Source organism: Myiozetetes cayanensis, unplaced genomic scaffold (genome assembly GCF_022539395.1).
Source record: "Myiozetetes cayanensis isolate MyiCay16 unplaced genomic scaffold, myiCay2020 scf42, whole genome shotgun sequence".
Lineage (NCBI taxonomy): Eukaryota > Metazoa > Chordata > Aves > Passeriformes > Tyrannidae > Myiozetetes > Myiozetetes cayanensis.
This window is the reverse complement of record NW_026087654.1, coordinates 1-57,659: the sequence shown is the minus strand read 5'-3', so window position 1 is coordinate 57,659 and position 57,659 is coordinate 1. Positions and strand designations below refer to the sequence as shown.

Here is a 57,659-nt window from a genome sequence, read left to right as displayed (position 1 = left end):
GGCCACCTTTTAAAGCATGGATCAAGGATCAGAAAATGTTGGCTCCCACCCTTTCTCTAGCCAGCCATCCAAGCTGCCTGGAATACAGTCCCCTCAGACTTTGGCAAGAAGCTGAATGGGTGCAGGTTTATGGTCAGGTCTGATCTTGAACTCTGGGATGGTTTTATGCAAGCTTATTCCAGACTTAGTTCTTGTGATAATGCACTTTTTGGTCACTGGACACGTAGATTCATCAGTAGTTTCAACCTTTTTTTTTGTCAGGGTGTACTTGCATAAAAGTTTGAGGATAAATTTCCAGTGCATAGTTCCGAGATCTTGAGGTTTTCTTTTAGTGGGTGCATTGTATAGAAGGGTGGAAACTTCAAATTAAACAAGCAGTAACTGTTCTGTAAATGGGATGATATTCTGCTCTGAAAACAAGCAAACCAACAACAACAACAACAAAGTAAACACTCGGAGAGCCCCAATATATTTGTAGGTCTGACCATCTTCAGGTAAACCACAGCTGCACAGATCTTCTCTGTTTCCTTCAGCAAGCATCCCTCTGGAACACCGTCAGTTCAGCTGGCTGAGCTTGTAGTTTTTATCTCTCCTGCATCATAATGATCTGAATATATGCGGTTATATTTTTCCCAAGACACTTAGTTTTTTGGTGAAGTCTTACTTTGATTTCCTGTGTCTTTCTGATGTGATACCCTCTTCCCCCCCCCCCTCCAAATACTCTTCTTAATTAAAGCAGGTTTGAGAAAAAATAATTTTATAATAGCTGTTCTGTTTTTCGTGAGTGAGCAGAAGTGGTTTTTTTAACATAGGAAATCTGTTATTATTCAGAATAATCACTAATGCAGAAAGGAATTCAGACGATGTATACAAACTGGTAACTCAAAAGCAGTGGCTGGAGGCTGATACAAAAAGCTATTCATGCCTAATGCCAAGGGCTCAGGGAAATGCATGTGGCACAAAGCAAGCATAGTCTACAGCACACATAAAAAGCCCACCATTTCTGCAATAAAAACTCTGTTGGAAGCCCCAGTATGTCCTATTTATTCTGATAATAGAGTTTCAGGAAAGTAGATGTTTGTCAATGTGAGTTAAGTGTCAAAGTGTTCTTCAAAATCTTTCCATGAGTATTTAAATATCCAAACACTATTGGGAGGATTGGCCCAGGTCGCAACTGAGAAGAAAACAAGCAGCATGAGAAAGGCAAGAAAAACCTGAAAATCAGATTAAGACACTACTGCAGAGTCCTCGATGTATAGAATTTGGGTGTAGAGGCAGATTGATAATGTGGAATCCCACTAGAACTCCTAATTTAAGTGACAGAATTGCAGATACACTTAAAATGGAAAAGTTAAAGTATTAGTCTTGCTTAAGGAAACTCTTTTACAGATTCATCCCTATCCCTTAGTGAAGTTCAGGTTTATATCCAACTGCTTAAAATCCTTTTCTGCTCTAAGAATGACAGGAGCAGGAGGAATTCCGGTGGCTTAACTGCAGTGCCAATAGATAGAGGAAGGGACTTTTCCAAGGAAATCTTTCCTTGCACTGCCTCCCTCTGGTTGCCATGCTGTAATGTGTGGTGTGAACTTCATGGGTGAAAGGAAACACAGCCAGGGCAGAACCAGGTCACTGAGAGGGAGGAGAACCTGGAGTTTTGAAAAGGGAAGGACTTTTGTTTGTAATAAAGTGTTTGTTCATTATTTTTTATATAAACACATATTTTACCTATTAAAAAATGTATTTTTGCCTTTTGTTTGAACCTTTTTGATCATAGCAGCATGCAAATAAAACCTAAAAGCATTTTTTTTTTCATTCTGGTTTTATTTTTTTCTGTGAGAGTCGTGCTTGTTACAGAATCTTCATTCTTTGAGGTTTTCTGTAATGGGTATTAGCAGTTGACTGTATATGGGGTCATTTTTTTGCATGAGTAAATTGTATTCAAAGGCCTTATTTTAAACTGGACCCAAGCACAGTCTGACACGCTGTGACAGTCTGTGCGTGCCATGTTGCTGTTACCAAATTTTCACTGCTTATTTTGTAATTCATCTGACTAGGATGCTTACCTCGTAATTTGAACAGCCTCAATGTCATCTTCACAGTACTCAAAATTTAAAGAGCATGTGGATGAAATGTTTGCCACTTTCATGTATGTTTACCACTTACATGTGGTAAACTCACTTTCCTTACATGTGGTAAACTCTAAAACGCTGTTTCCATTGCATTAAGAAGTCTACTGAAATTAGAATATCGTTTGTATGCGTTGATTTTTTTTTATTTTATTTTTTTTTTGTGGAGGCCTTTATGTTTTAACAGTGAAAAATCAATGTGTTGTCAGTTCTGATAAAGCTGATGACAGTGACCTTTGCTGATGGGCAGAGGATTTTGGTGGTTGTTTTTAGCAGACATAAGATGATTCTGATGCTGCTTTGACTGCTGACTCCGAGTGTGTGATGTGTACATCACCTGTTGCCTGCAGCACCATTAATCTGATGCCGGAAGAAAAATGATGGTGACAGAGAAGTGATGGCTTTGAAAAATAGGCCTAATTGTATTTACTCTTGATGGGATGGTCCAGCTCAGCATCAGCCTTGTGAGGGGCCAGAAAAACTGGCAGGATCAAATCTCACTTGTGTAGTATTTTGCTTTTGCATTTCAAACTAAACTGTAAGAAAAACAACAACAAATCCCCCTAAGATCTGAACACAAACCAGGCTCTCACCCCTCTCCTGCCTTCCCGCATCCAAGTGCCTGCCGTATATCTGACGCTGCGACCACAAACAGCGTCTATTTAATTCATTTCCCAAACTTTGGGAAGATTTACCGTGTTGATGCATGTGCAGCAATGCCTATTAGCATAATTGCTGCACAGCTAATAGCATCACTCAGAGTTGCTCTTACTTGTGGTGTTTCAATTTCTTGTTTAACAAGGAGCCATCCAAAGAATATTAATTAAAGTTATGATTGCACAACTGAGCAACAAAATTGAAAGACATGTCACCCAAGAGATTTGACAAAAATCTGTAATTAAGCCGTTCTTTACTAACTTCATAAGCATGTTAATAATTAGTTGTCTCTACAGTTTGGTACTGGCTGAGGGAGGGTTTTTTGCTTTATTGTGTATTTGACCATATGTTGGTGTTTAGCACATTAGTAACCCCCGTCATGAGCTTCTTTATGCCACTGGGTGCTTTCAGTTTAAGGTCTTGTCTTCATATTCAGGCTCTGCATGTACTGTTATGATTTTGTGTGTTCATGAACATCTTCTTGTTAACTTGGAAAGTTCTCTTTCCCACGTTGGTTAGGGGGTTTGGGGTGGGTTTTTTTGTTGATTTTGTTGGGATTTGGGGGGTTTTGGCTTTTGGTGGTTTTTTTGCATAGTCTTCTGCTCTGCTTTCAGGACTTCAGAAAATTTAGAAAGAAATTTAGACCCTTTTGTCTTTTTACTTTTGGAGAAAGGGTTGGTGTTTTTTTCTTTTTTTTCTTTTTTTTTTTTTAATTATTATGCCTGATGAAGTAGAGATGAATTATACCACGTTAGTCTTTTCTGACACCAGGCATACAAATATATCAACACCCCACCCCTGACAAGGTGCTGTTTTATTTTGCTGGATGGCCAAGGATCACTAAGATTTGGATGAAGGTTGTGCTTTTTTCCCTTCTCCATCAAACCTTCTCCATCAAAACATCTTACCTGTTAACTTCAGTCTGATTGGAAGATATGGTGTAGAAGGTGCTGAAACACCTTCACCTCTCTTCCCAAATACCTGATTTCTTCCCAGGGACCTTTCTACCCTGTTTTCCTTCACCAGTGATTCCTCCACGTGTGGTTTTGTTTGTGTGCTTTGCAGTGGAGACAAAAGAATGCGGAATGGGGAGGGGAAAGTGTAGATCACCTCCCACTCTAACCTACACTCCTGACCACAAGCAGACCACTGCATCATCTGAAGCAGCTCCAGGACAGGGGGCAGGAGCTGAGGCAGAGCAGATGGATGATCTGCTGGAAGATCATAGGTGGATGGATTAATACAATTAAGTATCATTTTCTGCTGCATATATTCAAAGGTTAAAGCTTTCTCCCTGAATGGAGAGAAAAGCCTCTAGCAAAGCTCAGGGACTGGGTTTTCATCTGTGATAAGAGATGACAACAAGGAGTGGGAAAATATGTCAGTAAATTTGCTATTACTTGAGAAATCCTATTCTAGGAAAATTGAGATTTTTTTTTCCTGGGAATTTATTCTTCTGAGTAGTTTTGGCAGAAATGAAGTGACACAATCTTTTGGAAATGTCAAAGCTAATAATTTTAACTTCAGAAAATGTTAAAGAATGTCTGTAATAAAAAACAATGGAATGAAGGTTGTCATAATCATCACGGAGATGGTCTCCATCTAGCTGCTGCCTTCAAGGTTACAGTAGTTTCCCGGGATGTGGGAGATGCAGCTTCACAAACCTGCAGAGTGCACTCACGGCCAGGCCTCGCTGGGGCCACTCTCAAACCCAAGGTTTGGGTTGGAAAGGACCTTAAAGACATCTGGTTCCAACCCCCCTGCCATGGGTAGGGACAGCTTCCACTAGATCAGGTTGCTGGAAGCCCCATCCCCTGTGGCCTCGAACACTTCCAGGGACATCCACAACTTCTCTGGGGAGCCTCACCACCCTCACAGTCAAGAATGTCTTCCCAATATTCCTCTAGTAGTGTAAAGCCATTCACCCTTATCTCATCACTCCATGCCCTTGTCCAAAGTTCCTCTCCAGCTTTCCTGTAGGTTCCCTTCAGGTACTGAAAGGTCTCAATAAGGTCACACCAGAGCCTCCTCTTCTTGTCTCCTATTAGTCTTTGTTGTGGAACTGGACTACATCATATATTGGAACCACAGTATAAGAAAGATATGAAGCTCTTAGAGACCATCCAAAGGAGGACAATAAAGAAGGGAAAGCCATGTGAGGAGCAGCTGAGGGCACGTGGTCCATTCATCCTGGAGGAGACTGAGAGGAGACCTCACTGCAATTACAGCTTCCTCTTGAGGGGAAGAGGAGGGGCAGGCACTGATCTCTGCTCTGTGGGGACCAGGGACAGGACCCGAGGGAATGGGCTGAAGTTGTGTCAGGAGAGGTTTAGGTTGGATATTAGAAAAAGGTTCTACCCCCAGAGGGTGTTTGGGCACTGGAACAGGCTCCCCAGGGAAGTGGTCACAGCTCCAAGCCTGACAGAGTTCAAGAAGCATTTGGACAACGCTCTCAGATACATGGTGTGAATCTTGGGGATGGGCCTGTGCAGGACCAGGAGTTGGACTCGATGATCCTTGAGGTCCCTTCCAACTCAGAATATACTCTGCGATTCTGTGAATCTTAAGCAGGGTACGAAACCCGATTCCCATCTAGACTCGAACTATGCAGGTGACTTGTCCCCTCTGTGCAGCCCTAAGCCACAGGGAGGGCAGGATCACTTTCGTTCCCTCCCTCCAGCTTCCGAAGGCCCTGGCAGCCCCTCTGGGACGCGGGCAGACCCGCCGGGAGCCCCCTCCGGGGCCATCCCGCCGCTGCCGCGGGCGGTGCGGGGCCGGGCCGGGCCGGGCCGCTCCCTCGGGCTCCCCCAGCGGCGGCGGCGGGCGCTGCTCTCCCCGCGGCACGCGGCGGAGGACGGGGGGGAAGTCTCGCGAGCGCGGGCTCGCGGCGCGGCTCGCGCGCTGGTTGGCGGCTCCCGCCGGGACGGGCCGGGAAGGGCCTCGCTCCCTGCGCCGGCCGCGCTCCGGGAACCGGGATCCGCAGGCCGCCTCCGCCTCCTGCTCTTCCTACTCCTCCTCCTCCTCGTCCGCCGGGATCCCCGCTGCCCGCCCGCCCTGAGCCGCGGCGGAGCGCCGTGTCCTCGCGGTGGATCATGTCCGCCGGGCAGCCGCCGCCGCCGGACGAGCCGCCCGCGCCTCCCCGCCGCCGCCGCCCGGCGCCAGCCCCGGCGAGGCCGCGGGCACCGGGCCCCCCTGCACCGCCGGGCTGGCCGGCGGCGACATCAAGATGGAAGTGAGTCGCCTTCCCACCTCAACCCCCTCCCCGGCCGGGACCCCCCCGCTCCGCCGGCGGCAGGTGCGGCACTGCCCGGGCCGCGTGGGGCCGCGGGAGACAATGGAGGGGAGGCCGTGGGGCCGCGCCGGGCCAAGCTCCGGGCCCGCCGCCCGCCCTCCTGCCCGCCGGGAGCGCGGCCGGCATGGGTGGGTGGGTGTGCTTGAGGGGCTCCCGACCCTCCGCTCCCCGTCCCCGTCCCCGCCGCGCAGGGGTCCCGGGAGCCCTGTGCTTCCCGGGAGCCGCGTTCTTCCAGCCGCGGGGACATCGGGGAGGAGGCGCCGCGCCGGGGTCACTCCCGTTGTTTTCCAAAAGGGCCGTCGGGATCCCCACCACCGCCTCCCCCCGCGCGCACCGCCGGCCTCCCTGCAACCCTCCCCATCCTTAGCGCTTCCTGCTCCAGCGGCCAGCCAGCCCGGGTTCCAAAAAACACCGTCCTTGTCTGCTGAAGTGCTTCAAAACTTTTTTTCTTTTTTTCTTTTTTTTTTTTTGGGGGGGGGGCGGGGGTGGGAACGTGGGGTTGTCGGAGGGGGTTGTTTTGGCAACAGGTGCGCGTGTTCCAGAAATTTCAAGGGGTTTTTAAGTGATTGCCCGGAGATGCTAATTCTATCGCAGCATTGTTTCCTTAATGATAAGAGGAAACTGGTCGGTCCTGCTTTCAGCGCTGGGTGTTTTTGTACTCTCTGAGTCACGCTGGGCTGTCCAACCTACTTGATCTAAATAAATTTGCAAATGCCATGTTTTTCGGATGAACAAGTAGCCAGAGCACTGTGGGAAATAAATCCTGCTCGAACCTGCAGAAATAGGGCAATTCCGGGCTGGAGTTAAGCGTGTGGAGGATGCGAAATGCGTGCTCTGGAGGCGCCCGTGTGCGAGGGCTCTCCCTGTGCTGGCCAGGTCGGTTCCTCTTTACGTTAGGAAGGGATTTCCTTTCATTAAGTGAAGTTAAAATGAAATGCCTTATTGAGAGTCACGAACATCTGAAAGACTGCTTTTCTTGGTCTCCGGCTGAATGGCAAGTTCTCGTCATCTGTGTTGCAGATGATGAGCTCGGATGCCGTGGTGCTCCGTGATTTTCAGGTTAGGCATTTTGGGAGAAATGGGAATTTTGAACAGCAGTTCAAGGGGTCCTGTACTTGTGCTCACTGGGTGTTGGCTGAATCCAGTGAGAGATGAGTAAGAGAATTTGGTTATGACTTCAGAAGAGGTTTAGCCATAACTTCTTATGCTCGATTCTTTATATTTTGACTAGTGAATGAAACAATTGGGTTAGGAGTTTTCTGTTTCCACGTGCCTTACCTGCCAGAGGTTTGCAAGGAAATACCCGCCCACAAACATCCAGTGTTTTGTCAGCCTTTGTTTCGTATGTTTCTTACTTTTCCTGTTCCTTTGTTCTACACTGGCTACTAAAGACTGACTTGAGCTCCATTCTGACTTGGCTTAATTAAACAGATGGTTAGTAATCGTTTTGAAGGCATCCTGTTTGTTTCCTTTTCTCGCCCTTTCAGGAATTATTTTGTAAGGTGTTGTCTTAGCTTTGTTTGTTGGGGGGAAGGATCATCTCACTGCTTTTAGTTTTAACAGCAGAAGATGAAAATACATATGGGAGATGGTGTGGAAAGAGTTAACCTAATAACAGGAGAGACAAGGATAAAGCAGCCCTGATCTGAAAGAGTAATTGAAGACAGTATGTTAAGGATTTGGCAGGAAGGAGATGAAGGAGGACTGCCCCCTCCCAACCAGCTTGATTTTCTATTGTTAATGGTACCATTGGTGATAACAGTTATTTGATTTAATAAATTACATAAGGAAAAAACACAGTTTGTCTAAATTCCTACTCAGCTTTCAGGAGAAAACTGCAGTCTGTATTCTTGTAGATTTGTTCCCTTGGTACAGAATGATGAGGGATTGGGAGAATCTGGAAAAAAGGAAAAAAAAACCTTGAAATTACTCTTGCTTCAGGCCTGGAGCTGGTGCTTTCACAGTACTTTGCAGAGCCAGCTTCAGGAGGGGTTTGGCTCAGCACCCTAGAAGGGGCATGCTGAGCTCTTGGACCACAGCTGTCTCTCTCATTCATGTTGATGTGATGCTTTAATGATGGAGCTAAATCGGATTACAGAGACCCAGCTCTGTCCCTCACCCAGTGGCAGGGATCTTTGATCCATCTCCAGGTAATTTTACAGTAAATAATAGAAAGCTGATTACTATATATCCACATCAGATGGCACAGCCATCTTTTGCTGCTTTGATGTAATTTGAAACTTATTCTCCTTTACATGGGTATTTTCTCTTTTTCAGAGATCTTTTTTTTCTCTAATTCTTTTTCATCTCAGGAGTCTTTTGATGATGCAACCCTGGCAAAACAAAAAGAACTCCAGGAAACAGATCCTACATATGAAGAGAAAATGGTATGTAATATTTGGGAGTGTGTACTGCTATTCAGTACCTGTGCACTTGAGTTTTCTGTTTGTTTGAAATCTCTTAACTGGATTTATAAAATTTTGTATAATTATTAAAAAATACATAGCTTGAAACCAAAAAATATCTAGAAAAAGTTCCTTTGACCCTTCTCATTTTCAGCATACTGAAGTTATCTGTAGATCTGTCCATCCTGTAGGCAAGGGGAGGGTATAAAGAGTTGAGTATTCACTTTCTCAGTCAGACATATAAAGTTTCTCTAGGAATCTCTTTTATGAAGCTCTAGTTAAAGTCCTCAGGTTTTTGAAGATGGGTGATTCTGTGCTTTGTGGGTTAGAAAAGAGAAAATTTGCTATTTTCCTTTTTTTTTTTTAAATCATACAGTCTTGTTTAGTTTTTATAATGTAAGAGATGGAGCCATCCATTCCTCACCATCTCATCGCATTGTCTTCCTCTGTTTCTCCCTGTTTGCCTTTCTTCCTGTTTGTAATTCCAGTGTCTGTTACTTCATCTGGAATTTCTTCATAGGAAAGTGAAACTGATTCTCATGATTTGCTGCTTCCTGTGTTGTTTCTTCTTCTTGGCACTGAAAATAACCCAGTCATCTTTTGCTCATTTCTTTGTGCTACTTTCTGGCAAACTGCAGAAAGTGAACTTAGAGTCATCTCCTCTAAGTCTTGAGACAGACACAATTTCAAGAGGAATTGTATTTTACTGTCTCAACAGTCAGAAGATGCACCAGAAAAGAAAACAGGAAAAGTGTCTCTGTTGGTAGAAGGACAGATCAGGTTTGCAGAGTATAGCCCGTTCTTGTCTGTGTCCTGCCTAAAAAATGCAGATAATGTTTGTTAGTCTCTTAAAGGAACATCCTTAAGTGCAGTGAAAGCAAGTGTGAGGATGTGTGTACAGGGCCAAAACTTCTGGAAGATTCCTCACTGAAGTTTTAGAACAAGGAACTTTCTGCAGTGCAGCCTGAGCTCTTTGTTTTGGTACAGTCAGTGAAAAAAGTACTTTAAAATAAGAGTTAGCAACCTGGATAATAGTAAGATCTTATGTAGTTTAAACTGTTGCAAAGTAAACAAAAAACAAGGAAAACCTAGGAGGAATATATAGGAAAACTTAAATTTAGTGGATGTGGATTGTAGCTGTATCAGTCACACTCTAACTAAACTTATCAGTATCACTCTAACTAAAGTTAGAGTGAGTTTGAGTCCTCTGTGGTACAGACAGTTCTCTTTCCTGGTCTGTTTATTCTCTAACACTTTGTCTTCCTGTCTCTTACATAGTGCAGGGTCTGCTTGCTTTAAAGAGGAGAACACTCACAGAGCTGGCATTGCAGAAGTCTGGAACATATGTTCCTTTTTACTAAGAAAACTGACTTCCTCTAACTGCTGCAAGTTGCTAAATACCAGGTTATGTTGTGGCAGCTGGCAGAATGTCAGAGTGGTTCTGTTAACCTTGGAGCTGTTTTCCATCTTGTTTATTTGTTCAAAGTTACGATGTGGCTTTGGGAAGGTGTGTTGATTCCAAATGGAACCTGTCTCAAAGAAACTGAGCCTTTTGGATACTAATATTTTCTACTGTAATCTCTTTTGCACAGCAGACACAGCAACTCATATCAAAGGGGGCAGCCTGACAAGTTATACCTCTGCTGCTGAAACAGATGTTCTGGCTTTTAGCTCAGCTGCTGTGCTCCCACTGCCCCCTTTCATGCCAGCTCTGCTGCTTATCTGACACCCCAGTGAGGTGTGGTTTATCTTGCTGAGCAGGCAGGACACTAATGCAGTAGAAAGTAGTTATTGCCAGGTTGGTGAGATAGTGAGTTCATTGAAGAATCCTGTGCATGATAGGTGGGGGTAAATTTCTGGGAGTTGGACTATCACTTTTGATAGGATAAAGTTGTTAAGGGAACTCTGGCCTTATCTAGTGAGACTGGTGCAATCTTGGTACCAAAGTCAGATTTCATTCTTGGTGAAGGTCTGTCCTTTGATCTTGCTGGGTAGCAAAGGCAAGCCTTGACCCAAAAAAAGAATATAGAATCTGTCAGCAGCAGTTATGTTGATGTTAACCATCTTTTCTTTGGTGTTGTTGCTATGTATATAAAGAAATGTGAATCTGGATTGTTTAAAAAGTATTTGTTAGGTTTTTCTTTTGAATAAATACATACTGTCATGTCTCACAGTTGTTCCATTTAATTTTCCCTTGTCAACAGCAAACAGACAGAGCAAACAGATTTGAGTATCTGTTGAAGCAGACTGAGCTCTTTGCTCATTTCATTCAGCCTGCTGCTCAGAAAACTCCAACTTCACCTTTAAAAATGAAACCTGGACGTCCACGAATAAAGAAGGACGAGAAACAGAATTTACTGTCAGCTGGCGAGTGAGTGATGGCACACAGGCCAACTTGTACTGTAATTCAGATCTTATTGCACTTTAGAAGTGTAAGTTTAAATTGCTCAGCTTCAATCCTATTTTAGCATGTGTGGTTTTTTTTTTTTTAAACTGCCCACTTGTAAGTTGAGGGTTGTTTGAGAATTCTGGGAGTTACAAGAGTTTTGTATTGATGCTAAAGCATGAAGAAAAGCCAGAAACTTACTACTTTCTTGGACTTTTCCAGCTACCGGCATCGTAGGACGGAGCAGGAAGAAGACGAGGAGCTGTTAACGGAAAGCTCCAAGACAACCAATGTCTGCACTCGATTTGAAGAATCTCCATCATGTGTGTTTCCTGTTTTTTTGGGTTTGGGGTTTTTTTGCCACTCTTCTTTTTCTTCAAAATGTTGTTTAAAATGAACTTTGTTTTCATCCTCCCTAAGGATAATGAAATAATCTGGGGGACAGGAGGAGAAGAAGGAGGGACAAAAAATGTATTAGTGAGGGACTGTTTATTTTCAGTCAGTCTAGAAAGATGGTCTAGCGAGTCTTGTCCTTAAGAAATCCAGTTCCTATACTTCAGTTACTAGGAAAGAGTTTTTAAGTCTGTCATCTTCCCCTTTTTACGTGTGTAACCTATATTCTGATATAATTTAAAGTACCTAACAGCTTCCAGTTCATTTAATGGAATTCAGTATTAGTGTTTTAATGTTTGACTGTGTTCAGATTTGGAGGGTGGTGATAGAGTTAGAATTTCTGTGTGCTGTGGTTCTTGCAAAACACAAAGCTGTTGGAGCATCTTGCAGAAACAAAATTACCATGTTGCTGTATCCAGTTTGCAGTGCCCTTGGAATTTATTATGTGAATTTGCTACTTGTTTTTGTTCTGTAGCTTTGATAATCACTGTCAAGGAGCAGCCAACGGATGGTGACATTCTTTCATAAGTTTTTGTAGATCTTTCAGTCTATTCTTTTGTGTCTTTTAGATGTGAAATGGGGAAAGCTGCGGGATTACCAGATCCGAGGACTGAACTGGCTCATTTCTCTGTATGAAAATGGCATCAATGGCATCCTGGCAGATGAAATGGTATGGACATAGCCTGTGTTTCTAAGGACTTTAGAACACATGCAATACATGTCCATTGTTGTATGCCCAGGCCCATTTTAGTCCCTATATGGGATTTTTAATAACACAAAATGCAATATATAATTTGCCAACTCTTATTTTTCTAGTGTGTTTTAAGTCACTAATGTTAAAAGTGTCACAGGTGTCTTAATTTAAATAAACTGTGCATGCAGGTTTTGAAATGGGCATATGAAAAGGGAATCTATCAAACTTTAGAAACATGAACTTGATGGAAGGAAGTTGTTCCATAGAGTGACATACTTTTACTCTAAATTGCAGGTATTTTGTTATGGTATTTTCAGGCTGCCCTTGTGAGGAGAGAGTCATATATGAAAAGAGCAACAAATGAGAAAACACCTCCTGTTGTTAGGGCAAAACGTAGATACCATGATATGAGTGTCCTAAGTGGACTGATCTCCACAGCAAGAGCTACGGCAGTGGGAAGTTTCCTGGGAAAAATGATGCAAAGATAGATGTAGCTAGAGACCTGTGTTAAAATTTCTTATACAGCATGATCATGGACATTTCGTTCAGAACTGGCCATAGTAGCCTTTGCTTCTTATTTTTATTTTATTTTATTCCTCCCCCCTTAAAGACAAGGGGTGAATGCAGAAGAACTTGTAGTAGTTTCACAGGTAGATATGTTTTTGTCCTCTTATAAGGAGCAGAAAAAACAGAAAATCTGATTAATTTCGGTATATTGTGTTTCCCATATCTTGTAATTTCTGTGTAATAAAACATCTTCTAGATAAGTTAGACACAAATGAGTTTAAATTATTGTTTAGTAATGTGCTTCATTCTGAAATGTATCAAGGATTTTCCTCAACGTACATGCTTATGAATAGAGGAGTTGGTTGTGGTGGGTCTTTTTGTCTGAATACAGTTCTAAGTGGAGCAGGCTTGTTTTAACAAAAATAACTGGGAAGCTATTTAAGTCCTTGGATGTGTGGTATTCCAAAATCCATCTTGTGTTGAGGAGTTACAGTATTTATTATTAAATTGTTTTTTTATTCATTCTTAGGTATTAGTCCTTTTGAAGTTATTAATGCTTTTCACACAGCTTGTAAACACTTTTCCACATCTTGCACCAGGCTGTGGTTGTTTTGAAGACATACTTGAATTTTAGAACCAGAAATAACTTTTACTGATGGTTTTCAGGGTTTTTTTACATCCCATGCATTTGAGTCACAATATTTTTGAATTATTTTGCATTACAGGAGTGGTCTGGTTTTTTGAAGGTCTTCTTCAGTTTTGTTTTAGTTAAAATTATATGCTGAAGGTACAAGATTTTTGCTGAATAAAGAACCGAACACTTTAAGTACTTGTTTTGTTTGACATGTGCAGTTTTTTGTACTTGTTTGGCTTTCTTCTCACAGAAACTGATGTCATTTTTGACCTGTGAAAGCTTGCTTTTGAAAATTAATTAAGAACTTAATCACTACTATAAAATATTAATTTAATATTATAATGTAAAATATTAATAAAGTGAATTATAAATAATTAAGTATAAATAATAATGAATAATTCAATAAATTAAGAAGTCTAAGAGTTCTTAATTTATTCACTTTATTTCAAGTTTAAGAGAATACACATGTCCAATTTGAAAACTTTGACCTCTAAATAATCTAAATAACACATCAGTCTACAAAACAAAATTTTATAAAATAATGTTTTCTTACACTTCTAACTTTCTTTGAAAGATAAGGCAAAATTCTAACTTCATAATCCAAGGTTTGAAAATGTTACTGTTTTTTTTAAGTTAAACATGGGAAACCACTTTCCTAAGCAAGACTGGATGCCCTTTGTGAGTTGCACTGTCTCAAATACATCTCACTCTGTTGTTCAGGCTGCTGTGTCTTCCTGTGCTGCACTCAGAGCTCGCTCCTGGCTTTTCTTAAAGGTGTTTTCTTAGAGTTTTGTTTTTTTTTTTCTTAACACATGAATGTATTTTTCCAGGGCCTTGGGAAGACACTGCAAACAATATCTCTTCTTGGCTATATGAAACACTACAGAAATATTCCTGGACCTCACATGGTGTTAGTCCCTAAGTCCACTCTGCAGAACTGGATGAATGAATTCAAGAGATGGGTTCCAACACTTCGAGCAGTTTGCTTGATCGGGGACAAAGACCAGCGAGTAAGTTTTGATGTGGTGGTTTTTCCCATGTCATCCTATGGGAATGCAGCATGTGATCTTGCTGTCCTTTACCTTTCCTTCACAGGGAAGGGTATTACTTGGATTTGTAGTGGTTAAACAGTAAGACCTACTTACAGTCTGACCATTACAATGTTAGTAATACAAGCTTAGATTTCGCACGTGTGTTGCCCAGCTATTGCTTCACCACTTTATGTTTGTAATTCCTTGTCCAAAGATTTGCTCTCTCCTGTTGTGAAGGCAGTACACCCTGTAGACCAGCAAAACCCGATGAATCTATTCCTTTAAAATAGGAAAATTGTAACAGTGCTACTGTGTTCTTTTTTGTTTATATTTGACAAAGCCTCAGTAATTAACTGTCACCTTGTTATCTAGGCTGCCTTTGTCAGAGATGTGTTGTTGCCAGGCGAATGGGATGTGTGTGTAACATCATATGAAATGCTTATCAAAGAGAAGTCAGTATTCAAAAAATTCAACTGGAGATATCTCGTTATAGATGAAGCCCACAGGATTAAAAATGAAAAATCAAAGGTAATTTATATTTGCACTGAGAGAGAGATTTATGTGGATCATTAGGTGGTAGTGTGGTGACTAGTAATGTTTTTATATTGGCTTATGTCTCAATGTCCCTCAGTTATCAGAAATTGTGAGGGAATTCAAGACTACAAACCGGCTGCTATTAACTGGAACTCCACTTCAGAACAACTTACATGAACTCTGGGCACTTCTCAACTTCCTTTTGCCAGATGTCTTCAACTCAGCTGAAGTAAGTCTTCATTTCTGCTAATCAAAGAATGTAAGAGAATCGCTTGCGTTGTATTTTTTCACCATTGTGATGACGCTGCACCTTGTAAGGAAGACTGTTACAAACTGATGATTTTGTTGATGCAGGACTTTGATTCATGGTTTGATACAAACAATTGTCTCGGGGATCAAAAACTGGTGGAGCGCCTTCATATGGTGAGTCTTTCTGCTTTTTGTACAAGAGTTACAGTAACCCTCCTTAGATTCTAAACAATTCTCCTAATGCTTATTGGGATAGAATATTAGGATAAGATAGATTATTCCAGAAACTATGACAGACTTTAAGCATGGGTTGGCAAAGCTCAGGAGATTTTTTTCCTTAAGAAGGAAATTGTTTTGGGAAGGAGAGAAGGGTCACTGGTTCTGACTCTTGGGGTTCTGAAATGCTTACATAAAAAATACTGGCTATTGAAGAGACTATAAATGTTTCAGTGAAGGAAAATTAAATCAAGGGGAATAGAACCATCTGAAAGATGATTTTGGCCTAATCTCTAAGTCTTCCAAGGAAAGGACATGTATAGTCCCGTGTATAGCAAATAATCTGTCCATATTGGTTGCTTTTTCAGATTGTCTGACAGTAAGTCTGATATTTGAGCTTCTGTAGTGGAGAGTATCTGCACTGTGTTTTGTCTCTTGACCTGATCAGTGTTTCAGTTTCCAAAATACATTTAAGGATGCAACCTCTTTCAGGTGCTACGACCATTCCTCCTACGTCGCATTAAGGCTGATGTAGAGAAGAGCTTGCCTCCGAAGAAGGAAGTTAAAATTTATGTGGGCCTCAGCAAAATGCAACGAGAATGGTAATTGATACACATGCCTGACCGGGCTGTGGTTAAGGCTCAAGAAGGAATGTGCTGTTCGTGACTTGACGATTGTGTGGAACTTGGTTTAATGCTTCCTGGTGTACTCCCAACTTGTGTTTCCTTGTGACACTTCTGTGATGACAAAACCATGCATATCAGGGAGAGTGACCTGGTGAAATGAGGGGGAGGATGGCCTTTTGACTACTATTTAAAGAAAGACCAACTTTAGAGTTACAGAAGATTTTCCTCCCTTTGACATAGGTATACACGGATCTTGATGAAGGATATAGATATCCTGAACTCGGCTGGGAAGCTGGACAAAATGAGACTGCTGAACATCCTCATGCAGCTGCGAAAATGTTGCAATCACCCTTACCTCTTTGATGGGGCAGAACCTGGCCCACCCTACACAACAGACATGCATTTGGTCACCAACAGTGGCAAAATGGTGGTTTTGGACAAACTGCTGCCTAAGTTGAAAGAACAAGGTATGCATCCCGCTTCTGTTTTTTTGGTTTAGTGATAAAAATGACAGTCAGTGCTGCTTAGTGTTTCCATGTATCCTGAGCAAAAACCAGCACACCTTAGCCAGGATTTTTGTTAGTTGCTAATATGAATACCAGTTTATCAAGCACTGTATCTTATAGTTAATACAAAACCAGATTGTGACGTGCCTTCAGAAATAACTGGATCAGTAATAGTCCATTATGGCTTTTTGTGCTGAAGTGTTTTGATTCCCTGCTTTTTTTTTTTTTTTTGGTCTTTTTTCATCCCAGCTACATTGAGGCCACAGAAACGTCAGTTGTTCTGGGCTTTAGGTTTTCTTTCTTAACATTGTTATCTATTTGAAACATCATTGTGTGGTATTTTAACCACTCCTTTGATTTGCCATGAAGCACCATTTCAGATTCAGCGCCTTCATGTCAGGTTATAGTCAAATCCTTTTTGAAACATGGGTCTTTCTTGCTGGGTATGATTTTGAGCAGCACCTGAGGTTTTTCACTGTATTCTGTAAGGCACTCAGACGGGGGTACTCTGAGTTGTTTTACAGTTATTTGGTAGTAGGCAAAGCTCAGAAATGCATTACTGTAAAACTCACTTGCCACAGAGTTTCTGACTCAAAAATAAATTTTTAACTCTTTATTTTATTAGTATGCTTAGTGAAGTAACTTGGCTAAAGGAGTGGAGGTAAGTTTGTCAGTGGGGACACTTTGTAGAAAAATCACATCCAAACCCCAGCGTTCAGTAATATAAAGGTAACCTGTGTCTGTGTATCATCCAGGCAGCTATGGTGATATAACTGATTGTAAGACTAAAAAAAAGAGCAATTCAGTGGTTAATGTGCTTTTTTGGATCTTGGTTTCTTGCTGCTGTGAGGCTAACTGTTGACATGTTGCAGTTAATACCGTCCTGGTCTCAAATCAAATGGTCATCTTAAACAAGAGAGTTCATTATCAGCCCTTGAGTCCAAAGGACAAAAAACCAAAATCACATGAAATGAATACAGGGGGAAGTGGAAGTTTTGTAATAATCAGTGGTTTTATTTAAATCTCCCCAGTAGACTGGAAATGGATTTGTGTGTATGCATAAATTACTATACATTTATAGTAATACAGTACGTAAAGTACAACTTTTTTTTTGAAGTTGTTCTTGGCAGTTAAGTAAACTGACAAGTCTTTAAGAACAACTTAATTTATTTTTAGGGATCTCAAATCCCAAACAAACAAATAGTTCAAAATTTCATTTTTATACTTGATGTTTTTATATTTGTGCTATCATCTTACTCTGCTGTGTCTGGGAACATTTTGTTAAGGAGTGGGAAAAGGCAGCCACTAACTAGACAATGACATATCAGAGTGAGGCAGACACATCCAATGGCAAGCACAGGACCCTGCTATGACAGCTGCAGCTCTGCATTGTAGTTCAGGGTCCGAAATTGTACCTCCTTTTCTTCTTGGCACATGGAATTGCCCTCCTTCCTTTTCTGCAGAGCTGCAGAGTTTGATAAGTCTTATGTTCTGCTGAAAGCATAAGAAACCTTTTTACTCAAACAGGCTCAAGAGTTCTGATCTTCAGTCAGATGACGAGAGTCCTGGATATCTTGGAAGATTACTGTATGTGGCGAAATTATGAGTACTGCAGACTGGATGGACAAACTCCTCACAACGAACGACAGGTATTTAAAACTTCACATATTGTATTTAAGTGAAAACACTACTTGTAAAACATTGGGTTCAACTGATGTGTTCTTATCATTTATTTAGGCGTCCATTAATGCTTTCAACGATCCCGACAGCTCAAAATTTGTGTTCATGTTGAGTACGCGGGCAGGAGGTCTTGGAATCAATCTGGCTACTGCTGATGTCGTAATTCTCTATGATTCAGACTGGAATCCACAAGTAGACCTTCAAGCTATGGTAAAAATCCAGATGGGGATTTTGTTCTTGTTGTCTTTCTCATGGAACTTTCCTAGAAATGTGTATTTCCAAGATAAGTGAGTATTTTGCTATTTTAGCACAGGGAGTACTAAGACTGATTTTCACTTCCAGTGCAGCTTCCACTGTGTAAAACCCTTAGTCACATTTTGGCTGTACAATGTTTTATGCAGTAGGAAATGCTGGGGATATGCTACTCTAATTATTCCTGTTAAGCTGTAGATTCTCAAGTATTCTAGCAAAAACAGGTTCGAAAGAATGATGGAACTGGTGTCTATAAACTCAAGTGAGAGGATTCCAGCTACAGGTGTATGTTCAGAATACTGATTCTCACAGTGGTTCATGTTTTGCCAGTCAGAGGCAGTGCATCATATTTTTCTTGAAATATTCAAGGCACAGCTGAAGGATCTTGAAAAATGTAGCCTTTGGTCTGTACAGAGATGATTTCTTCAATACTTTGATTTTACAGAACGTTGCATGAGGTCAGGAGCACCCAGTCTTCTCCCCTGTGTGATTTAACAAAAAACCCCAAACACCTATTTTTTAGGTATGACACCTGGAGACAAACTCATTGTCGATGTTATTGAAAAAAACTTGCAATGTCAATAAGAATGTAATGACTTGGGTCATCATGGATGGCTGTAAAGATTTAACTAACCTGTGCTATTCTGTTTAGTAAATTAGTATGTTGCTGGAAAACAAATCCTGAATTTTTTGTTACTTTTTTTTTGCCCAGGATCGAGCGCACAGAATTGGCCAGACCAAGACTGTTCGAGTGTTCAGGTTTATTACAGACAATACAGTGGAGGAAAGAATAGTGGAACGTGCAGAGATGAAACTCCGGCTGGATTCCATAGTCATTCAGCAAGGCAAGTGTAGGAAGACTGTTTGGATCTGTGATGGGATTCTCTTTTTTTTTTTTTTTTTTCTCATTGCAAAGTATGGTGGAATCAGCTAGGAAGAGTCAGTCAGAATGTCGCTTCTGCCTCAGCTGAGCTCTGAAGAGAGAGTGCAAAGGGCTCATCCATTTGAAAATTTATTTTACTGTAGGAGTAGGTATTTCCTCACTAACTTTTTGATTACCTCTCTGATGATATATGTGTACAAGAGGATATAGTCTGATTTTTCCTTTTTTAAGTGCTCAGCTTCTCCTTTGAATTGGAGAAATGAATGCTTTTTCTTCTAACAGATGGGTTGGCTTGATTAGAATCAGGAACTTGTATTTCTGAAAAGAAAATCAGTTGACGTTTAGTCTGGAAACTGTGAAAATATGCACCATAGCAAAACTTATATCACAGAATCATTAAGGTTGGAAAAGGCCTTCCAAGGTCATCGAGTCCAACCTTTGGCCAGTCACCACTGTGCCAACTAAACCATAGCACCAAGTGCCTCATCCAGTCATTTCTTGAACACTTCCAAGGATGGTGACTCCACCACCGCTTTCAAGTTAAGCCTGTTCCAATGGTTAACCACTCTTTCTGTGAAGAAATTCTCCCTGATTTTTCCCAACCTGAACCTCCCCTGGTGCAGCTTGAGGCTGTTTCCTTTTGTCCTGTTGAAAGACCTAGTATCCAAAACTATGTATGCTGAACACAGTTAATGTATAATATAGCAAATATCTTTGAAACCTGGCTAGATTTTACTTGCTTTTTATTTTGTACCCTTTTTTAAAAATTTCTTTATTTGGAATTTCCTTTACTGAAAGAAAAGGATATAACCTGAATGCAGAAATGTAAGGGGGAGAAAAAACATGTATTGCTCCTTCCATAACAAACTTTTTAGTTAGTTGCTATCCTTGAGTGTTTTTATCTTTAGGAAGATTGGTAGATCAAAACCTGAATAAACTTGGAAAGGATGAAATGCTGCAAATGATTAGACATGGAGCGACACATGTGTTTGCCTCAAAGGACAGTGAGATTACAGATGAAGATATTGATCACATTTTGGAAAGAGGTGCAAAGAAGGTGAGAAAGTTTGAAAAGGGGAAGGCCACCTGTAGATTTAAATGTGATGGGAAGATAGCGTATCCCTGGATGATCACTTGGTTCTAAGCTGGAGAGAAAAGGGGTTTTGCTATGGAGGGTTTTCATGCTGGTCAGTCATGTTTGTTTTCTCTGATGTTGTCAATAAGATGTTTTATGATCAAGTGCCTTCCAGAATGGCTGCTCTTCTTTCTGGCAATGGGATGTTTTAAAATGAAGTACCTTTCAGAGTGGCTCCTTTCTGGGAATGAGGTGTTTAATAATGACGTGCCTTCCAAAATGCCTCCCGTTGTGTCTGGGAATGAGATGTTAAATAATGAAGTACCATCCAAATGGCTACTGTTCTTTTCTGTGTCCCCCGTCCAAGACTGCGGAAATGAACGAAAAACTTTCAAAGATGGGTGAAAGCTCCCTTAGGAATTTTACTATGGATACTGAATCTAGCGTGTATAATTTTGAAGGGGAAGACTACAGAGAAAAACAGAAGGTAATGTTTTAAGTTTCTTTCGGAGGAATGCACTAAATTGCATGTTTTAATCGTACTTGTTTAAGAGGTGTTGGGTAAAATACGGTGTCGTCTGTGATAGTAGATTAAATTAAAACATTTCTAACACAATGAAGTAGATGTAGATATAATTTTATATAAAACTTGTAGCTGGTCTGAATATTTTGCAGGACTTAGTATTCTTTTTTGGGGTGGTGGGTTTTGTTTTTTACAGTTGGCATTTACAGAGTGGATTGAACCGCCTAAAAGAGAAAGAAAAGCCAATTATGCTGTGGATGCTTATTTCAGAGAGGCTCTTCGAGTCAGTGAACCAAAAGCACCCAAGGTGAGTTGAATAATTAAAAAAAGTAAATTGTTGAAATATGCCCGGTAAATGGTTCAAGCTGTAAGCGACACATTGTTCTTTTTTCATAAAAACTGCACTATTCACTTTTGTAAATTGTGGAGACAGTTTAAACATAGAAAAAATCCAAAGGACTTGAGACAAACTTCTGTGAGAAAAAAGTAAAAGCAGGATGAAACTTGAAGAATGTTAGGAGAGTAAGCAGCTCTGAATTTTCCTTACCTCTGAAAGATTTCCTTAATGCTGCTTCAGACACCCTTTGTTCAAGGGGATGCATGTGTGACTTTCCCCAGCCACCTCCTTCTCCCAAAAGACCCCTCCTCCCTTTCTCTCACAGGTGTTTTAGAATTCTTTGTGGTTGTAGTTGTCTCTTGCATGGCCTTTTTTAATTTAAGGCGGTGCATTTTTTGCAACAATAAAAGGTTTTTTGTGTTTTTGCTCATAAACTGAAATCAGTTCTTACAAGCAAGCAGGTTCTGGATGTGAAAGGGAGTCAAATACAAACTTTGTATTTCAGGCACCACGGCCTCCAAAACAACCAAATGTACAGGACTTCCAATTCTTTCCTCCTCGCCTGTTTGAACTGTTGGAAAAAGAGATTCTCTACTACAGGAAAACAATTGGTTACAAGGTAATGGAAGAGTTTCCTTGGTTAGAGGGATAGAGCACCTCTCTTAGCAGTTGAGGTTGGTCAGCCTGGAGAAGAGAAGGCTCCAGGGACACCTGATTGCAGCCTCCTAAAGGAGGCCTACAGGAAAGGGACTTGGTACAAGGGCATGTAGTGACAGGACAAGGGGGGAATGGCTTTGAACTGAAGGAGGGTAGGGTTAGATTGGATCTTGGAAAGAAATTGTTCACTGTGACAGTGGTTGAGACACTGGCACAGGTTGCCCAGAGAAGCTGTGGATGCCCCATCCTTGGAAGTGTTCAAGGCCAGGTTGGATGGAGCTTTGAGCAACCTAGTCTAAGTGGAAGGTCTCCCTGCCCATGGCAGGGGGTTGGAGTGAGATGACCTTTAGGGTCCAGTCCCTTCCAACACAGACCATTTTATGTGATTCTCTGAATTCACACCTAAGAGTTTACTGCAACAATAGAATATGTACCTGTTCTGCCTTCCACAACAATTTAAATGAAATAAAATAGTGTTGAGCTGAAGAAATTATTAGCTTTTATTAACAGAAAAGTGACAATTGTCAATTATCTGTGAAAAATCAAACAAATTTTACAAGATGCAAAACCTTTCAGGTACCTCGTAATCCCGATCTCCCAAATTCAGCCCAAGCACAAAAGGAAGAGCAGCTTAAGATTGATGAGGCTGAACCTCTTAACGATGAAGAACTTGAAGAAAAAGAGAAGCTTCTAACCCAGGTATCGTTGGGTCTTCAATGAGACCAAAATCAGCTGAAGCTTTTTCTGTGTTTTACAATGTTATGGCAACGTTTCTTGGTCACTGATTCACACATGCTGCAGTTAACACAACTGCAGATTTTGTCTCTGACGGAGAAGAGTTTTGGCATTAGGTTTGTTGTGGGCCTGGATACCTTTGAAGGTGCACCAAATTAGTGTACTTGTACTCCTGAATCAGAGGCTGGCTTCCCAAACTGGCATTGGCTGTAGACTGTGACATATTTCCTTGGCTGTGGGTTCTTGCAGACTCACTGCAGAGCTGGATGTGCTGTGTTCCACATTATTTAATGCAAATCTTCTGCCATAGTTTCATTTCTATGTAGAAGTGAATCCCAGAGAATGAATGAATGCAGTTTTCCTAAACTACATCTGGTAGTGGGTAGTGCCCCTCGCTAAAAGAGGGTATGAGCTGAATAGGGGTATAATTAGGAAGCATGTACATTAAAGTAATTTAAAACAGGTTAATGCCTGATATGCCTTATTTGGGTGTTGTATTTTCACGTTGTATTTTGGCAGGGGATCAGAGTTACAGGACAAGATCTCTTGCTTGAGTAGTAATGTTGCTGGAACAGCTCACTCTTGCCAGCAGACTCACAGAACCAGCAGACTCAGAGAGGTCAGGAATCAGTACAGTGCAGTAAGCTGGGGCTAAATCACAACAAGGCTGACAGAACTTATTTCTTCCAATGATTTGTCAAAGTTATTGGTAATATGAAATAAGCCTATTTTAGCAGCTGATAACTTCAGCATTGCTACTTCTGTCCCTACTTAGTATCATCACAAGACAGCTTTGGACCTTCTGAGGGAGAGTGACCAGGTAGAATGGCTGATGGTGTCTGTGAGGCAACTTGGTGGGCCTTTTTGATAAAACCGCTGCAGTCACCACTTGCTTCACTTGAGCAATTTTTCCTCCAAGAACGTGATCCCCTGTCCCCTTGCAGAGATTATTAGGAGGAGGGATTAATTTATGAGCTGAAAACTTACCTGAAACCTATGGGTAACTAGAGAACCAGTATTAATCATTATGCAACATTTAAATAGACTACAGAGACTGGAGTATAAAAACAGTTTTCCTACTAAATTAAACTGCAGAGAAAGAACAGGTTTAACAGTGTTGGAATGATGGAGGTGTTACCGTTGGTTTAAAGAAACCTTATTGAAGCGAATTTGGAGACGGACAAATCCTGAACCTCTGTGCAATGTTTCCTTGATTGCTATACAGGGCTTCACTAACTGGAATAAGAGAGATTTCAACCAGTTCATCAAAGCCAATGAGAAGTGGGGCCGTGATGACATTGAAAATATAGCACGAGAAGTAGAAGGAAAAACCCCAGAGGAAGTCATTGAATATTCAGGTAACTCAGTTCTGTAGTCAGCTCTTTGATTCCATATCTAACACTGCTTGCCTCCTTTGAACAGCTTGTGAACGTGTTAACATCTTACTTCTGGGAATTACTTACATGGCTCTTTAGGATTTTCAGGGTAGAATTGTACTGATGGATTTCAGATCTGCCCATCTGGATTTTACCATCTCTAGCCCCTGCATAATTAAGGCCGTACTAAACTGCACATGTAAACTATTGCTGATCCACTTCACTATATCCTAAATCTAACTGCGTAGTGCTGTCTTCAGTTCTTGAGAGTTTTTGCAAAAGGAAATGCTGAGTAGCAGTGCTTAGCTGGAGAGATTACACTTTGCCACCTGTTCCCTAACTAGTAGTTAACCTTTATCCCCTCCTCAGGAGTGGGACACAGTAAACACATTATGAATGAACATACAATGACCATTGGGTTCTGTAACCTGAGGCCTTGTTTATTTAAACACCTAATTGTCTTTTAGGCACTTGCTTGTCTTTGGCCATTCAGTTGCCCTCCCTCTTCCCTCTGTACAACTGTGTTGCTGTTGTATCAGTTTCTATTTGAAGCAGCTTTTTTTCTCTTGATAAGGAGACTGTCTCACAAAAACCTTTCTGGCCAAATCACACCTCTTTTAAACTGAGGACTCCTATATCTAACCCTTGAAAAGCAGCATTTGAAATACTGCAATACATGATAGGAGGAAGCAGAGGTTTCTTATTGGGGAAGGGCCACTGTTGCTATACAACAGTGAGCTCTGGTAAAAGGAAGTAACAGCTAACATATTTTTTTAAGGTGAAATCTCTTAACTTTTAATATGCATGATAAGAAACTAGTGAATTGTTCTTTTCTTAGCTGTGTTCTGGGAAAGATGCAACGAACTCCAAGACATAGAAAAGATCATGGCTCAGATTGAAAGAGGAGAAGCCAGAATTCAGAGACGGATCAGCATAAAAAAGGCACTCGACACAAAGGTGAGTTGGCTTGTTTCTTGCTTGTTTTATTTGCTGGTGCCAGTGAGGAGAAAAACAGGACTCTGTCTGAACCACTGCTACTGATGCATGAAGACAACATGCTGGGCATGACATTTGCCTCTTGTGCATAATCCTCAGCATTTGTTTCCTGTAGCTTTTCCATCCCACAGCAGTGTTGTCCTGGCAGACAGATGTGATGACAGCTTTAGATAGGACCTAACCTGTTGTTTGTAACAGTAATCTGTATCACAGGACACAGTTCATAGTGCTGGATAACAAGCTCCTGGTAACTACATGCTTTTGGAAGTAGGAGGATTTCTTTTGGACCCATGTAACTGAGAATGCAAGATATATATGTATATATACACAGATGTTTAGAGCAGTTAGAAGAGAAGACTTACCAAGCACAGGATGCTTCCATTCTGGTCAGTGTTTCACCAGCCAGGGTTTGGTAGTGAACAGATTTGTAGTAAATTAAGACAGTTTATCAGAGTTTTCTCTCCAGGTTTGAATTAATTCTCTTCTAGGGAAGAACAAGTGTCAGATTCAGTTAGCCCTGATGCAGCTGAACCGTGTGCTGGTCTCATGTGCCTTTTCAGTCTGAGTTCTTGAGGATTTGTGTTAGAAAGGATCATTGCCATTTCAATACTGACAGATCTTGACTGTTTTCAAATGTAGTGATAGGTCTGGAGTCTGCCATTAATTGGAAGATCACAAGGCTGTCTGTTGTCTAAACCAGAATTTGCCAGTTTAGCTAGCTTTGATAAATGCACTGTCCTGAACCTAGAGTCCTTTACTTGTGGTGACTTAGCACCAGAGATCATAAAAGATCCAGTTTTCTGTCTTCATGTCATGTATTGCTTTCATACAAAAGACTTCCATGCTAATTTTGACCTTTTTCTTAGCTTTATATGGTCTTATTTGTTTTGTTCAGATTGGGAGATATAAAGCCCCTTTCCACCAACTAAGAATATCATATGGTACTAATAAAGGGAAGAATTACACTGAAGAGGAAGATCGCTTTCTGATCTGTATGCTTCACAAACTAGGATTTGATAAGGAAAATGTCTATGATGAATTAAGACAATGTATCCGAAACTCGCCGCAATTCAGATTTGACTGGTTTCTCAAGTCCAGAACTGCAATGGTATATATATATTAATCTTTTTTGTTCATGAATGCCTATGACAAAATGGTTGTACCCCAGGCTAATTAAATAGCTTCTGAAATACTGAGGTATGTGCATGCCAACAAGACGTTACCTTTCTCGAACTTTGCAACAATTGTCACGGGTGGCAAAGGCAGATAAACTAAAAAGTCATACGGGAGGAGAAATTCAGACTTCTAAGGTGCTGTTTTCCAAAATCAACATGAATTTGAGTTAAATACAAAAGTGTCTTAAAAAGCAAACATCTGTGATCAAATCCACTCCTGAAGCCAGACAGTAAGTATCCAAAAACACTTAATTCCTTTGTTATTCCGACGAGATACAGCAAAACACTTACCTCCTCGCCGGCATTTCTAATATTCTAATACAATTTTTACATTGAGTGGCTGCCTGAGATACTGATTGTATATGTTGTGTAATGCAGGAGCTGCAAAGGAGATGCAATACTTTAATCACTCTCATTGAAAGAGAAAACATGGAACTGGAAGAAAAGGAAAAGGCAGAAAAGAAGAAACGTGGACCAAAACCATCTTCGGTAAGATTTAAAAGGCACTTCTGTGGAAAAGCTCACTTGAAGACAGAGTGCTTTTCCAATTGTCTAGGACAAGTGATACCTAAAGTTATTTGAAAGCAACAACAGATACTTAGAGGGCAGAGTTAAAAGCTGCTGGAAGTTGAAGTTCATGCTGGTGTTCAGCTGGTACAGTTGAGGATGTCAAATAAGGGGAAAGTAAGTTTAGGTTCTAAATTGTAGCTTACATGCTTTGGAGGAGATAAACTGGTTATGTTTTGGATCACTGTGTTGGTGCACAGTGTAGGTTTACTCTGGTAAATACATCAGAGATGTATCTGGCCTTTTGTTTTATATAATTATTAAATCATCTACAGATCTGTTTACAAATGGGCTTCTAGAGACACTTCTGGGAAAACAGCACATATGCTTGACAACCCTCTTCTGACTAAATTCATAGTATTGCTAAATATGCATGACTATTTTGCAAAGGAAACACCAGCTTTACCCATTTTCTTACATGGATTTGCTGTTCAGTTTATTGTTGCCTAGAGCTGTTGTATCAACAACTTAGAAGCACAAATTACTTGGCAGATGTGCAAAAATGAGTAAAGTTAGTAATGGTGGATTATTAAGTTTCTTAGACTTGTTCACAGAACATTTAAATGGATATTTAGAAAAATACCTTTTCAAAAATGGGAAGCTTTAAAACATCCTTATTTGCTTCTATACACTCTTTACCTCTATGAAATCATACTCCTAAAGAATTGAGGGAATATAAACAACAGCAAAGATATGCATATTTACCATATTATACATTTGCAGTTTATCACATTTTAAAGCTGACAGGGTCTAAATCATCTCCATCTGCTTTGTTTTGGAACACATTGCTTGCTTACAACCTTTTTGCATCACAATAACTTATTAAAAAACCATACCTTGCAGGCACAGAAGCGCAAAATGGACGGTACTCCTGATGGTCGTGGAAGAAAAAAGAAGCTAAAGCTGTGAATGCAGAATTTTTTTAATCTCTAAATTTAAGAAGTAGTTCTTTAATTTACGGGTCTTCATAAGATGTACTGTATAATGCTTAACTATTTTAAAGAACATTGGGTTCATCTGTTTATTGAACTAGAACATAGTACTTCTTAATTGTAGTTTCACTTTTCTAAATGCAACAGCTGTGCTGAATTTTTTTTACCATTAACACTTGAAGTAATAAATTGTCTTCATTTATTAATAAGGTTTCATGTGACCTTTTTTTTTTTTTATGTTTCCACTTGAATACCTATTTATTTAGTCACTCCTCCAGTTTGTTTCCTCTTAGAGTGCTGTGAACACTTTGTACATCATGATCAGCAGAACTACTTTGTGGTGGTTTCTTCTTACAAACCACCACCAGTCAATCTCCATCTGTGCTCGCAGTCTTTGCTCAGTTTTGGCCTGCTTAAAAACACATATCTAAAGGCAGCAGTGTTTTCGTGTAAACAGAGGAAAATAATGTAAACAGAGGAAAATAATGAAAAATCAGCTTTGCTGACAATTCCCAGATGTAGATTTCCTCTGCAGCAGTTTGGTTCTTACTGGTATAGGACCTGAGTTTGCATTTGCCACTGACTCGTTTGCAGCCTCCAGCTGAGAACCTGCTGAGTAACCACACTTTGTTCTTGAAAAAGTCACCGTGTCAGGTGCAGCAGGGTTGACAGCCAGTCCACAGCACTTCATAAGTAAGCTGAATTTTCCTGGTAGCCCTAGAAGAAATCAGTTTAACTTGCTTACATTTTGGCATACCCTAAACAAAAATGCTGCAGCTTTAAAAGCATCCCTTTTCACAAAAAAAACAAACCAAGCCATGATCATTTAAGCTAGTGGGAATAAAAACCTGTAGAGGAAGCAGAAGGGGAAGATTAATTAAATAGTTAAGCATCACTTCATTTGTGCTAACAATTCTCAAGTGCCCACATGCAGAAAGTGAAAGGAACTAAACCTGCCTATTTAGAGAAAATCCATTTTCTTTTTGAAAAAAGTAAGAAACTAAGCAAAGTACTTTGCTCTGGACAATTGAGGTGTTTCCTCAGTGTCACCTGGCAAAAAAGCTGCCTTTTTCTAAGTGTTTGCCTGTATTTTGATGCTATAATCAAGCAAACAAGTAGGTGATTATTGTACAGTAGGGGAAAGAGGGCGTTACCATTGTTCTGAAGTGCTGGAGTCTGTTTAAGGATGTTTGAAAGCACTTCAAGCACTGACATTTTTCTAGTGTGGCTTTACAATGCAGTCTAATTCTCACTGGTGACATGCCATGCTCTCCTTGCAGGTACCTGCAATTACAATTACAGCCTTACCTGTGTGTCTTCTGTCCGTATGGCTGAGGTCTTCATTATAAATTTGAGACAAAACTGTTGGTATTGCCTCTTTAAAAGAACATTAGCATCTACTACTTACCTTCCGTTTAATACTACTACCTTCCTTTTTCCCCAGCAAAAATTACTTAAAAGGCAACACCAACAACTGCCCCACCAAGCCCAGTTACAATATTGTACATGTGATCAAAACCAACATCCTTCCAAGCACCAACCTTCCACAGTGGATATAAGGCATGTTTACATCTGCACATTTAAAACATTAAAAAAAAGGGGTTTAAAAAAGAAATAAAGCATCAACTCCACAGAGTACTAGTTTGAATTCTATGAATAAGTCACTCTCAAATGAACCTGGTACACCAACCCTGTCACCAACCAGTCTGTCCGCAGGTTGGTCACGGCGGTCAAGTGCAATGTGCTGGATACTCCTGCCCCTGTTGTTACCTGCTCCAGTGTCTTGTGTGAGGATTGGGGCATCTGCGTTGGCTCATCTCCTGTGTTTCCCAGCTGTGGGGCAACCTCCTCCCTTGGCAGAGGTCAGGGCGTGGTGGTAGTCGAGATTTCTCTTGCCACTGTGTGCATTTCCCTTTGATCAGACCATGTAGTGTGAGTGTACCATTCTCAGCCAGCATACATACTAAAAATGCATATTATATTTTCATTTTCATACTCTAGGCTGTGATTGAAAAGCTGGCAATTACAGTGTCAGAAAACAAAGCATAACTCAACCATGATCGAGTGTGCTTTAAAAACTATCTGCACTTCTGCAAATAGTTCTCTGATACTTGTTAGGAGGAAAAAAAATCTCACCTCTAAGCACCAAAGATTATTTTTTGTCACGAAAAATATTACTTAAAATCACTAAGGGTTAAACAGCGACAATAAATCAGTTTCCCAACTGTCATTTTCACTCAGCACATACGTAAATCATCAAAGAACACACACATACACGAATCAGAGAATGGTTTGGGTTGGAAGAGGCTTTAAAGAATATGTACCACCAATGCCCCCACCCTGGTCACGGTTGCCGCTCAATAGATTAGGTTGCCTTGAACACTTCCAGCAAAGGGGCTTTAAAATAAAGAATTCCTTCCTAATATCTAATCCAAACCTGCCCTCTTTCAGTTCAAAACCATTGCCCCTTGTCCTGACACACACTGCTCGTATAAAAAGTCCCCCTCCCTCCTTTTTATAAGCCCCGTTAAGGTACGGGAAGGTTGCAATGACGTCTCCCTGCTCCAGGCTGCACAGCCCCAGCTCCCCCAGCTTGTCTGCAGGGGAGAGGCACTCCGGTCCTCTGAACATCTTCGCGGCCTCCTCTGGACTTGCTGCCCATGTCCTTCTTGTGCTGCGGATCCCAGATCTGGACACAGTGCTCCAGCTGGGGTCTCACCAGAGCTGAACACGGGACCAGAACCGCCTCACTCGACCTGCTCACCGCACCTCTTTTGATGCAGCCCAGGCTGCGGCTGAGGGTTTCTGCCCGAGCACGGAACGGGAAAAACCCGGACTGGATTTTTCCTAGAGTATGGAATGGGGGAAAACCCGGATTGGATTTTTCCAGGAGTACGGAATAGGGGAAAACCCGGACTCCATTTCAAATAAATAAAAAAAAAAAAAAAAGAAAGTTTGAACTTGATGATCTCAGAGGTCCTTTCCAACCTGGCTGACTCTATGATTCTATGAATATTAGACCACAGAATATCTTAAATGCAATAGCAACACACAAAAGAAAAAGCACTAAACTGTTAGTAACTGCAGCATTAGCCTGACCCTATCCAGTACAATGCCTAGATTTCCTATGAAACAAACCTGAGAGCAAACTTTTGATGAAAAGGGTGAGCAAAGGGATTCAACTATGAGGCCCAGCTGGCCCTCTGAATGATGTAAGGCAAGAGACAACTCTAGTGTCGCACGAGATTCACTGTCCTATAGGCTAGGGAAGCAGCATCCCAGATTGCCAGGTACAGCCTGTTACCAACATGAGTAGTGATGATGCACTGCAGCTCCTGATATTCCCAGGCTGAACACCAGCAGAGTTAAGAGACACAAGGAAAATAGCACCCCAGTTTTCCCAAGTTTTTAAGGATGAAGGGAAAGTACACTGAACAGATGCTGTCAGGAAACGGGTTGTGAAGATACCTCTTGTTTATGGTACACTGAAGGTTTAAATATAAAATGTTGTCTTTTTTTCCCCCTGTGGCTCACAGAGTTTAACGTGTTTTAGGATGTTGTCAGAACTGTAAGATTCACTCTTTGGTTAGCTTACACCTGGACGTGCAAGGAGGGAATGGAAGCAAGGGCTGCAGAGACCCTAAAAGGATGGGAAAGGAGCTGCCCTGACAAAAACACAGTTCATGGACCATGAGGAATTTGGTGGCCTTACAACATGGTACCACCTTTACTGAGAACTGCTACGTGAGGGAAGATAAGGGGCAAGTCCTCAATATCCCTGCCCACTGCTATTGTTGAAATTGCTTTCTTGAGCTCTGAAACTGTAAAGGTAAGATACAGGAAACAGTTGGATAATGAATTTTTATGAAGTGGATTTTCAAGAGTACCTTTCTGCAAAAATTGCTGCTGGTGACTTAAAGTTCTCAAAACAACCACTCCAGAAGCATGTTTTGTGTTTTCTGGTCTAGCAATAGCTATCACAACTATAAACACAGACTCCATAAGTCACCTAGATACGAGACGTGGCATGTCCAAATCTGCAACATATTGCTGTCTGAATGTAATGAGAAATAAATTCTATATTTCTAATGGGTCTGCGTGTCATTTATACTGTTCTCTAAATGTACATAATTAAAACAGTTATACTTCCTGAGAACTTTACATTGGAGTCATGGAAACTTCAGTCGCTGACATAAAGGACTAGTTGTAGTTGAGCTCTTACCTGACTTCTAACTTGACCTTTTTTTCCTATTTTCCCTCTCCTTGGACTCTAAGGAGCATATGGCATGGTGTTTATCCAGATGAAGCCATACCATGGAGACTCAACTACTGAATCTATAATTAACTGGAAAACTATTAGCTTGTAAATTTTTAAGAGTTCATTTGTAAGTAGTTTTTACCTGTGGCAAAGAGAATTTAAATGTAATGCTGGAAAAAAGTATTACTGTTCTACAAGTCAGAATTTAAAAATGTTAAAAATAGTTTCCAAAGAAAGGGCTTCCTGATCTGATTTTCATTATCTCTCAGTCCATACACCTGCACAAGGACAAATATATTTATTCATTTAATATTGTATTTACATGCAGCATATCTTTGTCTTGGAAATCTGGTTGTGAAGCCTGTTGGAGGTATGTGGAGAGAAGGTATGGGAGAAAACACTGGGGAAGACGTTTTCAGAGAAGTGTTTTCAGGTTTAGAATGGCAGGCCTTTAAAAAGGGAATTGTTTATATTAAAAGGGTTCCAGTGGTACGACAAGTAAGACACAGCAAACCTAGCTCAACTGGGAACTGAGTTACGTTATTACTATTAAGATGAATTGGTCCTGCAAGCTTTGGGCTAATGAAGGTGTTTGTCATAATTTATGGATACTCATCTAAATCATCAATAAAGATGTTAAACAGGACTGGGCCCAGCACTGATCCCTGGGGACACCACTGGTGACCGGCTGCCAGCTGGAGGCAGCCCCGTTCACCAGCACTCTCTGTGCCTGGCCCTCCAGCCAGTTCCTAACCCAGCACAGAGTGTCCCAGTCCAAGCCGTGGGTTGCCAGCTTTTCCAGGCGTATATTATGGGACACAGTGTCAAAGGCTGTACTGAAGTCCAGACAGACCACATCCACAGCCTTCCCCTCATCTACCAGATGGGTCACCTGATCATAAAAGCAGATCAGGTTGGTCAGACAGGACCTGCCCCTCCTAAACCCGTGCTGGCTGGGTCTGATCCCTCGTCCATCCTGTAGGTGCCGTGTGATTGCACTCAGGATGATCTGCTGCATAACCTTGCCAGGCACTGAGGTCAGGCCTGGATTTTCCCAAGTCCTCCTTCCGGTTCTTTTTGTGGATTGGTTTGACATTCAACAACTTCCAATCATCTGAGACCTCCCCAGAGAGCCAGGACTGTTGGTAAATGATGGAGAGCGGCTTGGCGAGCTCTTTGGCCAGCTCCCTCATCACTCTTGGGTGGATCCCATGTGGTCCAATAGACTTGTGAGGATCCAAGTGGCTCAGCAGGTCACTAACTGTTTCCTCCTTGATTACAGGGGGCTATTCAGCTTCTTATCCCTGTCTACAAGCTCCAGAAGCCAGCTGTTCTCAGGACAACCTGTCTTACTGTCGAAAACTGAGGTAAAGAAAGTGTTAAATACCTCAGCCTTGTCCTCATCTTTGATAACTATGCTCACACACATGTCCAATAAAGAACGGAGGTTTTCCTTCCCCCTCCTTTTGCTGTTATGTATCTATAGAAAGATTTTTTGTTATCCTTAACACAAGTGGCAAGATTGAGTTCAAGTCATGCCTTCGTCTCTCTAATTTTCTTTCTACATGACCTAATTACATTCCTAAACTCTTCCTGAGTAGCCAGCCCCCTTTTTTCCATAATCAGTAGGCTTTTTTCCTCTAATTTCCTTCAAAATCTCCCTGTTCAGTCAGATTGGTCATCTTCACCACTGACTTACCTTTCAGCAGACTAGGACAGCTTGCTCCTGTGCATTCAAGGTTTCCTTCTTGAATCACGTCCATCCCTCCTGGACCCCTCTGTTTTCAGAATACCCTCTGAACCAGTCTTTCAAATAGGCTGAAATTTGCCCTCCAGAAGTCCAGCATAGAGGTTTTACTGATGGCCCTCCTTGCATCCCTGAGTATTGAAAACTCCATTATTTCACGGTCTCTGTGGCCCAGATGGCCTCCAACCACCACATCACCCACCAGCCTCTCTCTGTTTGTGAACAGAAGGTCTAGTGGGTCCCCACCCCTGGTAGGCTCATTTACCAGTTGGAGCAGGAAATCATCCTCTATACACTCTAGGAATCTCCTAGACTGCCTCTTCTCTGCTGTGTGGAGTTCCCAGCAGACATCCAGCAGGTTAAAGTCACCCATGAGAACAGAGGCTGGAGATTTTGAGACATCCACCAGCTGCCTGTAGAATAATTCATCACCCTCATCATGCTGGTTGGGTGGTCTGTAACAGACTCCCACCAGGATATCAGCCTTGTTGGCCTTCCCCCTGATTCTGATCCACAGGCACTCAAACTTATCATTACTGACTTCAAGTTCTACAGAGTCAAGAGACTCTCTAACATATAGAGCCATCCCTCCACCTCTTCTGCCTTGCCTGTCCTTTCTGAAGAGCTTGTAGCCATCCATGACAGCACTCCAGTCATGGAGTCATCCCACCACATTTCCGTGATGGTGACTATGTTGTAGCTTTCCTGCTGCACAGTGGCTTCCAGCTCTCCTGTTTGTTACCCATACTCCATGCACTGGTGTACATGCACTTCAGCTGAGTTGCTGATTTCATCCTTACTTTGGGCTTTCCACCCTTAGGCTCATCTCTGGAGAGCCTGGTTTCAACCCCTTCCCACTTCAAACCTAGTTTAAAGCCCTCCTGATCAGCCCTGCCAACTTACGGGCTAGAGTCCTTTTGCCCTTTCTAGATAGATGAAGCCCGTCTGATTCGAGGAAACTAGGTACCATGGAATTTGCCCCATGGTCAAAAAAACCAAAATTCGACTGGTGGCACCAATCCTTTAGCCACCTATTGATAAGAAGGGCTTTCCTACTCCTCTCCTCATTCATCCCTGCTACTGCAGGAACTGAGGCAAACCCCACATGTGCTCCTGTCCAATTAACTAATCTACCCAGCACCTTGAAGTCCTTTTTAATTACCCTGGTACTTTTCCCATTAATGTCATCCCTGCCACTCTAGACCAGCAGCATTGGATAATAATCTGAAGGTCGAATTAGCTCAGGGAGTCTCCTCCTGCTCGCATCGTACGCAGGAGTCTCCTGCACTCTCCTCCGGTACTGATGCCAAGCTCAGACACTGCGCAGCCAGAGACCTGGACAGCTGTGTCCTTCCTGGAGGGGTTCCGTCCGTGTTAGCACACTCCTTCTGGTAAGGGCAGCAATGGCTTTAACTTTTTTGGAAACCATTGATGGCTTTAGTTGAGTTGTGGGGGAGGAAAAAAATATTTTAAAAAAAAAACACTCACCGGAGAGAGCTGGGAGGTGGCTGTGCCCTTCCTGCACTAACTGCCTCACTGACTGCTGCACCACATCCCTCTTTGCCCACTCCCAGCAGCCCTTTAAATCCCTTGTAGCTGAGCTGGGCTCTGCCCCTTAGTCAGCTGATTTGCCTCCCAGGGGAACGTCAGCAGCTTCAAATAAGAAACATCTGTTTCTTCCAGCCTTCTCCAATTCTGGGGCTAATGTCCCATCTTATTCTCACAAATCATAGTACTTCCATTGCTCTATCCCAACTAATCCTTTCCCTGTGAAGCGCACACGCATTTCCACACTTTCCAAGCACTGGCAACTGTTCCCAAGTAGGCAGCTTCTCCTGCCTTGCAACAATTCACTGTTATTTGAACCTGACTACATACATGGTGAGGTCAAAACATACGGAGTTGGCAATTTAGAACAACCCTCATGAGAAAACTGAAAACAGTCTCCAGGGGATGATCGATGTTCTCTAGATCGTGAAAATGGCAAAACAGGAATTTGGACTGCTAAGTCTCTCTGTGTTAAATGAGCACCCCAACCACTGGGTTCACAAAAATCAAGAGATGATCACAATCTTCCCTTCTTCTTTTATTCCTTCACAAATGTTTTAAAGTTGCTCATTTCATCTGCATGTGAAATAAGTATTGCTTCTGAAATTGCAAATATTTTTGTGAGATAGAAATAGAATTTTCCATGCAGTTCCAGAGAAATAAATCTGAAACAGAAGTCTATCCTTTAGTACTGCTAATATTTCTTATTTGAAATAAAACATTTTGCTTTTCTGTCTCCTGAATCCCTCTAAGTTACAAATACATTTTAATTTCTCTATGCCACGACACTGTTCCTTTCTATGCTTTAAGAGAGTTGCAAAGAATTTAACTGCTTTCTTCTTGTAATCACAAAACAAATATTCTTACAACATTTTCATGCAAGATCACAACATTAAGAGGATATTAGTAGCTTGGCAAATATATTAATCTGGCAAAAGCACTGCTTGCAATCCTAGATTCGCAACTCCTTTCTTCTGACTTTTTTATCATGACCTAGCAACTATGACTACATTAAGTCCAAAGGCCAAGAAGCCTATGGAAAAGTAATAGTGATTAGCTACTTGTTCTTCTGCAGCAGAAGAAAGAACTTCTGTAAATTAAAATTAAAAGTATTTTAAAACATTTTTCATTTTAAAGGGAGAGAACATAATTTTAGCACTTGTGCTTTCAACAACTCCTTTCCCCTCTTTTTAAAAATCAAATGAAAGTGTAACTGTGATCATGCAGCATTTCTGGAGCAAACAATATAAAAACCCCACACTGTTTAAATACAAGAAATAAAAAATACAGCAAAAAAGGTCAAGTGTCTCATTTCTCATTTCACCAGCAAAGTGGTGGTCTTTCCTAAGAGCACCTAAGTACTGAAAACAAAGCAAGAAAACAGAAAAGCGACATTATTTGAAAGTCTCTTTTTTACCTCCCTATTGTCCTCATACCCTAAGATGCCCTGGTACAAAATCTGCTTGGATGAAATACAGATTTTTAAGTGCATTCAGTGCTGTATATAAATTATACTAATCACCTTGTTAGAAAAGGGAGCATATGAATTCTTGGTTTGAGTATTCTCTCTGAAGAAAGCAAAGAGCTAACTTTCCAAGGCAGCCTTAAATATCTTTCATTCTAAGAGAGCAAATTGCTTTGGGTTTAGGCAAAACCCTTTACTGCCATGACAGGTGGCCTACCTTCTTTAATTTATGTAAAAGCTGAGGTAAGCCAGGACCCCTGTTTCACTGAGAAACACAGACGGAATAGTGAGTGGTTTACTTAGCATTTTATTACCGGTATTCCACATTACTTGAAGAACAGTAACAGACTTGGTAGGATGTAACTTGCAAATTGTTTTTGTCAGACAGATACTCAGGAAAGCAATGCTGGAGTTTGGGTTATGAATGAGTACAATTTAAAGCAGATAAATGAACGTGAAAAGGAGCCTCTTGGCCATGAGGGACTAATGAGACAAAAATCTGTAAGTAAGCCAAATACCCATAAAGCATTCAGGCATAAGTTGGTATGCCTGAATAAACCACAATATTTGGTATTTTCTACTACTTTCCATGCTATGTGCAATTATTTGCATCTCATCATGTTTTTCATAGAAGTAATGTACTAGCCAGTGTGGGGGGGGAAAAAAATCTCCTTTTAAACATTATCTTCATTAAATGCAACACTACCAAGATTCCACTATAGTTCATACTATTATTTCTTTGCTTTCTACATCAATCTTTCAGAAAACTTAAATTTCACTCCCCTGCTTTTCCTATATATCCACTATTTAGTCACTATATATTTAATATAACTTGGGAAGTATTTTGGGATGATTTTAATTAAAGAATATTATGTCAATGCAGGAAATTATCTCTCTGGCTCAATTCACATCTCCTAACTAAGGGGTCTAGGTGATAATCACAGCCAAATAAATCATATTCTCTAGCACAGCATCCTTTGGAGAGGAAGGCATTAATAATTCGGAGCAAGTACAAGATATTTTTAGCAGTATTTTGCCATAGGCAGGGTTTAAGGATACTGGTAGTATTTGCTGATAGCTGGGAAAAATCAGGTAACTTTCCAGGCCTACAAGTGATTTTATACAAATATGCCTAAAGCTGTCTAATTTCTCTTCTCCCCTACCCCCAGTGAATTAACTGGAGATATCACCTCTACCTATAAGCTTTGTCCTGACAGGTATCTTTGGCATTCTGCCTCCTGGGCTATTCTCCTAGTCAGGGCTTATTCATGCCTTTCCAGGGCTTGATCATTCATGCCCAAGGCTAGTGCCACACTGTTTTTCCAAACTGGTAAACTTGGATGCATTTTCTTCTGGATTAAAGTTAGTGACACAAGGCAGATGTCCATGAATTTGTGAGCAGGGCTGAACAGGAGCACAGGCTTCTGTGCCTGTCACATCCTTCCTCTTGGTTCTCCAGAGGGAGAACCTCTCCTTCAGGCCCTGTAGATTGGTTGCCCGTGACACATCTCTGTTTAGATTTTGTTCTCTGACTTACTACAACACATAAATTTGGAAAGGCTACCTGGAAAAGATGGTAAGGCTAATAATGACCTCCCAAGACCAGCAGTTTAGCAATTCCACTATTATAATAATTCTGGGCAACATCATGTTTTGGAGCAGCATTTTCCCCTCAGTTATTGTCCCATGAAACGCCAGTAGTGTTGCAACACCTGAACTAATGGTCTAAAACAAATTCACTGGTTCAAGACGTCTGCCACGCTGAAAAAGAGGGAGAATGGGGTTTTGGCTGAGCTGACCTCTCCAACCATTTGAGACATGCTCAGCCAATTAGGGACATGGGGTAAGTCCCATAAGTCATACACCACTGCACACATCTAACAGGCACATCTCCACAGGGTAATACTTCACTGACATCAGAGCAAAATGTGATCTCTTCATGAGAAACCTGTGCATTAAAATACAGGACTGGCAATGGCCCCTTTGCTAATACTAGTAAAATCTGAGTCAGCCAATTCTAAGTATTTCCTTCAATCCAAATATTTCAGGCCGCTTGCCTGAAGAGATAAAGTTTTCTCAGTAATGATATCCATAATTTTCTTTTTCTTCCATTTCTGTCCAAGTAACGGTTCACACTGAGAACAACCCTTGCGTCAGCCCTTGTAAAAGAAGAGGGATCAAGAAAGAGGATTCCAGAGAAGGTTAACAGCCTGAAAGATCAAATTGTAAGGAGTTAATTGAATGTGCCGTTGATGCAATAACGGAATAAAAATAGGATTCGGTTCTTCTGATATTTGACCATTTACAGAGAATGGGTTTGCCGTTGTTGTTTATTGCCAAACTACTGCAACTTCCAGAAAAGTAGCTATAGAATCTCTATGTCTCCCTTTCAGTAAACAGCTTTGTTTAGTAACCTTTGTTAGTGTGTTCTCAGAAGTTGCAATAAGGGAGTGTTGTTTATTGTCCATTCAAAATACATATTGCTGTGCCAAGAAATATAAATTGACCTAGTGGTGCTGAACACAGTAAAATGTATTTGTTCTTTTGGCTTGGTTTTAACATGTTTCCTGCAGCCATTCTGCCACCTGCCCACAGCTGAACAGAACTGTAGAGAATACCATGAACATTTGCAAAAGCTAATTATGTTATACTTACCCAAAAATATAGACTGAAGGGATCAACCAGTCATGATGTTTCTTCACCTATATCTTATCAGGAACACATTCCTAGAAGTTTTAGGCAATTGATAGAAAAAAATGCAACTGGGAGAAGTTGCTGCAATGATTTATGGGGTAGAACTTCACTTGAGTCATTCATGCCAAAAAAAACCTCTCACAGCCACAAACTTTGACAGCTGTCAGATTCTTCAGCTTGAGAATGTTCTGTTTGCCAGCTGACCTCTTCTAAATGTCTTTATTGATTATTTCACAACGTGAAAAAACACCTTTCCATTCTACTGCCTCTCACAAAAACCATCCTTCCTTCACACTCTGCTGAAGGCACAACAGACCCAAATATGTAATAGGAGACAACCACTGCTGCTAAATTGAGGAATTTCCTAACCTTATAATATTATATATAAATATTCCGATTTTTTTTCTAACAAAAATTTCCAATATTGTTTAGGAAAAACTTTTGGTTTGTTTACTTCCTTCAAGTTTTAGTTCCAGAACTGTACCACAGTTGTTATACATTATTTGGAAATATGGATTCTTTGTCAAAGAAATTATTGTTATTGAAACAGCAGTGGAAAACAGGCAATTTGAAAAGAGATTTGTCTGGATATCAAAAGAGAATGAGTGCAGATAATTGAAAATGAGTAGTGTCTGGATGTAGTCAACATTAAATAGAAATAGTCCACATATATATCAACTGACTTTCTAACATTTTTAAAGACAGATTTTGAGTTTCAGGTGCAGTTGCTGGGCCACTCTTGGCACTCCATGCAGAGCAAGATCTTTCTGTCCTGGTACATTTGATCTCAGAGGAATCTTGATCCACATTCAATTTTGGGAGTCTGGCTCCCAAATTCAGCCCAGGGCTCCTGTAAGCAAACAACAGCCCATCTCCCAAGGAAAGAAGGATGTTACCCTCAAGCTCTCATGTGCAGTTGGTGAGCCACTCTTGGCACTCCTTGGACAGTAAGGGTTTTCTGTCCTGGCACCTTTGGTCTGGGAGGAATTTTCATCCGTATTCAATTTTGGGAGTCGGACTGGAAATATTAGTGAAGGACTCCTGCAAGCAAATAACAGCCCTTTCTCCCAGGTTAGAAAGTGCTTACCCTTTGGGGTCTCAGGTGCAGTTGGTAGGTCAGCCTGGGCACTCCGTGGGCAGCAAGAGGTGATTGTGGTGGCACATTTTGTCTGGGAGGAAACTTCGTCCATGTTCAATTTTGGCAGTCAGACTGGCAGTTTCAGCGCAGAACTCCTGCAAGTGAACAACAGCCCTTTCCCCCAGGCAAGAAAGCCTGTAGCTTTTGGATTTCAGGTGCATTTGATGGGTAAGCCTGGGCACTCCACAGGCACCGAGAGCTTTCTGTCCTGGCACCTTTTGTCTGGGAGGAATCTTCATCCATATTCAATTTCAAGGTCAGACTGGCAACCTCAGCCCAGGGCTCTGAAAAGCAAACAACAGCCCTTTCCCCCAGGAAAGAAAGTGCTTACCCTCGGGGTCTCACGTGCAGTTGGTGGGAAAGCCAAGGAACTGCATGGGCAGTAAGAGCTTTCTGCAGTGGCATATTTTGTCTGGGAGAAATCTTCGTCCGTATTCAATTTTGGGAATCGGATTGGCAATTTCAGTGCAGGACTCCTGCAAGCAAACAAAAGCCCTTTCTTCCAGGAAAGAAAGTGCGTACCCTCAGGGTCTCCAGAGCAGTTGGTGGGACAGCCAGGGCACTCCATGGGTAGCAAGAGCTTTCTGTCCCGGTACCTTCTGTTGGGGAGGAATTTTTGTCCATGTTCAATTTGGGGAATTGGACCAGCTATTATCTCAGCACAGAGCTCTTGCAAGCGACTGACAGCCCTTTCCCCGAGGGATAAAAAGCTCTTACCCTTGGGGTCTCAGATGTAGGTGGTGGGACACCCAAGGTACTCCACTGGCCATTGATCTTTCTGTCCTATCATCTTTTGTTTGGGAGGAATCTTCATCCGTGTTCAATCTTGGAATAGACTCGATGTGTCCTATTTCACCTTCATGACCCTGGAAGTCTCAGCTGGCAATTCCAGATTTGGACTCTATGGTTCTGGCTGCATCTCCATGCTCTTGGAGGTATCACTAGTCAGATCTGGGTTCAGACTCTATGGTTCCAGTTTAGTCTCTACAATCTTGGAGAGAGAAGCTGTCAGTTCCAGTTTCAGAGTCTATGGATATGGTTTCATCTCTGTGGTCTCAAAGGTGTCGTGTGGTCAGACTCTGTGGCTCCAGATTCCTCTCTGTGGTCTTGTAGGACGTTCCAGCTTTTTAGTTTTGGGGGTTTTTTTCTATTTTTTTTTCACTGATGTCTGCAATTGTTCACTGGGTGTTTTTGTTTTTGAAAATTTTTTTTGGCTAAAGGTGTTTAAAATTCTTTTAAAAGTCAAGAGAAAAAAATTTTAGGCCCTAAGTTGCAGAATTAATGGTTAAATTACATAATTTCTCACTAATAATGATTCACAGAAACAAATGAACACGAGAGAATCTTCAAAGTGCATGTATGCAACTTGCATCTCCTCCGCAAACCCCTGCTCTCCTGACTGAACATTCCTGACACTTCTTATTGAGAACACTGCAGAACCCTTGCCTCAACCAGCTTAGCATTTCAACATGTTAATTGTTCACAGTAAGGAACCTGTTCCACTGATTTCTGAGTCTACATGTTGGGCAGAGCAGTTCAAGGCTACATCACACTTGCAAAACATGTCCTTTTGTAGAGAGGAGAACATGGACCAATAACTATGGAAAGTTGTGCCCTTCCCCCCCCTGCTGACAATAAGCACACAAGGCACTAGCTAAAGGCTCAAAGGGAGCTTGCCCCAGTCAAAGTGACTCAGAGAAAGATAAGCCGGGAGGGGGGCGGGGGGAACCGGCAAAAGCTCGAGACAGCAGGACATTCTCTTGCTTCCAAGGCAGGACTAATCATCCCTCTAGGAAAAGGGAAAGAGGCAAGGGTTCATCAAGCAATGCACAGCTTAGCAAGTGAGTTTAACAACTGCCATCAGGTTTTGTGCACAAAGGAAATAAACCTCACTGTTTTTAATAGCTAAAATATCGGTGGAAATTACTGGCTTGTTATAGCAGTGAGTTTCCTACAGCCTCTCATACTTATGAATTTATCAGAAGCAGCAGTTTCAAATGCCTTCCTTTGGAGACCAGTCCCAAAGCAGAAACTCCTCTCGACTGCTCATGACAGAGCCTATTGGAACTTTGGGGTCTCAGCAAAGTGACTCCCCTAAGTCCTGGCTCACCTGCTCAAATGAGCACCTCCAGTGCTTATATTCCACCTCCCTCCCTGCTTTGCACATTCATATCAGTAAAAGAAATCTCCAAGCTCTTCCTCCAGTCCGAACTGCATCTTCCCAGCACCCCCAGACTCCCTCACCTGTTCAGGGGTGCACTGCTCCCCTCTCCTGCGCTGCCTCCTGGCACAGGGCTCATCCCTCGGCACCTTTCTTGAGCAAGAATCCATCTGCAGATACACTCAGGGGTTTCCTCCAGCTACTGCAAGATGCTCTCACCATCACTGCTTGAGAGACTCCCTGAAATCGGCTGCTTCCCTGCAGAAGCTCTCTACATGAAGAGTTCCCAGATAACCATCCAGCGGGGCGCGCCCCTCGTCGTCCTCATTGGCCACAGCTGGGGCTGTCCCTCAAGGGAGGGGAGGGCGGGTGGAGCCACAGGCCAGGGGGATGGAGAGGAGCTGCAGGCGGCGGAGCCAGGCGCCTCTTTTTCGGGGGCGGCTGCAGCACTCCGTGCTCGTCTTCAGGTGGCACCAGTGGTTTAAATCCCAGCCAAGATCTCAAGACTTGTAGCGTTACACTGAGAGGAGACAGAAAAAAATCCCTCCGCATACACAGTTTCTATTTCCTTCATATGGAGTATATTTTCTCATACTTTCACGCCCTTTCTTGTTTTTTTATATAGAAAGCTTACATTTGTATTTTCCAACCCTATATATCTATATTCAGAATTTCTTAATACTCTAAGATCCTATGTATAACACAGTTGTTACAAAGTTCTATTCTGAAATCAATTTATATATAAAGTAGTATTATTTTTCGATATATAGAAAAATGAGTAATATTAGTCTTTAGTATTTTTTGCACGCTGCCCACCCCCCGATGAATTTTCAGGCATTTTTGGAAGGACCCTGCATAAAACCCCTCACTCCTCAGCACTCTCACTGGGATGAGGATGGTGCCTTGTCTCCACTCAGCCATGCTCCCCCTCCTTTACTGCGCTCCAGTCAGTGCCAGATGCCTCAGCCCTACCCTACGGCACTGCTGCAGGGAGATCAGCCCATGAAGCTTTAGGACATGGCTGTACTGGGATCAGAGTATGTGCTCACAGACCCACCTCGAACCGAATCCACAGCACCCACATCCCGGCACGTGTGTGTCTCTGCCTGTAGGGACAAGCTCTGCAAAGGGGCCTTGGGAACGAGCACTGGACACAGTTAGAGAGTGCTGAATGCAGGGAAAGCTTCAATGTTCTCTGAAAGATCTGAATACCACACAGAAAAAGGAGAATTTTCTTTTAAAAAGTAATTTTATTTCATATTTTCTACAGAGTTCCTAGCAAAACTTTCCCATTACTGAAGGGAAAAAATACAGGTCAGGCAAGCTTATCCAGCAGTAGTGAAACACACCCTTCACACTTTGGTTGCACCTGTCCCTGGAACTCCACTATGGTCCTGGCACCTCATCTTTCCACTGACAAAGAAAACTGCACTGTTGAAAGAGTGCTGAGATAAAGAAGGATTTGATAAGCGGACAAGAGGGACACACACATATATAAAATAAAGACCATTTGTAAAACCTTCCGTACACAAAATAACTTTTCCTTTGGAGGGTGATTTCCATTTTTAAATTGACAGCCTGTACAGAGACAAACCTTTCACCAGAAGTCATGTGTAAAGGCTGTTTTTACAAGCAGTAATGGGGCACTAATCAAACCATCAGTCCTCTGCACATTGCCGAGCCTCTCCTCAGGGTCGAGGGTGCCAAGCTTTGGGGCCAGCCCTGCTGCAGAGCACAGGCACTGGTGGCCCTGGGACTGCTCAGCACAGCAGGACTGACACTCTGCTCCTGATGAGTTCAAGCGTCCCCAGACGAGGGAAAAACCAGTCACCACCTTGTCAACTAGACCTCAGCACTTAGTGCCACATCCAGTCATTTCTTGAACGCCTCCATGGATGGTGACTCAACCACCGACCAGGCAGTCCCTTCCAATGCCTGACCAGCCTTTCCATGAAGAAATTCTTCCTGATGTACAACCTGAACCTGCTCTGGTGCAGCTTAGGGCTATGACTTTTCCTGTTGCTTGTTACCTGGGAGAAGAGGCTGGTCCCCACCTGGTAACAACCTCCTTTCAGATAGAAAACCCACAGATTATTTGCAACTATGTTCTGGAATACTTGTTAGGAACAAGTCGCTCAGACACTTTACTGAGTGTGATACCTTCATACCTCGGGACTGCTGAGTTGCCACAGCAGGAAAAGTTGTCCATGACAGAAAAGTCTATGCTTTTGAGAAATCACAGATATGAACTCAGCAGTCATGGTTTGTGTTCTTACGACAGAGGGCATAGAGCTCCAAAAAGCTGAAATACAAAGAATAAGTCAATGACAATAAACACGAGGTGAGTGGTATCTTGTACCGAGGAGATGAATGTCTAAATTGGATTATCTGCAACTTTCACGATGTCACATTTATTTTGCCTCATGGCTGCACAACTCAATAACTGAGCTACGCAAGAAGCTTGTGGACCACCTGTAAAACAAAAAAAACAAGAGATGAGTGTAGCCCCTCACATGGGGCTAAAGGTTAGAAGGTTGCCTAACACCTGCAAAAAAAAAAATTAGACAGCTCATGCCTCAGTCCACTGACGATACAAGACCTAGAAGAACCATTTAATGCTCACCTTGCTCATCTCCCCTCTGGTGCAGATAGCCCACGCCACCCAGGGCTCACCAACTTCACACTCAAAAAGGCAAACTATAAAGTACTCACAGACCCAAAAGTGACATCATCCCTGCCACGCCGAGTGACAACCCACCTTCTTGCTCTGCTGCTCCAGCTTCCTCTGATTCTGCTGGACATCCTGTCTGCTGGCCTCTGAATAAAAAAAAAGGACTCATCAGGTCCCCTAGGTACTCAGTGAAAGCTTCACCTTTTCAAAGTTCTCAGGGCCATTCAGGAAATCTAGAGGTCCACTACAGCCTGCTTTAAGACACATAAAACAACCGTCAAAATTCATGGCCCTGCTGCTAGGCAGCTTCCATCATCTCCACAAAACCCTGCTCTCAGGACTGCACTCAGAAGGACAATGGCTGCTCCATCCAGAATAACTAGACAGCCATTACCTCAGCTGGCTAAGTGTATCCACATGGACTTCTATGGTTACTCCGTAAGTTACCTATTCCCCCCCCACATCTGCACATCAGGGTAGAGCAGCTCCAGGACAAACACACGTACACCTGACACATAACACTACAAACATGCGCTCAATGATGAGAGAAAGCTCTCAGCAAGAAGCAGACCTTTGACAAGAAGGTCCTGCCCTGCCAAAACCACAAAGAGGGACACACGAGAACTAGCACGTCCCAATCAAAGTGACTCACCGCAAGATAAGCGCAGACACCAGGACACTCTCTTGCTTCCAAGGCAAGACCAATCATCCCTCTAGGAAAAGGGAAAGAGGTAAGGGTTCATGAAGCAATGCATAACTTAGCAAGTGAGTTTAACAAATACCACCAGGTTTTGTGCACAGAAAAAATAAAACTCACTGGGTTGAGTAGCTAAAACATCAGTGGAAATTACTGTCTGGTTATAGCAGGAAGCTTCCTACAGCAGTTTCAAATGCCTTCCTTTGTAGCCCAACCCCAAAGCAGAAACTCCTCTCGACTGCTCATGACAGAGCCTATTGGAACTTTAGGCGCTCAGGAAAGCGATTCACCTCCCCTAAGTCCTGGTTCACCTGCTCAAATGAGCACCTCCAGTGCTTATATTCCACCTCCCTCCCTGCTTTGCACATTCATATCAGTGAAAGAAACCTCCAAGCTCTTCCTCCAGTCCGAGCTGCATCTTCCCTGCGCTCCCACACTCCCCCACCTGTTCAGGGGTGCACTGCTCCCCTCTCCTGCGCTGCCTCCTGGCACAGGGCTCATCCCTCGGCACCTTCCTTCAGCAACGATCCATCTCCAGATACACCCAAGGGCTCACCTCCAGCTGCTGCAAGATGCTCTCACCACCGCTGCTCGACAGACTCCCTGGGACCGACTGCTCCCAAGCAGAAGCTCCTCACAACAAGGGTTCCCAGGTAGCCTCCCAGCAGCCACACCGGGGGCTGCCCCTCATGGAAGGGGAGAGAAGTGTGGGAGGAGCCACGGGCGGGCGCGCGGGGAGAGGCGGCGCGAGGCGGCTTATTTGGAGTTCATGGCTTATTTGGAGTTCACGGCTTATTTGGAGGGAAGCCCCTCCGAGGTATTTCCTCTCGTGCCAGTTCTGCGGGGTGAAGGAGTAAAAAAAGCATGTCAAGAGTTCTTTCTACCCCCTTCCTTCGCAAACACCCTCCCAGTTTGTCCTTGGCAGCTCCATCCCCCCAGCACTCGCACCCGACATTCCGGCTCCGCTGGGAAAGGGACAGCAAGTGCAGGGGAAAGTTCAATGCTGTGCAGGGGCTCCCTGGGGAACAGCGCTTCGGTGTTTTAGTCCGTGGCCTTTCCTGCTGCCCTCCCTTCTAGAGGCAGAGGATGACCCATAGATTGTTCTCTCCCTTGTTTCTCCCACACTCGCAGACCCAGGTCCTGCTGTCTTGGCCCCAGTTTTCTTAGCAGACCACGCATCATTTTACAGGCTCCCCAGGAAATTTCTGCACTTGACCCATTGCTAAGTGCAGAGCATGGGACAAGGGAAGGACAAATTTCTCAGCACCTACCACCTGCAATTTTCCTTCTCCGCAACATGCTCCCATTCCTGCTGTCTCTGTAGGTGCCTGCATGAGTCCTCCTTGTCCCAGCCCTACCGAACTGACACATGAACAGGAAAAATCCACAGATGTTGCTTGCACAATTCCTGACCCTAACCCTTCCTTGCCTGTCCTGCCCAGAGCTGAGGGAAATCTGACGGAATATTAATAAACCACATTTATTAAGAGCAGTCATCAGCCCAGGCCTTCAGGCTTTGCAGGAGTTTGTAGGGAACAGACCCAAATTCCAATCCGACCTCTAAATTTCTAACAGCTTTCCTTGGAGCGATTCTGGACAGCAACTCATACGATGGAAAGACAAGACTTGCCAAGGAGTAACAGAAGGTCTACCATGAAGAACAGAAGGTCCTGTTCTCCCTCATCAGGCTGGGACCATAGGACCCAGTCTTTGCCACCAAGAGACCAGAGCGTTTTCATTAAGACTTCAGCCCCTCCCCCCTGGGTGTTTCTCAGAGAACTGGGCCAGCACTGAGCTGCTCCCATGTGCCTGCAGTGCTTTGGGGAGGAGCAAGACAACCTCTCACTTCTGCTTGGAAAAATTCAAGAGAATGAAAAGTCATTCCCCCTCTCTGACCCAGCACCAAAGCAGTCGTGTAGGACAACACAGACTATGCACAGAAGGCCTGATTCAACTGGGAAAGAAAAGAACCCTAAACAAACAAACAAACAAAACCACCCCAAATTTCAAGGTAAAAACACACTGCTTCCTGAACAGGAGCACACAAAATGCATTGAAGCCAGAGAGGAAATGACAAACCAGGAAAAAAAAAATAGCCAAAAGAAATGCTCTGCCTGCCTTGATACGCTTTCTGCTTGCTCATTCTAAAGGAAATTCTCCACAGATCAGAAGCAATTACCAATAATTTTTCCTCTGTAACAAATTAATGACTTGGGTTTCTGAGGAGGTGCTGGACATGTCCATTGAAGGTTCAGGGGTCTGGAGGGGTTCTTTATGGCTGATCCTAAACCAATGCTCAGGCTCACCAACTGACCTGTCCCTCTCAGCACAGCCCAACCCCACAGCTCTGTGACCCCACAGTCACCCGGCCTTCACCCCTTCCTCTCAACCCCTTCCCAGCAGACATGGCAAGGACCAGCCTGGAGTGGGAAAAAGAGCCATTTCCCAGGAAGCAGCCAGGGGAAGAGAACGTGTCCCTCTGACTTACCCCACCCCACAGGCAGGACCAGGTGCCCCCAGCACCAGCTGGCAGGGCAGGAGTCTGTTGCCTTTGGCTGCTCACACACCAAGGCTTTTGGTAGAGCTGGACCCAAGTCAATGATTTTCCCTGTCCTGAAAGAGAGCAGAACAAGAAAATTAAGGGCACTGGGGAATTCAAAGGCTCCTGGCTTTCACTATTCTCTTCTGATTACTCACTACAGGCATTTCTTCTGTAAAACCTGCTCTTACCTAGAAAAACTGAGCAATTCACAGTGTTGCTGTTTGTATCCTAGCTCCCCAAAGGATTTCTCTCTCCCAGCAGCAGCAGCAACGCTCCACAGGAAGCCCTGACTGAGGCTGGGAATTGACAAACAAATTTAGAGTCACCTTTGTCTCATTCCCCTGCACAGGCAGAGGCTTTGGGATTCCAAGGCAAAGAGAAAGAGACACTCAGAGAGCAGCAGCCCCTCAGCCCCCACTTCGGCCTCCCCTGGGGTCACCCAGCAGGGAACTGGGCTACTCAACCCCTGCTGTGCAGCAAAGTACTGAGGGGGATGACCTCTGGAATCCCTCCCTGGCCACTGCAGAGCATGCAGACAGCAGGGCAAGTCCTACCCAGCCTCCAGGCACCACAGACAGTTCAGTCCCAGCAGCAGTGGGATTTTCTGCCTCTTGCTTCCCTCTCATTTGGAACTGAGCAGTGACGAACAAACCACAGTGCAGGACTGGCACCTCACCAGGCTTGCCAGAAGCCTGGACCTTCCTAGTCCAGGCTCTGGGCTTCCTTCACTTTCTTCTGCTGCAACTATACTGCCCTGGGAAGTGTTAAAAGGCAGACTGCCAGTGAGAAAGTTGATGGGCCAGCCTTGGCACTCCACACGCAGCAAGAGTTTTCTGAGGTAGCACCTTTTGTCTGGGAGGAATCTTCGTCCATGTTCAATTCTGGGAGTCGGACTGGCGATTTCAGTGCTGGACTCCTGCAAGTGAAAAACAGCCCTTTCCCCCGGGCAAGAAAGTTCATACCCTTGGGGTCTCAGGTCCAGTTGTTGGCCATCCTGGGCACTCCACGGGCAGCAAAAGCTTTCTGTCCTGGCACCTTTTGTCTGGGAGGAATCTTTGTCCATATTCAATTTCAAGAGTTGGACTGGCAATCTCAGCGCAAACCTCCTGCAAGCGAACAACAACCCCTTATCCCAGGAAAAAAAGCCTGTAGCCTTTGGTTGTTAGGAGCAGTTGGTGGGCCAGCCTGAGCACCCCATGAGCAGCAAGAGTTTTCTGTGGTGGCACTTTTGACCTGGGAGGAGTCTTTGTCCATGTTCAATTTTCGCAGCGGGACAGGCAATTTAAGTGCAGGATTCCTGCAAGCGAATGACAGCCGTTTCCCCCAGGAAAGAGAGTACTTACCCTCAGGATCTCAGGTATAGTTGGTGGGCCAGCTGGGGCACTCCATGCGCAGCAAGAGTTTTCTTTCCTGGCACCTTTTGTCTGGAAGGAATCTTTGTCCATATTTAATTTTGGCAGTCGGACTGGCAATTTCAGTGCTGGACTCCTGCAAGCCCTTTCTCCCACAAAAGAAAGTGCTCACTTACCCTTGGGGTCTAAGGTGCAGTTGGTGGGACAGCTTGGGCGCTCCATGGGCACCAAGAGCTTTCTGTCCTGGCACCTTTGGACTGGGAGGAATCATCGTCTGTATTCAATTTTGGGAGTCTGGCTGCCAATTTCAGCCCATGGCTCCTTCAGTCAAACCACAGCCCTTCCACCATGGAAAGAAAAACCTCAACACCCATCTCTCATGTGCAGTTGGTGAGCCACTCTTAGCACTCCATGGGCAGCAAGAGCTTTCTGTCCTAGCACGTTTTGTCTGGAAGTACTCTTTGTCCATATTCAATTTAACAGTCCTATTTGACCCCTTGGAAAACAAGATTGCATTTGGAGAACAACTGTTATTACAGAGAATTGAATAAAGTCACCCCCACACTTACAGTTTCAGTACCAGCCATGGTTACCCTCATAGAGAACAGGGTCAATTTTTGCAGTAGCCAGGAGGGGGCTGCCAAAGGTTATTCTATACCACCTCATGTCATTGCTGGCTGTGGGGAGAAGGGAGTCTCTTCCAGGGAGAAGAGGTTCTGGTCCTGTCCAGTAAGCATGGCAGAGGGGACCATCTAGTATTTTCTACTGTCAGGGAGTTTTCTGACATGTGAATTGTTCATTTTTTATCCCCTCTGTCATTAGTATTGTTGCTGTTATTGTTTGCTTTCTTATTTCATTGTCATTTGCAGTGAATTGTTCATATCTCAACCAGTGATCTCTACCCTGTGTGCCTCCAATTCTCCTCTCCAGCCTGCCACAGGAGAGGGGCGAGTAAGCAGCGGATGGTTTTAGTGGAACCAACAAACTGGAGAATACCGTTCGTAAACCAAGGCAGACCTCTGCTGAGGTACATGCACACAAACTATGAATGCACATATAGCTTGTGGACACTGATCAGCTCATACTGCACATGCCTGGGACACTACCCACAGCCAAACCCCTTTGCTACTACATGCATAAAAGACATTTGCACATAATTGTACTCTTTGTACAGAGCTGCATTTAAGGGCATTATATAGGCCCTGGGGGGAAATAAAGCACAGTTTATTCTCTACTTCCCATGAGCAGCAACGGTTGGCCACTTCTGAGAAGCAGGGCTTCAGCATGTGTAACAGTTCCTTAGCAGGCAGCCATTGGAGAAAATGAATGCCCCCCTTCCTTCTCCTTGCCTTAGCTTTTATATCTAAGCTGATGTCATATGGTCTGGAATATATCTTTGGTTAGTTTGGGTCAGCTAGCCTGGTTATGTCCCCTCCCAGAATCTTGCCCTCAACTGGGGAAAGAACATTACAGTGCTGATGCTGTGCTGCCCTACTCCGCCGTAGCCAAAGCACCAGTGTGTTATCAACACCCTTACAGCTACCAATGCAAAGCCCAGCACTGTGAGGGCTACTGTGGGGAAATCAACTCCAGCTCAGCCAGACTCAATACAGATACCTATATACATATTATAGAAAAGGATGGCCATGTCAACCAGGAGAAGGGTGATGTGCAGCTGAAGAGATCCGACCTGCAGGAATGGCTGCAATGTGCTTCGAGTAGCTTCTGTGGAATTGTTTGGATACTGCTGCACTGGCATTTCTGAGACATTTATTGGAGAAAGCAGACAAGCAGAACTTGGTCCCGGAAACTTTCAAACTTGAGACCCCACATTTTTTTAAAATGTACTGCAGAAGTGCTCATGTCCCATTGTTTCTAACAAATGGGCAAAGCAGCTGCATGTCTGGCGCTGGTAGCTGAGGGTTCCCTCAGTGGCTGCTCCGTATCAGCCGCGGGGCAGGGGCTGGGGGCTCGGGGCCACAGGGCTGTGCTGTGCCCCTGCCTTGGGGACGTGCTGTGTCCTGAGGTTGGGAAGTGCCGAGTTGTCCCGTTCCAGGGGGATGTGTGGGCGGGGCCGTCAGGGTTGTGTGATTGTGACATCCAGGTGACAACGGGGCAGCTCCGAGGGCAGAGCCCGTCCCTGGGCAGCACTGCGAGGTGTGCGGCCGCACGGATCGCAGCGCAGCTCTCGCTCGGAGAGGTGTTGGCTGTTTGGAAAGCCAGTGTTTGTCTGAACATCCACTCTGTGAGGTGTTCAGTCTTTGGAAAACCTCTGTTTATCTGGACCCTCACTCTGTGAGGTGTTCATTGTCCAGGAAGACCATATTTACCTGGACCATCACTCCGTCAGGCATTCCTTGTTTGGAAAGCCTGCGTTTATCTGGACCCTCGCTCTGTGAGGTGTTCAGTGTACGGAAAGCCTCTGTTTCTCTGGACCACCGCTCTGTGAGGCATTCCTTGTCCAGAAAGCCTGTGTGCATCTGGACTGTCAATCTCTGACACCTTCCTGTCCTGGAAAGCCAGTTTCTGCCAGGTAATTCTCTACTTTTCTGAATGGGGGGAAAAAAGGGCAGGTATTCGTGTCTCCACTGCCTTCCATCTCTTTAGATCAGCAGGAACAGTTTCAAATGCAGATTCTTACTACTGCCTCTGCAAGCTGAGAACAATTGTCTCATGGAAGAAGTTGTCTCCCCAAGGAAATTAATTCTTGATATTTATATTCTCCAACCTTCAGTTAGACAAATGAATTTCAAAGGAGGGGAAGGTCCCGGGAGGACTTGCTGATGCTTCAGCTATAAACCTAAGTATCTCTGAGGAGCAGGATAACCATGGAATCCCTCGTAAAGGAGGAGGATACTGGCAGTGCAAAGCCCCCTTGGTTCTGGCTCGGGTGCTGCCAAAAGGTTCCAGCTTTGGGGCCATAAATGAATCTGAGGAGCTCGACAGGTCCTGTGGGTTGTTTTCCTGCAGTGACTGTAACGCTTTGCCATGCGAGTTGTAACCTCAGCTTCTCGGCATTTGGCTGCCCCAGTAATGCTGAGTCCTGAGGTTGGAAAGTCCCTGGTTGGGAAGTGCCGAGCTGTCCCATTGCAGCGGGATCTGTGGGTGGGGCCCACCAGGGTTGTGTGATTGTGACATCCAGGTGACAACGGGGCAGCTCCGAGGGCAGAGCCCGTCCCTGGGCAGCACTGCGAGGTGTGCGGCCGCACGGATCGCAGCGCAGCTCTCGCTCGGAGAGGTGTTGGCTGTTTGGAAAGCCAGTGTTTGTCTGGACCTCACTCTGTGAGGTGTTCAGTCTTTGGAAAACCTCTGTTTATCTGGATTGTCACGCTGTGACACATTCCCTGTCTGGAAAGTCTGTTTGTGCAAGGAAATTCCCTGCTTGTCTGGAAGGGGAAAAAGGGCAGGTACTTGTGGTTCTGCTACCTTCTATCACTTTAGATCAGCTGAAAAATCTTCAAATCCAGATTCTTACTACTGCCTCTGAGAACAGTTGTCTCTAAACGAAGTCATCTCACTAGGGAAATAATTCTTAATATTACCCAGCCTGCAGTGGGACAAATGAATTTCAGCGGGAGGGGAAGGTTCCGGAGGGCTTGCTGCTGCTTCAGCTTTAAACTTCAGTGTCTCTGAGGAGTAGGAGAGCCATGAAGTCCCTTGCAAAGGAGGATGGCACTGGCAGTGCAAAGGCCCCTTGGCTCTGGCCCGGGTGCTGCCAAAAGGTCCTGGCACTGAGAAAGAGATGGTTGGGGGAGACCCATCAGATCTGTGACAAAAGCAACTCTGGGCATGGGGATTAGTTGGAATCACAGCTGAGCTGTCACAGATGGAAACTGCAGAGGAAGATGGTAAAGCCCATGTGGAAAAACCCAATTGCAGAAGTGAATCCAAAGCTCTTGATTTATCATTTTGTCAGTGTTACTGATCAAAGCTATTAGAATGTATGTAATTAATTACACTGGCTTTTAGAATTTTGTGATAACTCAAAGCCAGGCTGGATGGGGCTTTGAACAACCTGGTCTAGCAAAACGTGTCCCTGCCCGTGGCAAGGGGGTTGGAACTAGATGAGCTTTAAGGTCCCTTCCAACCCAAAGCATTCTATGAGTCTATGGTTCTGTGGTTCTATGGTTTTATGACTTTATGGTCCTATGAATCCAGTCCCTTCTGTGAGTCTACATCAAGCTGTCCCTTCAAAGAACTGAATGCCTGCAAAGACATCAAGTTTTCCCCCACTGTCAGTGTTAGCGATGGCAGCATTGAAGGGAAGGGAAGCTCTTGACCTGAGTTCATAGTGTTCAAATTTCCAGGCAGCTTCCGTGTTCAATTAGAGCAGCTGTTTGTTGTGGCTGTACAGTCACACAGGACAGGAGCTCGTAAGGAGAACCTTGGCATCTTGGAGTCCCCTGAAACAGCAGTTTGTGGGGAGCTGCAGGGAAAGATGCAACACACCTCACTGAAAGTGAATGAAGCAACAAAGTGTTTGAAGCTTTCTGAAGAAAAAAGCCCAAATACCAAGCAGCAACAAAGAATTAACAGTTGCTTTTAGAAGAAGAAAAGCCCCCCTACCTAAATTGTCCAGCTAGGCTAGTGGGCATCAGGGAGGAAAGCTTGTGTTCCTAAACACAGCTTGGTTGCAAAAGCATTTGTGTGTTGTGGAAAACATAATGCCAGGTTAATGAGGCCCACACAGCCTGAAATTCACGGGGCATCAGGGTGGCTGAAAACCTGGTCCTGTCAAAGGCATTTGCAAAAGTCTTGGCTTGTTCAGTGAAATCTTGATGTCACTGCTGGCTGCTCACAGGTTTATAGCCGTGTTAAGGATAAGCTGGGGACAGAGCAGGCTTTCCTCCCACACTGTTTAGTCCCATGTGTGTGTGCATCTCTGTCCGCCTAAGTTAGGACAATGGGAGGCCCATCCAACAGAAGTTGAAAGAAAGCTGGAATGACTTCTTCCAGTGCGCACTTCCCAATTGTGCCACCTTTTATTTTAGCAGCCAAGGTTATGGTTTTCATGATTCTGAGGAGGGAACAAATAGGAAATGCTTACTTGCTTTCAGATCCCTACTCTCATCCTAGTGTGTGTGTCTATCCCTTAGGCTTTTGAGCTTCAGGCTGAGGGGGTGTCCGACAGGATTCCCACCTGTAGTGGCCTGTGTCTTTCTGTGGCTTGCACCATTGTTATCTGATGGTCCCTTCCCTGCTGAATATCTGGTTTTTCTCTTCTAGAGGGGCTGACTCAAACTGGAGTCATTCATAATGGAACCGCCAGACAAGGAGAAGAGCGACGAGAGGTAGGAATTCATTGGGTGTCATCTTGACCTCCCAGGTGCTGGGAAAATGTCGCGGTGGTTTCCAAAAAGTAATCCCCCCCTCAGTGCAAGAATCATAATCCCTGAGGGGGAGAAAGAAGTAAGGAGCTGATGACTGGTGTGGTATTTGAGAACATGTCAGTGCTGGGGAAGACAAGGCTCTTCCCTTGCAAACTGGGGCACTTGGGAAGAAGAACCCAGGAATTGTATGTAGACAGTAGACTGGAGTTACAGGAGAGAGATCCCTGCATGCACTATGCCTACACGCTTTTCTGACCCCAATGTCCACAAAGTTTCGAGCATGAGATTCTCTTCTTTTGCTGTAGCATTTCACTGATGAGGTGTAGTTGAAAGGATCTGGTTTTCCATGAAGTCACTGTGCTGGGCGTGTGACACAGCTTTACTGGTGTTTTGCTGTGGGGCTGGTGGAACTGAGTGCAGGCAGACGTGGCTGAGGAGGAAGAGGGGATCAGGGCGGCTGTTTTCTGAATTTCTGAGACCTTCCTTCTAATTCAGTTTTTGGGATTGTTTTAAATGCAACTCTATGGTGTCCCACGTCAGCACCTTTCCAAATCTTTGAAAGTGACACCACCTTCAAAATAGTGGATTCCCTTTTACTCTCTGGTGGAGACTTGGGGCAGAAGTCTGAAGGAGAACGAGAATGGGAGTTGCTCAGGAAAATCACTGCAAGGGGATCTGCCAGCTCACGTGCTTATGACCCCTGTTAACTGCTTCCCAATTTGTTTCACAATTAAGTGGGTGGACAGTTTGTCCCTTCCCACCCTCCTTGATGGATGGTAGCAGGAGTAGAAATCCCTTTTGAGAAAGAGGCCTGCTGGTCCTTGTGTGTCTCATTGCTATGTGGGACAGCTAATGCTTGACCCAACTGATTTGTCAGCTGTAACCATTCTCTGGATTTCCAAATTACTGCCATGCCGGACATGTGGCCTTGTCTGACAACCCTGCTCTGGGCAGAGAGTATAAATGGGTTGGTAACGATGGTGTAAGGTGTTGCTCATCTTTTCTCTTTCTCTTTGTGAAAGCTTGTCCAAGAAGAACAGAGACTTGCTTCGTCTCGAGGCGCAAGAGAAGAGGAGACGGGAGGCTGCCGGGGAGAAAGACCAGTTCCCCGGAAGACTCCCACCTTTGCAAAACCCTACAAGGTAATGGCAGTGGGGAGTGGAGCAGGGTAGGGGCAAACACAGCGTCTTCCCATCTGCTGAACTTCAGTTCCTCCGAGGATGTGCCTAAAGCTCTGCTGGCTGTGCAAGAGCACGATGGACTTGGGGTTGGTCTCCTGTAGGTGCAGGGAGAGTGCTCAGGAGCAGCTTGGCTGGCTGTCTCTCTGCAGCTGTGGTGATAAAAAGCACATCTGACGTTGGTGCTCCTGAAGGCTGCAGGTGTCCCTGCAAGCTTGGCTTGGAAGGCCTGACAGTGGCCAGAGCAGTCCCGTGTGCTTTGGAGAGGCTGGCAGGATCAAGACCAGCTTGCCTACCTTCACTTGTAGTGATGCATGGGGATCCAGTTAAGATGCTGAGGAATGTCTCTTGCTGAGCTGGATCTCTTGGGGTGCTGCTGAAATTTCCAGCTCTCGCTTCTTGTGTTGCAGACCAGTAAGAGAGATGAGCTGTCAAGGCACATTAGGAGCATCATGGGCAGTTTCAATGATTTCAAGGCGCACATGAGACAGAATTTTCGGAAGGTCATATGGATTCCCAAAAAGTTGAAATCCAGATCACAGACCAGGAGCAGGAGTCACGAACTGAGCTGCAGTGAAACCAAGTCAATTCAGGACTCAGTGACAGAAAAATCACTTAAAAATGCTAAGGCATCAAAATCACCTGAGCTGGAGCCTTCCCTGGAGAAAACCAACTGCACGGATGTGCCGGCCGTTGAGGACATTTTGAGGGTAAGTGCTCTTAAAGAACAGAGCTCTGTGTTTCCTTCTAGTTTGCATGTGTTAGGGTAAGGAGTGGGCAAAAACACAGTGCTCCACTTCTGTTCACTCATCGGGTGTTGCCATTGCTCAAAGTGTGTTGTGGGCTGTTCTGAGGAGCAGTAAAGACCAAAGTCAGCCTCAGATACAGTTAGAGGTGTCAGATCAACCTTGGCCTATCCTTGTGTAATACAGGCTAGTGCAGTTCAAGAGCCCCACTGACAAGGCATGTGAGACTGACAGAGCTGCTCCTTCCTCAAGTCAGGGCTTACCTTTCCTGAGCGCCCTTCCTCCCAAGGCACTGGACACGCTGCCTTGTGTCCCTGCTGCCAGCGTATTTTGCCAGTTGACCGGCAACAGAGAGGACACAAACACCAGTAGAGGGAAGGGTCCTACTTTATGAGCAATATTAAGGCAACACAAACCCAAAATACTGCAGTTAATATGGCAGTAAGCTTAGCACACGCACCCTTTAGGCAACAACCAAACTAAGCAAGGTAATGCATGGAATCATTCCCATACCAGCAAAGCACGGTCATGAAGAAGATACATCCCCAGTTACCCCGTTGATACATTACCCTCATCCAGACAGCTTCCTTTGCTGGGGAGCCCTGGCCACAGCCAAGGGTGGCAGAACCACTCCCAGTTCCTGGAAATCCTGCCCAGTGCGCCCATTCATAGGTGAGGTGTCTGTCTT

General features: G+C 43.6%; 1 protein-coding gene across 1 annotated transcript; it reads left to right on the top strand.

Annotated features, from left to right (window-relative positions):
• The first annotated feature begins 5,698 nt into the window (after positions 1 to 5,698).
• SMARCA5 (SWI/SNF related, matrix associated, actin dependent regulator of chromatin, subfamily a, member 5) lies at positions 5,699 to 27,654 on the top strand. Its single transcript, XM_050330633.1, is given in 25 exon segments — positions 5,699 to 5,915; positions 5,918 to 6,015; positions 8,388 to 8,462; positions 10,685 to 10,851; positions 11,089 to 11,189; positions 11,829 to 11,929; positions 13,925 to 14,104; positions 14,498 to 14,653; positions 14,757 to 14,888; positions 15,014 to 15,082; positions 15,617 to 15,726; positions 15,991 to 16,217; positions 17,784 to 17,905; positions 17,994 to 18,146; positions 18,901 to 19,037; positions 19,984 to 20,128; positions 20,514 to 20,633; positions 20,866 to 20,976; positions 21,512 to 21,625; positions 22,240 to 22,362; positions 23,624 to 23,756; positions 24,613 to 24,731; positions 25,666 to 25,878; positions 26,324 to 26,434; positions 27,356 to 27,654. Coding segments are annotated over 25 exon segments (3,123 nt in total). The 5' UTR covers positions 5,699 to 5,875; the 3' UTR covers positions 27,422 to 27,654.
• The last annotated feature ends 30,005 nt before the right edge of the window (positions 27,655 to 57,659 follow it).